Source organism: Dipodomys merriami, unplaced genomic scaffold, assembly GCF_024711535.1.
Source record: "Dipodomys merriami isolate MVZ:Mamm:240054 unplaced genomic scaffold, mDipMer1.0.p SCAF_312, whole genome shotgun sequence".
NCBI classification, from domain to species: Eukaryota; Metazoa; Chordata; class Mammalia; order Rodentia; family Heteromyidae; genus Dipodomys; species Dipodomys merriami.
The window spans coordinates 773,189-845,277 of NW_027204627.1; the positions used below are offsets into that span (position 1 = coordinate 773,189).

At 40.1% G+C, this 72,089-nt stretch overlaps 1 pseudogene; it reads right to left on the reverse strand.

Annotated features, from left to right (window-relative positions):
- Positions 1 to 42,561: 42,561 nt before the first annotated feature.
- On the reverse strand, positions 42,562 to 43,322 carry LOC138841289 (insulin-like growth factor-binding protein 3 pseudogene; annotated as a pseudogene).
- Between the last annotated feature and the right edge of the window lie 28,767 nt (positions 43,323 to 72,089).

The following is a 72,089-nucleotide window of genomic DNA, read 5'->3' on the forward strand; positions in this document are numbered from 1 at the left end:
GCCTGCTAGGCTTTGAGTTCAATTTCCTGCACTACCAAAAGATTCATTCTCATGTGAGAAGCCTATGGTGGCACATGTTTTCCTGTACTGTGAATGTCCTGGGTCTCATTGAGGATGGAGAATGCTATATAGGCAACTCTTAGCCATGGAAATAGGTTGTCATCCTTGTGAGCACAGTTATATTTGTCACCTCATACACAATAAAATACACAATACATCCATGAATAAGACAAAGACAGAACGAATTACTACACTGAATGCAAGATGCATACCACACCTGTAGGTGAAGAGAAATCCTATGTTTTAAAAAGGTGGGCTTGTTATTTTGTCCAATGCTGAGGCTTCAAATCAGGCCCTGCACCAGGCCTGACATTCTAGTCTTCAAAGATGGTGAGCTTCCCCTTCCCCCACAGTGCAACAAAATTACCCAAACCTGAGCTCAAATCCCAGCACTGACAAAAATTCATCCTGATGTCAGGAGCCAATCGTTGTGCCTTTTATCATCTCCTGTGAAAGACCAGGGTCTCAAATATGATGGAGAATGCATAGACAACCCTGTAACCATGGGAACAGGTTGTTATCCATGTCAGCACAGTTATACCTCTCACAATATTTATTAAAATACAAAATACCTCCATGAATTAGAGACAAAATAATGAGAGTAATTGCACTGAACAAAAGATGCTGTCCAAACATGTATGTCAATATAGACCCTATGTTTAAATTATGAATTTATGACTATAGTGGACCACCCTGGGCATAAATGTCAGATTCTGGGAATGGCCACACTCCTTTGTTGCTCACAGGTTCATATGATCACCTTGACTAATTGGCCAATTGGTTTTGCTCTGCCCTGAGTTCAGATCCCAGCACTACCATCAAGTGGATCATGGAGTAAGAAGGAGAGTGTGAAATGTTTTTTTCTTTTTCTCTGAGAATCCTGGGGGTCAGGCATGATGAAGAACATTTCTACAAATCTAGCTGTTCTGTGACAGGTTGTCATAAATGTAATAAACAGAATGGGTTTCATCATAGTAAAATCAATGGTAAATAAATGAATAAAACAAAAGATTCAAGGAACAACCACAACGAACATGTATGGACTGAACATCTATAGTTAAGTATAAATCCTATCTTTACAATATATATAAATAGTATGTTTTCCAGGGCTGGGTCTTGAATTCAGGGCTAGTGAACAGGTCTGATTTTTTATCTTCATATAAGGTGATCTTCCCCTTTATCCACATTGCTGCAGGTTTACCCAGATCCTGAGTTCAAATCCAAAGCCTGTAACAATAAACTGTGTGAATTGCAAGCCAGGAAGCTAATGTTTTTTCTCAACATGGGGCTTGAACTCAGGTCTTGACAAGTCTGCCTCAGCTTCGATCACCCTAGGATGGGGTGAAGCCACTGGACACACAGGTGCTTCTGTGATCCTAGACACCCAGGTGTTGCAGGGAAAAAAATGCACAGAGAAAATGTGGTCTTTTATGTTTTCTTCCTTTGCACAGTGACCCTTCTGGGTCTGAATGACACTGTTGCAAAGGGTAATTCATCTTGTATTGCTCAAGGCTGGCAGACTATCAGGGAAGCCATAGGCCTACGTTGCAACATAGGCCCTCATTTCGAATCCCCGTCCTGACACCAACCAATGGCAAGAGATATTAAGAAACTGATTCCCATCCAAAGGAATAACACTGGAATTTAGTCAATGTCACAGTTGAATGAGATGTTCGTGAATGATGATCCTATAAAATTAAACAGCAACATTTCAGAAGGCTGGTTGATTTTATTTAATATTTATGAAGCATTAAAAGAATATTATTACTTACAGGAACACACTAATTTCAGGACACTGAGTGCTTTCATTAATATTTTAAGGATGAAAACAATAAAATTAATTACCTGGATAAATAATAAATACCCAGGAATTGGTAGTAATATAGTCTATATAACTGAATAATGTATAGACATCTCTAGCACTTTATAAAGATATATATTTATTAGCATACTGTCTTCTGCATGTCAATCTGTTCTTATTTGGTTCACCCCTTGGGCTCGTTCTCAGGTCCTGGGAACAACCTGTCAGCTCAATTTGCCCCAGGATGGCGTGTTTACACTCACCCATTCATGAATTTGGCCTTGTAGACCATGAGTTCAGATGCCAGCACTCCCAAACAATGAACTGTGGAGTAAGAAGCTGATGGTGACACATGTTTTCCTTTACTGTTTATCTTCTGGCTGTCAGTTATGATGTAGAATACATATGTAGACCTATAGCCTATGTAGTTAATGTTCTATTTACTATAATTGTCAATAAAATAAATGGTCAGTACATGAATAAAACAAAAAATGAAATAACTACACTGAACACAATATGGAGTCAACATATGTATATAAATATAAAACATGTATGTAAATTGTACATGAATAGGGTGTTTTCTAGTCCTGGGGTTCGATTTCAGGCCTAAGGAAGAGACATGAATTTCTTGACTTCAAGGAGGCAAGCTTCCCCTTCCCACACAGTGCAACAGAGTTACCCAGACTATTAGTTCCATTCCTAGTCCTGGTAGAAAAAATGTCATCTTTATAGTATGTGAGGTCCAATTCTTAGGTATTTCATTATGCCTCCATTTAATGAATGTGATTGTTTAAATGCTTAATAAAATATTAACTGAAATTGATCAGTGTCGTGTAACATAATTGTGTATAATGTTATCCTAGAATCTTTCAATAACTGTTCATTCAATCATGACTTACGTCACATTCCATTGGTAATCATATAGACAGGAACAAGTTTCTTAGGATCTCCTACCATTTGGAGGTAGCAGGACCAGAATTTGAATTGTGGGCTCCAGCTCCCACCACTTCAACCCGAGTATAGAGTTCTCACAAGCTGTCCAAGAACATCAACAAGACCAGTGATTAGGCAGGCACCCGTGGTTCTCAGCAGTCCTCCTTGATACTTAAAAGGCTGTGATAGGAGGATCATGTTCAAAGTCACCCTAAGCAGGAAAACCCTTGAGACCCCTGTTTATCTTCAGTACCAACAAAGCCAGAAGCCCTGTGGGTCTAGTGTAGAGGACCAACCTTGAACAAAAGCAGCTCGTGGATTTTGCCCACATCCTGAGAAATTTGGGAGTGGAGTCTATGGGATTCTTTAAATACAAGATCATGTCATCTGCAAAGAGGGAGAGTTTTATTTCTTCTTTCCCTATTTGGATCCCCTTTATGTCTGCATCTTGTCTTATTGCTATAGCTAGGCATTCTAATACTAGATTGAAGAAAAGTGGAGAGAGTGGGCATCCTTGTCTTGTTCCTGAGTTAAGAGGAAATGGCTTTAGTTTTTCACCATTGAGTATAATGCTGGCTGTAGGTTTGTCATATACAGCCTTTATTGTATTGAGGAATGTTCCATGGATTCCTAATTTTTCCAGAACCTTCATCAAAAAGGGGTGTTGGATCTTGTCAAATGCTTTTTCTGCATCTATTGAGATAACCATGTGGTTCTTATTCTTGCTCCTGTTGATGTGATGAATAATATTAATTGATTTGCGTATATTGAAACAGCTTTGTATTCCTGAAATGAATCCTGTTTGATCATGGTGTATGATTTTTTGGATGAATTGTTGAAGTCGATTGGCCAAAATTTTGTTGAGAAGTTTTGCATCAATGTTCATCAAAGAAATGGGTCTGTAGTTCTCTTTCTTTGATGAGTCCCTGCCTGGTTTTGGGATGAGGGTTATGATGGATTCATAGAATGTGTTCGGTAGTGAGCTTTCTCTTTCAATTTCATTGAAGAGTTGGAGGAGTATTGGTGTGAGCTCTGCTTTGAAGGCCTTGTAAAATTCCGCTGTAAAACCATCTGGTCCTGGACTTTTCTTAGCTGGGAGGTCTCTCATTGCTGTTTCTATTTCAATGCTTGATATGGGCCTGTTAAGCTGGTTTAACTCATCTTGGTTTAGTTTTGGCATGTCAATATTTGCTAGGAAAAGGTCCATTTCTGTCAAGTTCTCAAACTTATTAGCATAAAGTTTTGAGAAGTATTACCTTATAATGTTCTGAATCTTGGTTGTTTCCGTGGTGATGTTTCCATTCTCATCTCTGAGTTTATTAATTTGGTGTGTTCTCTCCTTTTTCTGATAAGGTTTGCTAAGGGTCTGTCAATTTTGTTAAGTTTTTCAAAGAACCAACTCGTTGTTTTGTTGATTCCTTCTATAGATTTTTTGGATTCTAATGCATTTAATTCTGATTTAATTTTGATTATTTCTTTCCGTCTACTGGATTGGGGTTTATTTTGCTGCTCTTTTTCAAGGAGGTATAGATGTGTCATTAAATTGTTAGTTTCCGATCTCTCCAATTTGTTGATGTAGGAGCTCAGAGCTATAAACTTGCCTCTGAGTACTGCCTTTGCTGTGTCCCAGAGGAGCTGGTAATTTGTGTGTTCATTTTTGTTGAATAGCATGAACATTTGAATTTCCTTTCTAATCTCTTCCATGACCCACTCATGATTCAGCAGTGTGTTGTTCAGCCTCCATTTGATACCGGACTTTCTTTGGTGGCTTTTGGTGTTGAGTTCTAATTTTATTCCCTTGTGGTCAGAGAGAATGCCAGGTATAACTTCAATGTTTCTGAATTTAGACAAGTTTGCTTTGTGGCCTAAAATGTGGTCTATTTTAGAAAACGTTCCATGTGCTGCTGAGAAGAAAGTGTATTCTGATGCTGCTGGGTGAAATGCTCGGTAAATGTCTGTTAAGTCTAGTTGATCTATGCAGCTGTTTAGATCTGCGGTTTCTCTGTTGAGTTTTTGCCGAGTTGATCTATCTAGTGGGGAGAGTGGTGTGTTAAAATCCCCAACGATTAATGTCTTTGGATCTATCTGGGATTTGAGGGAAAGTAGTGTTTCTTTGATAAATTTGGGTGCTCCATTGTTTTGCGAATAGATATTTAGAATTGTAATATCCTCCTGAAGGAGAGATCCTTTAATTAGTATGTAGCGACCTTCTTTATCTCTTCTCACGAATTTTAATTTGAAGTCTATTTTATCTGATATTAGGATTGCAACTCCCGCCTGTTTATGAGGGCCGTTTGCTTGGTAGATTTTGTTCCAGCCTTTAACCTTGAAAATGTGTTTGTTTTTACGGGCAAGATGTGACTCCTGCAGGCAGCAGATAGAAGGGTCTTGTTTTTTAATACAACTAGACAGTCTATGTCGCTTAATTGGAGAGTTCAGTCCATTAATGTTAAGACATAGGACTGAGAGGTATTTGGGAGTTCCTGCCATGTTATCCACCTTCTTGGGGGCTGTGAAAACTGGGTTCTTCCTAAGGTTCTTGGATTCTCAGTTTGAGTGCAGTTTCTTGGCGTTTGTTGCGTTCTTGTTGGTTTTCTATGTGTAGGACATCTTTAAGAATCTTTTGCAGGGCTGGTTTGGTGGAGATGTATTGTTTCAATTTTTCTTTGCTATGGAAGGTTTTTATTTGGCCTTCAGTTATGAAGGAGAGTTTAGCTGTGTACAGTATTCTTTTTTGATAGTTGTTTGTTTTTAGGGCATGGCATATGTCATTCCAGGCTCTTCTTGCTTTGATTGTCTCTGCTGAGAAATCTGAGGTGATTCTAATTGGTTTCCCTTTATAGGTGATTAACCTTTTCTCCTTGACAGCTTTAAGGATCTTTTCCTTGGTCTGGGTTGATCCTGTGTGGATTATAATGTGACGGTGGGATGTCCTATTCTGGTCTGGTCTATTTGGGGTTCTAAAAGCTTCTTGTATCTGAATAGGCCTATCTTTTTGTATGTTTGGGAAGTTCTCTGCTAGGATCCTGTTAAACAAATTTCCTAGACCATTAACTTCTGTTTCTAGGTACTCCTCTACACCCATTATCCTTAGATTGGGCCTTCTGATGGTGTCTTCCAGGTGTTGGATAGACCTATCATATTTCTTGGACTTCTCTTGGATGGTTGTATGTTCTTTCTCTATAATATCTAGGCTGTCTTCAATCCCTGAGATTCGATCTTCTGCATGGTCTAACCTGCTGTCAAGACTCTCTACTTTGTTTTTTATCTCTTTTCCTTCTAATTGGTCAGCTTTGATGGCTTCAAGTTCTTTGTTGAAGCTCTGTTTTAGGTCTTGTATGAATTTCTTTGCTTCCTTAATTTGGTGTTCAGTGTTTTTTCTCAAATCACTTAGTTGATTGGTTATGGTTTCTTTGGACTCCCATTCCTTCTGTTGGGTTCCATTCAGCATTCCCTTTGTGGTCTCCCTGACTTCCTTCAGCTCTTTGTTAATGGATTCCATGAATGCCTTTAGTGATCTCTGTGTATTCTCTACCTGGTCTCTCAATTCCTGAATTACTCTTTGATTAGCTTCCTCCTGTCTGTGGGATTTCTGCAGTTCTCTTTCTTCCCGTTCGTGGGATTCCTGCAGTTCTCTTTGAGTGTTCTCTGCCTGCTCACGCCATTCCTCCCTTTCTCTTTGAGTATTCTCAAGTTGTTCACGCAAATCCTGTATCAGTTTTTGAGTAGCTTCCTCACGCTTATGATATTCCTGTATAAACTTCTGGGATGCCTCCTCTCTCTCCCTATCACGCTCATACAGAGTCCTATGTACATTGTCAAACTTCTCATTTATCATGTTTGCTATTAGTGTTTGTAGAGATATTTGGGAACTCTCCTCTGGATTATTCTTTATCTGTTCTAATCCCTGATTATCAAGGTTGGGAATTGAGATACCCGAATTTGCAATTTTTCTTGTGTTTTTCCGGCTTACTCGGCCCATTTGAGATGAAGATTGCACCAGTTTTGTGCTAGAACACTATCTTAAGGCAACCATCAACCAATGTTTGCATTTGTACATTCAATAGTCTACAGATACAATCTAGTTCAACAGATACATCTATTCAACATCAAACAACTATATGTTAAAGGACTTTGAACCGCAGAAAAGAATTTGGAAAACCAGAAATTATTAGGATTAGGGAGAGATGTGGGTAAAAAATAGGAATAGATTGGTGTGAGGAGGCACAGGGAGAGTTAACTATGTACTAATCACAATGCAGGAAATGGGTTGGGTAAGATGCAAGTAGAGAGAGAGAGAAAAAGAAGAGATGGAAAGGGGAATAAAGAGAGACCAGAAAAAAAATAGAAACGTAAAAATTAATGTTATTATAGAGGTTAAAAGACCGTCTATTTAGAGAGGAATGTGAATATGTTCAGAGAAGGGGAGGGACATAGAGGAGATGTGAAAAACTTTAAGGATGGGAAAGGGAGAAGAAAAGATCAGAAGTTCAGTAGAGCTAGATAAAAAACAAAAAGATAATTAAGAAAGAAAGAAAAAGAGAAAGAAGACAAGAAAAGAAAGGAAAACTCTCATTCACGTATTCCTAAAATAAAAATTATAAGATGAGAAAAAAAAAGTTACTGGAAAACAATTATTTTTTCAGAAGAGGCAAAAATTAAAGATTAATAAAAGTTTTAGAAGGGAAAAAAATTTATATATATATGGTAACAAAAAACAAAAAACAAGCAAAAAAAAGAAAAGAAGAAGAAGAAAAAAAAAGAAAAATAAAAAAAGAAAAAAAAGTCTTTTGATTTTTTTTGGGGGGGGGAGGAGTGGGAAGAATTCTGTATCTCCCTTTTGTCTGTAACCAGTCTCTTGTTGGAGTCTTTGGTCAGCTTGAGGTCCTGTGGCTTGATTGGTTTCTTAAGTCGGTTGGTTGGAAGAGGCAGAAAAATGCTCTGCTTTACCCAAGATTTTGAGATCCCCCTCCCAGGTTAGTTTTCTGGGAGGGTGGTCTGCTTTGAGAATCACAAAAGAGGGGGATGTGGTGATGAGGCTAGGTTCTGGGCAGAGTTGAGGCCTTTCAACAAACAGTAGCTTTTCCCCGGGGCTATTTTGTGATAAAGCTCACAGCGCCCAGCCTGGAGCCATTCTCAGGGTTTCTGTTTTTCAATTGATTGTGGTGGCTGCTAGAGGGAGGGGCAGCATCTGGCTCTGGTTACCCAGTGAGGCAAGGCACTCAAATGGCTGGCGACTGACCTGAGTGACTTTTCCCTGGATGGAGCTGAGTCTGGCAGGTCACTTCGCCGTTAAGTTCTTGTGACCTGCTAAATGACTCATTTTATTCCAAGGCCTGAGCTGGAGCTAGCAGCTCCTCCGAGCTTTGTCAGTATCCAAGATGGAGATCACCGGTGCTGGGGGGGAGGGTTGGCCTTCCCTCCTCTGCTCCCTGAGGAGTGAGGACTTCGGGCTTCTACTCACCCCGAGTCTTGGATCATGGATCGTCTCTGGTCTGCAAACAGCAGGATGAAGATGTCTGATCCTTCTCGGTTCTTGTTGGTGTTGATTAGAATCCGCTCATCCGCTCTGTCTGGCTCCTTCGTCCTGGACTCTCTGTGTCTCAGGTATGACCCCGCGGCGGTGGTCGCCGCCGCGACGCTGCCGCCACAGCGGCAGCTGATGCGTATCCTTGGCTTCCCCTCTCTTGTCTAACTCTCTGTCCTGTGATGGCACACTTGGTGTGATTCTCTGGCTTAGGACTGTTCACTGGAACTCTAAAACTGCTTTCTAGGCGAGAGCTTGTTCAGATTCCAGCTTCTCCTCCGCCATCTTCTTATAGAAAATTTTATATGAGTAAAGAACTAACTCGAAAAAGCAAGGGACTGAGATTACTTCAAGTCTTGGGATACTTTTCTTGTACAGTAAAAAGGAAAGCACAAGGTAACTTCAACTTTGTTTTTCCTCTATGTTCCAGTCCTCTCCTGGGGTCAGTTTCCACATCCTGTAACAGTTACTTCCAGTAACAATCAGTGGTGCTGCTTGAGGTATAATGAATGTTTTCTGGCTTTACTGAAATAACACTAGAACACCTATGGACCTGAGGTTACACGTGTTTCAGAGACAACAGTAAAGAGAAAATATGAAATTTATATGGCTTATAAATACATTATACATGAGACCATTGAGTTCAAACTTTGTAAATTCTCTGTAAATTAAGGTGAATTTTGAATGGGAAGAAGGTTTTCAGAACATTCTTTTTGTGAGTGTACGTGCTGTTCATTATTTCCCAAGTGTACATGAGCTAACAGTTAGGGAAACAATAGCAATAATAGGAGAAAGAGAATTTCTGTGTTTAATTATAAACGTTCAATACAATATACAAGACTACAAATAAGGCAAAATTGAAGCAATAAAGCTAGTTCCAGTATGTAGATTTATGGGAGTGATATACAGAAAGCAAGGCTCCTACATGGAACATGAAGTATGAGGCCACTCCCATTCTAAAACATGCTGGCTAATCATGCAACTTTGTACAAAGTAGAATGGAAGAATAATTCTGTTTCCAATGCAAGTCAGATATAAGAGCATGGATTTAACTGGAAAAAATTTCCATCTTGTGAAAGCAGCGATTATGCTAGCAATGAACTGGTGACTAAGATCACATTTCTTTTTTCACACACACACACACACACACACACACACACACACACACACAAATATTTGTTGGCTCAGTATATGCAATATGTGTGTTCATCTATCTTTATAAGAATTCTTGAGTTAGGGGCTGGGAAAGTGGCTCAGTGGTAGAGCGCTTGCCTCGCATGCATGAGGCCCTGGGTTCAATTCCTCAACACCACTTAAGCAAAAAACAAAAAGCCGAAATTGGTGCTGTGATTCAAGTGGTAAAGTGCTAGCCTTGAGCTGAAGATCTGAGGGACAGAGCCTAGGCCCAGAGTTCAGGCACCATGACAGGACACCCAACCAAAACAACAACAAAAAAGTATTCTTGAGTTAAAAATCTGGGCCACAGCTTAGACATTACCCTCACAAAAATGTTTGTCGTTTAAAAGTTCATATTCCTGGAGAAATAAAACCTAAGAATGTAAAGGAGTCTGGGAAGTTGAGTTTTCATCCAGCCTGTGCAGAACACACTTTGCAACAGTATATAAAATTAAGCAGTCAAAACTGGATTGGAAGAATGGCTAAGGTGATGGAATACCAGTCATGAGCAAGATTACTGAATAAGAGATTGAGTCTGTTGCAAACATAGAAACATACACATACACACAGAGGCACTTATATGTGCACACACAAATACACAAATGAAACAACTCTCAGAATGTGTAATATGTCCTGAATAAGACTAGAATCAAGTGATAAATTTTAATATTAGAAAGTCTGCAAATGAACTTCCTTCAAATAGGTTTGAGAATATTACATTGGTAGGGATTAGAGATAATAAGAGAGTCAATAATCATTATTAAAGGGATCGCATCCATGGAGGAATGAATCAGAGATCCGGCAGATGCATCTGAAATGTTCATATCCTGTGTCAAATGTTAGAACATCTTTGAAAATAGTAGATAAACAGTCTAAGCAGTCACTCTGGTGTATACTATCACTGGAGAATTTCAGAATTGGTAATCTATATCTAGATTAAATAAACCAAGAAACTGGCAGGGCAACGTGATACAAGCCTAGAATTCTAGCACTGAGATTAAGACAGGAGATTAGAGAGTGGAATTACATAGTGATACCTTCCCTGGACCAGGTATTATAATTTTGCCTTGGTAAAACAAAACAAACAAGAAAGAAATACATAGTTGAAAGTTTGGGCTAATTTTGTCCTTATGGTTTGAGAAGTCAAATTTCCTGTTGAAATGAAACTCATACTTAATCCTCACTTGTGTTTTAAATTCTCTCTTCATGACAGAACATTCTTAGATGCAAAATCACTCATGATTTCCATCCCAAATTTCAAAAAGTAAGTTATCATCATTCTATTGTATCCCAAAGATATGATGAAGGATTACAAAAGCGCTTAAGCCTGCAAAAATTGCAAAGTTTGTCCAATGTAGGATTTTGGGGGGGGGAAGTGCGGTCGTGGAGCCTGAACTCTGGGCCTGGTCGCTGTCCCTCAGCTCTTCTGCTCAAGCGTAGCACTCTACCACTTGAGCCACAGCATCACTTCCGGCTTTTTTCTTTTTGCTTATGTGGTGCTGGAGAATTGAACCCAGGGCCTCAGGCATGCAAGGCAAGGGTTCTACCACTGGGACACCATCCCAGCCCTAATGTACGATTTTGAAAATCTTGCTAAATTAGAATTTAGATTTAAAATAAATATTTTGGTTTTGTTTGTAATTTTATATTCTATAGGATTCTACAAAATTCTTTTTAAGTAGAGGGTTTAATTGACAAATTCACAAATGATTTTGCATTCTATTTGCCTAGAATATTCTTTCAAGAGACATATAATTAGAACTTAATTAGTAGATAATTCCAACAGTACATGTATAAAATGATAATGTGAATGTTGTAGACAGAGTTGCCAACAAATTGATGATATTAATTTATAAATTTAGAATAAGAGCAATTTTTGGATTCTTTAGTATAAGATGGCACGAAGAGATTAATCGTGTGACATCTTCTTTCTTCTACCTTTATGTAACACAAGAAGCAATTTCCTTAATTATTTGCTACTGTATACACTGAGAAATATGTTAGGTTTGGGGTTTGCTTTTATTTTTGTTTTTGTTTTATTGGTTTGTCCTAGGGCTTGAACTCTGGGCCTGGACACTATCTCTGAGCGTGTTTTGCTTAAGGCTCGTGCCCTACCACTTCAACCTCAGTGCCACTTGCATCTGGCTTTTGCTGAGAAGTTTATTGGAGATAAGAATCTAGAGAATCTTTCTGCCTGGGTGGGCTTTGAACTGTAATCTTCCGATCTTAGCATCCAGAATATATATGATAGTTTAAAAGGTATAAATATAAATAATATTTGCAAGTGTTCTGATCCCAAGAATACCAGGAGGGAGAAAATGATGCAACCCAGTTTATTGTGGTGTTCTTTCCAGAACATGTATGGCATCCCATTAGCAGAGTTGTATTTTTTCACAATAGAGATAAGCTATTCATGATGTGAATTAAGGGAAGCTTGAGGTGCACCATAAAAGTTGGAAACTGTTGGGCTAGGACGACTCTATATCATAAATATTGGTATTGATTGTCCTAAAAATAATAGCTTAATGTGATAAACAATTGCTTACTCTTGAAGATTTAATTATTACCGATGTTAATTAGTTTTATCCTCTACCAGAATGTGGTTATTTTTCTGTTGACTCTCAATCTGTAACACCCCATTGGAAAATACATCTATTGCAGAATTACATAACATGCAAGCTGGTACTGTTTTGAAACTCTCAGGTATGGAATTTTTAGAATTTGAAAATGAGTAGTTACTAGTCATTGGAATGTTGAAGAACACATATATTGTCTTCTTAACAACTTATTTACTTTTAAAAGTTATAGGTTTCCATAGAATTAAACTGTTTTCGCTTTTAATATGAGAAAATACTATATTTACTCTTTTTTTCAAAATATTGGTAAGTATATTGTGAAAATATTGTCTATTAGGATAGCGTTATGTTGATAGTCCTCTGATTAAAAAGAGGTAATTAATTCAAATTAGACGCCAAAGAGTATTGATTTTTAAAATGTTACTACATAAAGAATAATATTTACTATACCAATACAGTGAAATTTTACTTCATGCAGCTTATTTTTTAAATTTAATTTTATTGTCAAAGTGATATAACGTGGGGTTACAGTAATTTTAAGGTAGTGAATACATAACATTTCAAACTTGTTACCCCTCCCTCATTTTCTTCACAGTTTTCCTTTACCCCAATACCCCTCACAAGTTGTAATGTACATTTCCAACATACTGTCTTGTGAGTATTGATATTGCATTGGTTTGCCTTTGTCCTTTGTCTCACCATTTTGTTGTTCCTCTTCCCTTCCTTAATTAAGGTAAATATATACACAATACACAGGCTACCAAAATCAAATACAGCAGGGAATAAAGCATCAGGGAAAAACCCAAAAGATAATAGAAATCAAATAGTACATTAAAAACAACAACTGCAAATAATACACACTGTTTCCATATCTTGGAGTTCATTTTGCTCAGAATTAGGTTATAAGGTTATATATATACATAACAAAGCCACTTGAAAATAATAGTTTCATGGACACTATATCATAAAAGCAACATGTTAATTGTTTTTTATGGTAAATGTGGATTTAGAATTGTTGAATTGGCAGTTCTAATAAAGGAATTTCAAAAGAGTTTTAAAATTATGACAGGTAAATTTTAATTTGTTCAAACTTTTTTACAACTTAGCCTATTATGAAAATTTAAAATTGCCTGGGAAAATAGGCTTTCCTGCAAAGAAATGCATGGAGACTTAGCTGAGAGGGAGCAATGTGGGTGAAGATGGCTCATTTTCACACTAAACGAACAAACCTCAGAAACCTTGCTATAAATCATGTAGGTTCCCTTGAGAATTGTCCTTAGCCAGGAAATCTACCCTTACTGTGTGAGACAAGGTTGTAATGGAATTTAAATTCAAAGTTCTTTAAAAAAAAAAGACATCAAAATTTGTGAATTGACTTTAATTACCAAACAGTAATTCTCTGAAAAAGATAATTTGGGTCCAAATATATAGGGAGAAAGTGCCCTCTACAATGAAAGAATGTATTGGGTTTACACTTTTCTGTTTGTAATACTTTCTACAATGTCTTTGCACGTGAAGCACTGAACCACAGAAAAAATCTGATTGGATACTTGAAACAGATGATTTCACATTTCTTAGTAGCTCACAAACTATAATATCCTTATTAACATGAGATAGTGAACACTTCTCTTATTACATAAGCCTAAAAGTTTTGGGATCAGGAAAGAATTGACCAAATTGAAAAGGCAACAAAACGGGTTATTAAATGTCCTAGCTAAGGATATTGGCTTCAACAGTGGAAGGAGGCCAAACTTTTTGATATAGATTGTCGTAATATTTTTGCTACCTAAAATGATTTTACAGAGCCTATTTAGCTCACTACAGTTTAGAACGGATTGAATGAAGACATGAAAATAAATTCCACATCCAAATTAAAGAGTTTTAAAAGAGAAACCTTGAAGATGTAGCAGTGGGGAAGGCCTTATAGTCCTTCACCTCCACTAGCCTTGAAGCCAAGAATCTGTGATTATTTGGAAATCAGGCAAGAGCTCAGAGGAGGACAGAGAAATAGGACATAGGAGCATTGTCCTTTTGTAACAGACACTGTCATCCAAGGTATGGATGATTTACTCTATTCTTTTCCATACATCCTGCTGAGTAAATGCAAGACCAAGAGAAAGATAATCTATTGAAATAATTTTGGAAACAATAACTTCACTGATTCTGATATGGTATGTAAGGAGAGTCTTAAGAGAGAAGATAAAAGTCGAGTATTCTTCGGTTTCCTCTAAGCATCTTGTTAGCAAAATATATCTTTGAGATTATAAGTGATTGAACCAAAAAGTGGGGCACTTTAGACACAAGAAGACTTTCAAGGTAAAAGAAAAAAGGGAAAAAAATTATAGCTAAATATTTGTGATCACGGCTTCTTGGACTGGTATTTTGGAGACAAAGTTTTACATTAGAGATTGTCCTCATTAACATTGATGCTGGGTTTTCGTGGCAACCAAATGAAAGGGTGAAGTTTAGTGGACTCACTTGGACAAGTAAACAGCATGATAAAAAAATGACAAATAATATTTAGTAAATTACTTTGAACAATTACTTTGCCAGAACAAAAAAGGAAAAATATAATTCAAAATCACTTGATTTAAACTTAGGAATAAAAGTAGTCAATAGAAATGAGAGAAAACATAGAGGACTATTTTCTGTCCAGTGGAGTAATGGGTTCTTGATCTTGTTCTTCCATTCTATCTTCACAAGCTATCAAGTGTGGCTCATGACTGGAGTATCCAGTTCAGACAAGAGAATTCGCAGAAGAAAATATTTGCCGCATTTGTAGGTGATTTATAACCTAAGACAATCTATTTAAATCTGTTAAAATTTTTCCTCAATCCCAAACAGCCCACTTTAAAGAGCTTTGTATGCTTTTTCCAAGATCGTCCCTCATTAACTCTTTATAATTTTGAGCGGTCATAATCATACTCTATGGAGATGGCTGTTTGGTTTTGCTTTTTGTGTGTTTTGTTTTTTTTTTGCTTTGTTTTTTTCACTGAATTGCAAAAGGTTGCTCAAGTGTGTTACAATTAAATATGTCCATCTAATTGTCCAATGTTCCGGGATCAGAGTCACTCCTTCTATCATTCTCAACCAACCCTTTCTCCAAGATTAATTTCTGATTTACCACTTCCTTTCTCACATGTGTGCTTTGAGTATTCTAGCTGTACTTGCTCCTTGTTCCATTTCCATTCATTCTATGTCTTTACTGTTATTCCTCTCTGGTTTCAACTTCCTGATAGTCATTCTGCTAAACTGTCTGCTAGTACTTTGAAAGGTTTATATACATTCCATGGAGTTTAATTTCTGCATATACTTGAACTGATGTCAGCTTATATTTCCATAATTCATTCATTTGAAGTAACAATTTGCATGACTGGAGACATGGAGCACCTAGACATAATTTTATTCCCCTCCATTTGGTAGATTAATCTGTAGTCAAGAAGAAAGTTTAAAAATGGCTTAGAATATATTCCTAACTACCAGTTTAATAAATGGCTTTGTACAGTGGTTTGTGATTATTTTATTTTACTTGGGATAATATTTTTTATTACTTAGAAATTTTGGAAAAGAAGGAAATTAAAATTTACTACTGTAAAAGAATATGATAGAAATAGAAGACAGATTTTATGTTTGTCAAATCTCTGATGAGTACCATATTCAAGTCTCAAAGTCATACTTTTTACTATGTTAGACAGATAGGGAAAACATAAAACAGCTTATGATAATGCACCTATTCATGACTTTTTAAAATGTACTTATATGATGAAATTTACTTAATTAGCTAATGTTTTAGTTTGAAATATGGGAGGCTGATCTATTTAACAAATTTTCGAAGTCGCCTACTGAAAAACTCAAATGGTGTGGGGTACTCTTTCTACACTTTAATGAATGGTTGAACCTGTTTGGCATTAGTGCTGGGTAAATAAATCAACTCTATTGTAACTTGCTCCTACACTTGAAAAATTTTAACGTCACTAAATGTTATCTCCTTGCAAAGTGTTATTTTGGCAAATGTGATTTTAAAAAGTTTATTTGAAAAGGAATATACTTTCAGGAGATTAAATGTAGGTTATCATTGTTTTGAGAATGACAACATTTTATAATACAAAACCATGTTTTACTGAAGTACCAGTGTTTTGAAGCACTAAGGATTTTCTCAATTAATGTTTTTCTGAATTATATTTGACCTCTATGTCAAGTTTCCCTAGCCTTGGTAGAAAAATTATGGATGTATCATTCCAGGAACTATTTTTTGGCCTGATGATGCTGGATATAAATCATTCATTAATCATTAGGTGAGGGGTGTTACTAATTATCTTGTGCCATTTTGGTCTGGTTCACTCATATGGGATGGTCATCTGAAAATTGAAAGTTTGAATTATTGTACTTTAACATTGTGTGATCTCATCCTGCATTTTAAGTTGCCTGGCATTTCATAATTGCTTACTGCTAATTCCTGCATTTCAAGGAATTGGGGCACTGAAATATAGGAAATGAGAAATTGAGATGGGTCTTCAATTACTTTCTGTTGGCATGTTACATGGGCCTAGGTGAGATCTCTTGCACTAGTTATCTGATGATGCAGATAACTGGGAGCTGGGAAGAAACTGCATTTGATATTCCCAAAAGGATAAGTATGTATCACAACCTCTTTGAAGTTGTAGAAAGCTGTACAAATTGTTCTCCTAAGTCCTAATTGTTCGGTTAATTTTCTTAAATTTCAAAATTGCCAGTCCATCCCATGTGTCCATACAAGATATTTTCACAATACAAAGGAACAGCAATATCTTACTTTAAAAATTCATGTATTCCATGGTATTCTTCCAAGTGAATTGCCTGACTTTGATGTCAAAATATATTCGAGTTGTTTGTATACATCTATAATGATTTCTGCAGAGTTTGTGATTTTTTAATAAAAAATAATTTTAACTTATCTGTTGAAATGAGTAGTACAGGAACGAAAGATGTTTCTGGTGCTTGTCTGAAAAAAAAGTATATTTTAAAATACTTAGTATTCTGTTTGTATAACATCCATAATCTATTTCATTCTCTCCTAGATATAATACTTTGAATTCAACATTGTTTTTAGAATATATAAGTTCATTAATAAATGTGTGTTTTCAGATTGCATTACATATAGAAACGATTTAAGATTCCTTTAATACCTAGGTTCTTGTAGAATTTTATTTCTTTGGGATAAAATGACAATGTTATCTTATTTCAAAAGTCATACGGGAGCTCAAGCTGATTCAAAATTTTGGCAAAGTAGCGGAAATAAAATTAACCAACCCCCCAAAGCAATGGCTTTTCTGTATGCCAACAATGAGAAATGTGTGGTTAAAATTAGGAAAGCAACTCTATTTGTAATGGCCCCACAAAAAATGAAACACCTAGGAATTAACTTAACCAAAGAACTGAAGGACCTCTATGATGAAAACTTTAAAATCTTGAAAAAGGAAATCAAAACAGAACTTAGAAAATGGCAAAACCTCCTACGCTCCTGGATTGGAAAGAATAACATCCTGATAATGGCAATATTTCCCAAGGCTATCTACAAATTCAACGCAATACCTATCAAAATTCCAACCTCATTCTTCAAGGAAATAGAAGAGGCAATACAAAAATTCATATGGAACAATGAAAGACCCCGAACAGCAAAAACGCTCCTTCACGGAAAGAACACTGCTGGAGGAATTTCAATAACACATTTCAAACTCTACTAGAAAGCCATAGTAATCAAAACATCTTGGTCTTGGCATAAGAACAGACCTCAAGACCAAGGAATAGAATTGAAAACTCAGAAATGAACCTACAGACCTATAGCCATCTAATCTTCGATAAGGAAGCTAAAACAATAGAATGGAAGAAAGCCTCTTCAGTAAATGGTGCTGGCAAAATTGGTGAACTATATGTAGAAAACTAAATCTAGATCCTTATATATCACCCTGCACCAGAATCAACTAAAAATGGAACAAAGACCTAGGAGTCAAAGCAGACATTCTGAAAACATTAGAGGATGGAATAGTAGAAACCCTAAGTCTCCTTGGCACAGGCAGAAATTTTCTTAATAGAGACCAGGAAACACAACAAATCAAAGAAAGGTTGGACAAATGGGATTGCATGAAGTTGCAGAGCTTCTGCACGGCAAAGGACATAGCTAGCAAGAGCAAAAAAATCCCACGGATTGGGAGAAGATATTCACTAGCCATACAACAGACAAGGGTCTCTTATCTAAAATATACTTGGAACTCAAAAAATTAAATCCCCCAAGAACAAATCCTCAAAGAAACAACTGCCCAATATATAAGTGGGCGAAAGACTTAAAGAGAAATTTCTCTGAAGAAGAAAGAAGGATGGCCAATAGACACATGAAGAAATGCTCAACCTCCCTAGCCATAAAAGAAATGCAAATCTAAACAATATTGAGATACCACCTCATTACAGTTAGAATGGCAAAAATCAAGAACTCTAACAACAACAGATGCTGGAGGGGATGTGGACAGAAGGGAACCTTACTTGATTGTTGGTGGGAGTGTAAACTTGTTCAACCACTTTGGAAAGCAGTATGGAGGTTTGATATAATGGTTCAACAGAAGGAGATCCAGTGTATCTTTGCTATATCTATTCCCTGCAGCAAGGTACAAGGGGGTCAAGAGGCCTTTAGTTTGGCCATTGGTGTCTGCATCATGATGAAATAAAGAAGCCATTCTGGTATTACTCCATGTATAAGTACAGTGCAGGGGTGTCCAGCCATTCACAGTTATTACATGAATATCTGCTTTGAGCCACCAACTCATGGACAATGTGTAAGTGTCCACTTTAGGCTTCTCGAGGAAGAAGGGTATACTCATCGTTATCCCTAGTATTCACATGAGTGGCCTTTTTGGAAAGTAGTCTCTGCACTGTACTAAAGCGATTAATTTCGGCAGACCAAAAAGAAATTTGCTTGAATCCTTCTCCATTTTTCTCTTGCAATTGATACCATTTCTCACTTTTTCATCTTGTTCCTCATCTTCATCAGAATTGCCTATCCAGGGACTTGAGTGCCAGTGAGAATGAAGTGTCCATATATTTCCCCAATAGTTCACATTGGATGAACTGGTCAGAAAAATCCGGTGAATTTTCTGCATCTGTTTTTTCACTATTATTTATTTTCTCTTTGTTCATTTTTAATATTCTAAATTATTCTAACTGGGGAGTAGGGAATTGGTAGAGAGCAGAGGAAAGATTTTCCTCTGTATTCAAAGGTACAGACTGAAAATGAGGACCAGTGGTGTCTTCATGTGCAGCTTATTCTAGGAATAAGAAAATAGAAAATAATGCCTTCTATGTAAATTAGTTGGGAAATGGCAGAGTAGAAAGTGAAATGATGCAACAAAAAATTAAAGCAAATAAATTAGGATACTTATGGAGCAATCATATTGCCTATGAGAAACATGAAAAGGAGAGAGGAAGCGAGAGACAAATGTGCAATGATCTAGCTATCCACAAAATCCATCCCTCTGATCAATTTATGGAGCAAACAATTTTATTTTTGAAAAGAGGTGGAAATAGAATTTAAGATCAGATGTCTCCATTGTTTTTAATTATATTTTTATTATCCTAAATACTTGGACAATGGAATTTCCATTCAACAAATCAGTTTTTTTATTATAATGGATCTTTATATAACTTTTCCACACCCTTCCAAACCTCACCCCACTTTAATTTTTTCTAGTTTCATACTATCTGCATTCAATATTATACTTTCACTCTCTTCCTCCATAACTTCCTTTATTCCTTCCTTTTGACTTCAGCTCACATCTTCCAAGTGATAGTTTCCTGATACATATTTTGTTGGATTAAAAGTTCTTTTATAAGTAATTACACCTTTGAAGTACTCCTCTGCAAATAGCATGCTTTGGTTAATATTTTTTGTGTAAACCTGTATAAATTTCTAGCTTCCAAATATGAGACAGAACATGTGTCCTTTGTGTGTGTGGCTCTGACCTCTTCACGTAATATATTTTTAGATCTATCCACACACACACTTACCTAGGCCAACTCTGACTAGCATTTTCCAAAGCTAATTTATCTTCATGAGTTAACTGACCTAGGAGAGGAACTTGATCCCCTATAAATGAATATTTTAACTAGGTCTTGCTAGTTGACACGAGATAAAGAGAAGCCCAATGGAAATGTTCTGGAGCCTGTCTGACTCAAGCTCACACTTGACATCCTGGCTCCTCGATAGGCAGAGATCTCAGGATCAAAGTTCGAAGCCAGCCATAAGCTGGAAAGCCGATAAGATTCTTCTCTGCATGGAACCACCAAAAATCCAGACGTGGAGCTGTGGCTCAAGTGGTAGAGTAGCAGCCTTGAGCATGAAAACTCAGAGAGACAGCTCCCAGATCCTCTGTTCAAACCCACACAAGAAATGGCCCCATTTGTTGCCCTCAGACTGCCTGGGCCTCAAGTGCCCTGTCACAGAGTGTGATACTGCACTGGTCCCTGGGTAGTGTATCAGAGCCTTCAGAAATAGGGTGGTGAAAGCCAGGCCTTCGCCTTTGTGCGCTCTCAACCACACAAGCTGGAGGCAGAGCATGACAAGGCCAGCAGCTTGAAAAGTGGAGAAGATCCCCCTCTGCCAGGGTGATTAGAGTGGGCTTCTTAGAGGCAGCACTTAAAAGGGGGTCTTGCTTAAGAAGGAGGATGTGACAGGAAGCACAGATAGATAAGATGCCATAGATAAAGGACAATATAGCAGAGCATGTTCTTTTCCAGCCAAGGCTGCTGGTTAGATACTCGGTAAATATGTGCAAGACAGTCCCGAGACAGGCCCAATGGGTCACAGAAGAACCGCTATCCAATGTTGGGATTGTGTCTTAGCAGTAGTGGGCTCACCTAGCACACAGGATATCGTGGGTTCGATTCCTATGTCCCACATACACATAAAAAGCCAGAAGTGGTACCGTGGCTCAGGTGGAAGAGTGCTCATATCAAGCAAAAGAAGGTCAGGGACAGCGGCTGAACCCTGAGTTCAAGCCCCAGCACTGTCAAGGTAAAACTTCACTCCAATGGACCTGGGTGAGAGGTGGATGGTGTGCCCTGTAGCACTTAGTAGGTCCATCCATGCTTTGTGTCTCCTTTTTGACAGAGGGGATCTGGACACTCTTTCTGCCCTGGGCACCCCTGGACCCAGTTATCAGCAACCCTCCCAACGTCTTCCACTGGGACATGAGAAATTCTCAGGTACCGGTTGGGTGTGGCGGGGGGATACAGGGCAAGCCTAAGAAGTTCAAATGTGTCTGATATGCCACAGACAACCAGGCCATCCAGAGGAAGCAGATGGTAGCTTAGAAAGGTGTTGTGATGTGAAGGGGGCACTTTAATGCCCATGGCCCTCCCCAGATTCTGAGCCTCCCTTTGCTGTCCCTGAGTAAGGTAGAGGAGGGTCTAGGTGGTAGTGTCTAGAGGAAGACTCATTGGAAATTGAAAAGAATAAGACACGTTAGGCCATGCACTGATGGCTCATGCCTGTCATTCTGGCTACTCGGGAGTCTGAGATTGAGAGGGCCTTGTTTCCCAGCACAAGGTGGTTAGTCCAATGAGAGTCTCATCTCCAATCTCCATCTGGAAGTGGTGCCATGGCTCAATTGGTAGAGCCATGGCCTTGAGCAAAATTCATCATCAGGGACAGTACCCAAGCCCTGAGTTCAAGCCCCTCATCCAAAAAAACAAGAATGAAAGACACCCCTTGCTTGCCAGAGATGGTGAAGGAGTGGGGTTGCTCTGGTTGGGACACCAGGTTCTGGCCTCATTGTACAGCCATTTCTAAGAACTCCCCAAGATTGGCCGAGTGTGAATTTACAGCAAGCTTGGCGTTGTCTTACCAAGAATTCCAGAGGTTGTGGCCTATCGTAGGCAGGGAGTGAGCAAATGGGAGCAGGGTTGGAGGGTAGTGTTGATTGTATTCTCTCCAACCAAGGAGGAATGGCTTTGGATACTGGTGTCAAAGTCTGAAAGTGAAGGGTTGCATGTGCTTTATGGCCTGACAAGTTGGGTTTCCCCTGGTTGTAAGAAGGTGGCTGAAACCAGGCACTGGCAGGGTCTCACAACTCTCATCCTAGCTACTCATGAGGCTGAGATCTTAGGATCACGGTTCAAAGCCAGCTTGGGTAGGGAAATCTGGGAGACTTTAACTCAAGGGAAGCACCAGAAAACTGGAGGTGGTGCTGTGGCTCCAGTGGTAGAGCGCACACCTTCAGCTGAAGAGCTGAGGGATAGCACGCAGGACCAAAGTTCAAACCCCATGAACAACAACCAAAATAATGTGGCTGAGTTATCTTCATAGTGGTATGTACAATAGGAAATGCCATGCCTTTTTATGAGCCATTCCAGATGTGTGAGAGGCTCTGAGTTTTGTCAACATTTGGTCTGAGGAACGTAGTACCATCTTCTTGGAATTCAGTTGCTCAGGGACTGCTGAGGCATTGGGCTAACCGTGTGTGTGTGTGTGTGTGTGTGTGTGTGTGTGTGTGTGTGTGTGTGTGTGTGTGTGTGTGTGTGTGTGTACATTTTTCCGTCATCATTCTCTGCCCACTTCCTGGGTGCTTGTCTGCCTCTTCCTGACCTTGGATGGTGGCCTTCAACAATAGCATCCTTGTCTTTAGTTGTCTATCATGGTCTACAATGAGTCCTAAGTTGCCAGAGACCTGCATATTCCAGATTTTCCTTGGGAACCAAGTCTGGCTGTCCATATATTTGTTCTCATCCAGGAGATTCTGGTTCCTCAGGGCCGGCTGGCATATGTTCTTTCCTGCCTCTGGGGGATCAGCTTCAGTCATACTGTGTCCTGTCCTTTTCTCATCTGGGCCCCTGGCTGCATGTCCCACTCCCAGCAGGCTGGTAGTGGTGTTGGGGAAGGGTAGTTGCCAGTGGCTCTGGCAAACTAGACCTTGATAGCTGATTGAAGGCTCCCCAAACAAGGATAATCTTTGGCTACATGAGAAGTGAGGCCAAGGTGGCTTGGATGTATTGTTCGATGTCTAGGAAATGTCAACATTCCTTATCATAGGCAAATCTATCTTCTGGCCACAGCTGGGCCTCTCAGGTCCTTCTAGACAATTCTGGATTCCCAGAATACAGAGACATATACTTTAGATTCCAGGGCCAGGTTACTGGGGATGAGAGATTGATATGGCCAGTACATCAAGGTTTGGGGGCATTAGTTTTGACCTGGATGAGCTGAGCTAAAACTGGGGGGCAGTCCTGAGTCATAGTCACAGTAAACTCTCAAGCCAGATCAAGTGGTTTCTCCGTAAGTCCTTCTTGAGCTGAGGGGCATCAGCCATGGCAGTAAGTTCTATGGAACCTGCCCACCGATCTCAATTTGGGGCTGCAGGATCAAGGGTTTCTCCTTGGTAGTTGGCCCATGATTGCAGAACTTCATCTGCACCCCTTCCCCAAGCACTGATGAGAAAAGCAGGGCAGCCAGCCCTCAGACTCCTGGGATAGTGACTGCTACAAGCAGCAGCCAGTTGGCTGTGGATTCCTGAGCCTACAATACTTTTATGAGCCCAACTCAACACCTGCCCAAGGTCTGACTGACAAATTTGCACTCTTGTGATACATGTGTGACTGGGCATTATCTGGTGTGACATCTTGTAGCTCCTGCCCCTCTTGGCTCAGAACCGTCCTCTGAGACAGTGATTTACTGCTCTGATCCTCATTGCACCCATGACAGATGCCATTCTGATGATCTTCATGCCTCAAGGCTAGATACTTTTCTGGTACTGTGGCCTGCTCTGTAGGCAATGACCTAGAAACAGTTTGCTACCAAGACTTGTAGGACACCTAGACATTAGGGGACCCTCAGGTGCTCACTGGAAAGAACTCTGCCTAGAGTTACAGAGTAAGGTCTAAACAGACCAGGTGTTGGTCATGTGGCTCGAACTCTGGGCCTGGCTGCTGTCCCTGCGCTCTTCACCTTAGCACTTGTGCCACAGAGCAACTCCGATTTTCTGTAGGTTCCTTGGAGATCAAAGTCTCCCAGACTTTTCTGTCTGGGCTGGCTTTGAAATGTGATCCTCACATCTCATCCTAGTGAGGATCTAGGATGACAGGCATGAGCCACCTGTGCCTGGATGATCTGGCCTTACCCCACTGTGGAATAGAAGCTCCTAAAATCTTTTCTTTAATTTTCCTGTACTAGTATTGGGGCTTGAACTCTGGGCTCTGGTCTCTAAACTTTTTCCTTTAAGGTAACCACTTTACCACTTGAGCCACAGTTCCTTTTCTGGATTTTGGTAGTTAATTGGCACGAAGAGTCTCATTAACTTTCCTCTCCTGAGCTGGTTTGACCCTCGATCTCTATCTTAGTCTCCTGACTAGCTATGATTTATAGGGGTTGAGCCACTGGTGGTATTGGGATAGAAGCTTTTCTAAAGCAAGAGTTCTTCCCTGTGTTTGCCCTGACTCCTCCATGCAAAGGAGGCCTGTGGGTCAGAAGCTCTGAAAACAGGTTTCCAACCACAGGAAATGGCTTTGGGTCCCTGGCGAAAAGCCAAGCTAATCTTCCCCTGGGCGCCATTCTTGGACCCCTCCCTCTGCCCTGGGATTCAAGTCAACATTGACCCAGCCTTGAATTTCCTGTCATACATTTCTGAAGCCATATAACCTTCATACCACTCACACCACCTGATCTACAGTACATCTCAGGTCCTTTGCCCATGCTATTCCTTCTGCCTGAGGCTCTTTGTCTTGTACCCACATATTAGAACTACTGTGGAATTTTGGCACTGGCTATATCACTTCCTGGAGCAAATCTTTCCTTCTCTTCTCCATCTTTATTTTTTTTAATATTGAGTTGCTAGAGATGGAACTTGTGCAAGCTGACTGGCAAATGCTCTATATTGGGGTGTGTGTGTGTGTGTGTGTGTGTGTGTGTGTGTGTGTGTGTGTGTGTGTGTGTGTGTGTGTGTGTGTGTGTGTGTGTGTGTGCCAGTCCTCAGGTTTGAATTCAGGGCCTGGATTCTATCCTATCCCTGAGGTTTTATGCTCCAGGCTAGCACTGTACTACTTGAACCACAGCTCTACTTCTGGCTTTTGGAGTGTTTAATTGTTGAAAAGTATCTCATATTGACTTTCCTGCTTGCAATTGGGATCTTCAGATCTCTTACTCCTGAGTAGCTTACAGGGGTGAGCCACCAGCACCTGCCCTCTACCCTACCTCTTACCTATAACCTCGGCCCTACTCTGAGTTCCAGAATAATATGTCTCACCAGGCTCAATTGTTTTTGCGAGTCTTTGGTTGAACTCTAAGCTCATACTTAGGAGAGACTCTAAACATGTGATGACTGGGACAAATGCTTCTATTTAATTATGTATCATATTTCAACACTTAATAAAATGTTAATTAAAATGAGTCAATGCTCTAAATTGTTGTGTATAATTTTATAATAGATGTGTAAAATATAATATTACGTGTATAATAATACTAAATACAATAATCAAATGAATCAAAGAAAAATAAAATGCAAAATTAACAAAAAAATTCATAATATGAAATTAACATACATATATAAGTATATATCATGTATTACACATGCATAAAAATATTTTTCCCTTTGCAGGGCCGACATTCAGGCTCTGGGAACTGTATCCTGATTTTCTTTTCCTCAAGGACAATGAGCTTAGCCTTCACCCATGGTGCAAAAGAGTTACCTGGATGGTGAGCTCGAAAACTAGCAATGGCAGAAATACTGGCCTTAGTTCCAAGACAGTGATTTAATTTTTTTGATGGAAGCAGTTATATTTATTCAGTTCCATACTTAACATTGAAAAAGCAGTGTTGAATTTTGTACAGCTATGCAAACAAACTTCCCTTACCTGCAAAGGTCTTCTCTGAAAACTGCTATGTTTCTTTTTTATTGTATGTTATTTATTGTAAAAATGTTATACAGGGGGGTTACATTTCCAGGAGCAAGGTAATGAGTACATTTCCTATTGAGCATTGTTTACCCCTCCTGTGTTTTTCCCCTAACATCCCTTCCCTCCCATCTCCACAACTACCTCCCCTTGCCGAGGTCAGTGACTTAGTTTTTCATTTTTGGTTGGCACGGGGTTTGAACTCAAATAATGGCAACTCTTCGTTCACATTGCTACAGATTTACCAAGACCCTGAGTTCAAATCCCAGGCTAGAAAAGAAAACTGGCAGAAATTCCAAACCAGGGAGCTTTATTTTTTTAATTTAGTTAAATAATTTATATATATATATATATACATATATATATATGTATGTATATATATATATATATATATATATATATATATGTATTATTTTTGGCCAAGCATGGGGTTTGAACACAGGTCGTGGAAATTCTCCTTCAGCTTGGATCTCCCTTGTCTGGGGTGCAGTCTCTAGACCCATAGCCGATCCAGGGATCCTGGCCCCATAGGGCTTTCAGGAAGAAAAACAATTTGGAAAGCACAAAAAGGGGTGAGCTGCAGAGAGCTGGGGTTTTACGATTTTTTCCTTTGGACAGTGACCATCCTGGGTCTGAAAGATAAAGCTGCAATGTGGACCTGACCTGCCATTGCTGGTGGCTGGTGAGGTATCAGTGAAGCCATAGTCCTACCTGTCAACATAGGCCCTGGGTTCATATCGCAGTCCTGACATCAATTGCCAGAGATCACAAGAGCTTCATTCCTATGCATAGGAATACTGATTGAAATAGTAGTTTAAACATTGGTATACAAAAAATTGGATGCAATAATCCTGGAATGCTGATTGAGCTTAATTAATAGTTTTTAAGCATGAAAAGAATAATATTCCTTCAAAGGTGGTATAATAAATACCTAAGAGTTGGTAGGAACATAGTAGGTCTCATTTTATCATAGATAGATGGCTGTGGAACTCTTTACCAATATATATATTTATTTGTATACCTCCATCTGCCTATCCATGTATCGTTGTTTTGGACAAACCTGAGGGTCGATCTCAGAGCCTGGGAACCACCTGACATCTTCATTGGCTAGAGGCTGCCATGCTCAAACTCACCCAATCATGAATTGTGCCTGCTAGGCACAAAGTTCAGATCCTGGCACGGCCAGGCATGATGGAGAACGTATCTCACATATAGATGCTGTGTGATAGGATGTAAACAATATAATAAATGGTATAGGTTTCATCAGAGTCAATAAAATAAATTCTAAATAAATGAATGACACAAGAAATAAAATAAATAACCATACCAAAACAATATTGCCTGAACATCTGTATGGAAGAATAAATCCTATTTTTAAAGTATATATAAGGATGGCTGGGAAGGTGGCTCAGGGGTAGAGCTCTTGCCTTGCCTGCATGAGGCCGTGGGCTGGATTCCTCAGCAGCACATAAGCAGAAAAAAAGCTGACAGTGGCGCTGTGGCTCAAGAGGTAGAGCACTAGTCTTGAGGTGAAGAGCTGAGGGACAGCCCCCAGGCCCAGTGTTCAGGCATATGAGTGGACCAAAAAAAAAAGTATATAAGGAATACCTTTTCCAGGCCTGAGGCATGAATTCAGCCCCCCTATGCTGATGGAATGGTGGTAGAGCCTGAGATACTCGTTTCTGGACATGGTATCAGTCATAAAATGTGAACGATCTCATCCTTGAATGAGTAGTTCATGCATGATGCAAGTAGGAAATGATAGGCAAGACTCATGGGGTATCGATTATTTGTAAAGAAGTTGATGAAGCATGACAATAATCATCACAGTCATGAAATGGAGGCATCAGGAAAGATCCACGAATCGGTAGTCACACAGATTAGATTCTACCACAGGTTACCACCTCTTCTATTCTATGCAAATGTGTACTTATTTGCATACAACCTTCAGCTTATGAATGGATGACTCTTGTGCTCCCAGCTGTCCCCTCGGTGGAGAGGGCTCAATCGCAGGTCCCAAAGGCTGGGGTGCTCATGTGGACCCATTTGCCACTTTGTCCTGCTAGGTCCCGAGTTCAGATTCCACGTCCTGCCAAAAGATTCATCGTGATGTCAGAAGTCAATCTTTGCACCTGTTTTCTTTCCTGTGCAAGTCCTGGATCTCAGCTGGGATGGAGAATGCATGGGCCACCCTGTGGCCATGGGAATAAGCACAGTTAAACCTGTCACCATATACTCAAGAAAATATACAATACACCCACGAATAGCATACAAAATAAAGAGAATAACTACACTCAATGTACGATGCAGTCCACACAGGGAGGTGCATATATATTCCAGGTTTCAATGATCATTGAGGACAATTTTGGTCTCCCTGGGGTTCCATCTCAGTTCCTGGTAATGGCCCAGCTCCTTAGTGGCTCACAGTCTGGTGTGATCAGGTGGACCCATTGGGCGGTTGGGCCTCCTAGGCTCAAAGTTCGAATCTCAGCACTGCCCAAAATTCACTCTGATGTGAGAAGCCAGTCGTTGCACCTGTTTTCCTGTATTGTGCAACATCTGGGTCTTAGCTAGGAAGGAGAATGTATACGCGACTCTATACTGATGGGAGTAGGTTGTCATCCAATTCACCACAGTAATATCTGTTATCCTATACTCAAGGAAACACACAATGCATCAATGAATAAGACACAAAACAAAGAGAATGACTACATCAAACCCAAGATGCCGCCCACCCATGTTTGGAAATATATATCCACTGTTTAATTATGAATTTATGACTATATTGGCTCCCACCAAGGCTCCATCTCAGTTCCCAGGAATGGCCTAGTTCCTTAGTGGCTCTCAGCCTGTTGTGCTCACCATGACCCATTCACCAATTGGACCTGTTAGTCTTTGAGTTGAAATTCCAGCACTACCAAATGATTCATTCTGATGTGAGAAGCCTATAGTGGCACATGTTTTCCTGTCCTGTGATTGTCCTGTGTTTCACTGGGGATGGAGAATCCTATATTGGCAACTCTTAACCATGGGAATAGGTTGTCATCCATGTCACCAAAGTTATATCTGTAATCATATGCAATAAAATACACAATACCTCCATGAATAAGACAGAAAATAGAATGAATAACTACACTGAATGCAAGATGCAAACCAAAACTGTAGGTAAAGAGAAATCCTATGTTAAAAAGGTGGGCTTGCTATTTTGTCCAGTGCTGGGCCTTCAAATCAGGCCCTGCACCAGGCCTGACATTCTAGTCTTCAAAGATGGTGAGCTTCCCCTTCCCCCACAGTGCAACAGAGTTACCCAGATCTGAGCTCAAATCCCAGCACTGACAAAAGATTCATTCTGATATCAGAAACCAGTCGTATCTTTTATCCTATCCTGTGAAAGTCCTGGGTCTCAAATACTAGGGAGAATGCATAGACAACCCTGCAACCATGGGAACAGGTTGGCATCCATGTCAAAACAGTTATACCTGTCACCATTCTTATTAAAATACACAATACCTCCATGAATTAAAGACAAAATAAGGAGAATAATTGCATTTAACACAAGATGCTGTCCACACATGTATGTCAATATAGATCCTATGTTTAAATTATGAATTTCTGACTATAGCGGACCACCCTGGGGATCAATGTCAGATTCTGGGATTGGCCACACTCCTTAGTTGCTCACAGGTTCAAAGAACACCATGACTGATTGGCCAATTGGTTTTGCTCTCCCCCCAGTTCAGATCGCAGCACTACCAACAAGTGGATCATGGAGTAAGAAAGAGAGTGTGAAAATTTTTTTCCTTTTCTCTGAGAATCCTGGGGGTCAGGCATGATGGAGAACATTTCTACAAATCTAGATGTTCTGTGATAGGTTGTCATCAATGTAATAAACAGAATGGTAAATAAATGAATAAAACAAAAGATACAAGGAACACACCAAACATGTATGGACTGAACATCAATGAGTAAGTATAAATCTTATCTTTTATATATATATATATATATATATATATATATATATATATATATATATATATATATATATATATATATATATATATATATATATATATATAGTATGATTTCCAGGGCTGGGTCTTGAATTCAGGACTAGTGAACAGGCCTGAATTTTTATCTTCATGTAAGGTGACCTTCCCCTTTAACCACATAGCTGCAGATTTACCCAGATCCTGAGTTCAAATCCAAAGCCTGTGAGAAAAAACTGTGTGAATTGCAAGCCAGGGAGCTGTATTTTTCTCAGCATGAGGCTTGAACTCAGGTCGTGGCAAGTCTGCCTCATATTTAATCACCCTAAGATGGGGTGAAGCCACTGGACACACAGGTGCTCCTGTGAGCCTAGAACCCCAGGTCTTGCAAGGAAAACAATGCACAGAAAAAATATGGCCTTTTATGTTTTCTTCCTTTGCAGTGACACTTCTGGGTCTGAATGACACTGTTGCAAAGGGTACTTCACCTTGCATGGCTGAAGGCTGACAGACTGTCAGGGAACCTTTGCCCATGTGGCAACATAGGCCCTCATTTCGAATCCCCGTCCTGACACCAACCAATGGCAAGAGATACTAAGAAACTGGCTCCCATCCAAAGGAACACCTTTGGAATTTTGTCAATGTCACAGTTGAATGAGTTCATCGTGCATGATTATCCTTCGAAATTAAACGGCATCATTTCAGAAGGCTGGTTGATTGTATTTAATATTTATGAAGCATTAAAAGAATATTATTACTTACAGGAACACAATAATTTTAGAACACTGAGTACTTTCATTAATAATTTAAGGATTTAAACAATAACATTAATTAAATGGATGCATAATGAATACTCAGGAATTCGTAGGAATATAGTCTATATGACTGAATAATGTGTAGACATCTCTGGTGCTCTATAAAGATATATATTTATTAGCATACTGCCATCTGCATGTCATTCTGTTTTTATTTTGTTAACCCCTGGGGCTCCTTGTCAAGTCCTGGGAACATCCTGTCACCTCAATTTGCCCCAGCATGGCCTGTTGACACTCACCCATTCTGCTTGCTTTACAGGATTCTTGCCACACCCCCATTCTTTCTTGTTTCTTTCTGACCAATGGGATACAATGCTGGCCACGCCCACATTCCATGCTGCCAGGTAGCACTGGGATTCCCTCTGTTAGTTTACACCACTACCAGTAGTTGAAGAAGGTAGAGGTGGCTGAGTGTTGAGGAAGAGACTCGAGGTGACTAGAGTATAGTAGGAAATTGATGTTCCCACCGCCATCCGGCCCCTTCCCTCCTTTCATGTGGTGCCAGGTTTCAAACCTCAGGCAATGGCGTGCTCCCAGCAGGCCTAAATCCCCAACCTGCTCCCTGCACCTAGTGATCTGCTCTGGGCCCATGTGTCCGCAATGATGCTGCCATCGCTGCTGCCCCACTTGGAGCAGCTGCCAACAGTTTCTCTCAGCAACACAGGTGAGTGGCTGCCCCAACACCAACTCAACTCGGGTCAAACACCCCTCTGCGGGCACCATGACCCCCCTGCTTGTTTCCTCTTCTGGCTCTGATGAGCGAACTTTCTGCCTTGAGCATTTCTGAGATAGAAAATATATGCTCAGGCTGAGTTGGAATGCGGTCCTCCTGTGAAAGATATGCTCCAGCAGGCCTGGTCCTCTCTAGTTGGGATGGTAGACCTGTGGCACCTTGCTCAGTCATTGATTTAGATGCATTATCCCAAACTCAGTCCACAGCAGCCGATTCTTGACCACACATGAAGCTCTTGGTAGGGCCTCAACCAATGGACCTCATTCTCCTCACAGGACAGTTGTGAGGAAACAAGGGATTTATACAGAGAGATCTCTGGAAAACATCTAGGCAGAGAGGGAGAGGCCTTCAGATAAGGTTTTGGCAATTTTGTGAGCATATGACAGGAAGATACCATAAAGGGCTCAGGTGGGACCTGCTATTAATCGTACATCAGGTGTGGGATTATGAACCGAAACATGGCTATCTTTCATTATTAACCTATCCCCATGAGGAAGGGGATCCTTCACTTTGTTAAGTTTTGCAGCTAGGGAAACAGGCACAGAGAAGCCAGGTGACCTACTTATGACCTCAAGTTTACAGGAAGCTCGGCCTGACTTCTCTACCATGATCCCTAAGACAATGGGTGCTATTCAGTCCACTTCTTGTGGTGGGAAGTCCACTTCTTTTCAGTCGTGGGTCTTGAACTCTAGGATTGGGCACTGTTCCTGTGCTCTTCAGCTCAAGGCTAGCACTCTATCACTTGAGCCCACAGTGCCCCTTCCACTTTTCTGGTGGTTCATTGGAGATAAGATTCTCACAGATGTTCCTGCCTGGGTTGTCTATGAACCCTGATCCTCATATCTCAGCCTTCTGTTTAGTTAGGATTAGAGTTCTAAGCCAGTAGCACTGGATTTTACTGTAATTCTGGTTCTCTCTCTCTCACACTTTCTCTGTCTTTCTGTCTCTCTGTCTCTCTCTCTCTCACTCTCACTCTCTCTCTCAGAAACTGGCTGAATGGGTGCTATAGGAGGTGGCCCAACATCCCCATGTGGCTGGAACCTAAGATGGCCTACTCATTCTGGTTCTGGAGGTGGGTGGTGGGTCAGGAGCAGTCTCACTCAGCGTGTTGATATATCTCCATGAGATAAGCCCTGTGAGGGTTATATATTGACAATCTAGCCTTACTGGATTTATTTTATTGTATTTTTTCTGCATAATTTTCTACCACATGGCCAATATTATGCCAGGTGTATGTACCAAATATGTACCAATATCATGGTACATAGTTATAGAATGAAAATATAATGTCAACTTAAGAAAGTCATTTAGGGCTCTGGGAATGTGGCTTCATGATACGGTGATTCCCTAGCATGCATGAAACCCTGAGTTCAATTCCTCAGTACCACATAAACAGAAAAACACTGGAGGTGGTGATGTGCCTCAAGTGGTAGAGTGATAGACTTGAGCAAAAAAATTTCAGGAATTATTCCCTAGCCTTTAGTTTAAGTCCCTTGACTAACAAAAACAAAATACAAAAAACAAAAACAAAACAAACAAAAAAACATTTAGTTAATAAATACAAAATAAAGAAACCATACTTGGAATATATATTGCTTCTGCCATACTGACACCTGACAATAGTCCCTAATTCATGTACTTCACTTATATTAGGATATTGTTTTGAAGAAAGAGTTTTGTTCATTAGGTCACAGCAATTAATGGCTTGAATGTGCTTAGATGTCAGGTGAAGATTAATTCTGGAAATTCAAAGATTACAGGTTTTTGAATGGTCACTGCTAATCACAATGAGAAGGGTACTCTAAGTGAGATTTGGAAATATTTTTGGTCATTTATGGCACCAAAACGGCAGAGGCAAAGTAACGGTTGTGACAGAAAAGAAGGAATAATTCCAGAGATAATGAATAAATGATAGTAACTAAGGTATATCAGAATTTTTTTTAGAGAACCATTTTTGGTTTTTGAATAAATAGTTATCAACTAGTCTTATTCCTCGGTGTGTTTAGCATTCTAAATCTCTTAGACAACTTCTTAATTTCTGTGCAATAACTGTATCTCCTGTGCTGTTCTTTCATACCTTATCTTCTTTGCTTTCTAAAAATCTGAATCTTTCTATATTTCTCTATGAACATTTCCTGATACTAAGTACACCTAAAAAGATGGCAGAAGATGTTAATGTAAGGATGCCATAGCTTATGAGTCATTAATGAAACAACATGGAAAGGAGGTCATATTTATTGCTACCTCAAATTTTCTGAAACGCTGCAATGCCATCATTTCATTCAAATTTCCATTATTTGTCTGCATAGTGTCATTCAGTGCACATAAGCGCAAATATGAGCTAGGTGCTGGTGGTTCACGCCTGTAATCCTAGCTAATCAGGAGGTTGAGACCAGAGGATTGTGGTTCAAAGCCAGCCTGGTCAGGAATGTTCATGAGACCCTTATCTTCAATTAACCACCTGAAACCCAGAAGTGGTGGTGTAGCTTAAGCAGTAGAGCACTCAACTTGAGCTGAAGTCCTTAGGGAGTTTGCCCAGGTTCTGAGTTTAAGCCCCACAACCAACAAAAAGTCCAAATATTACCTTAAGTTTCCCCAAAAGGAAGGACAATATCAATAATCTTCCCAAGCAGAAAAAATAATTTCAAAATGATTCAATGCACCTACTTTTGCTGAGTTATTTAAGTTATGGCTTCTTTGCTAGACATATTCTCTTCCTTTAAACATTGTCAAATATTAGCTTTATAATGAACTTCATCTAATATTTTTGTTCCAAAGAGAAGACTATACAATTGATGTCACTTAGATTTCTTACTATTTTAAGTCAAAGCCAAACCAGGCAGGAGAGTCTGTCAAACTCTTATCGCAAATTGAACACCATAAAACCAGAAGTGGAGTTTTGGCTCAAGCAGTAGAGTAACAGCTTTGGAGGCAGGTGGGCAGGAAAGACAACTGTTCAGGGACAGGATCCAGCCTCTAGGTTCAAGCCCCAGAACCAGCAGAAACTAAACAAACAAGCAAACAAAAATCCCAGATATTTCTTTGGGACCCTCTTTAAAGGAGTACTGGTCAGAGAAGAGTCTCCTTTGCCGATCATACTCACTGGATCCTGCTTTTTTGGAATCCTTATATTCTGGAGATCTCAGGGCCAGAACAAAGGAATTGATAACTTTCTCCTACATCAAGAGAATCATCTCAGGAGAGAAATATCCTTCCATAAGACATTTTAAACCTCCATGTCTTTGTTCCTTTGCAGAACACATTTTTTTATATTTTATTTTATTTTATTTGAGAACATACAGTACAGAGGGGTTACAATTACATGGGGAGGATAATGAATACATTTCTTACCAAGCATTGCAGCCTCCTCCTTTGTTTACCCTTCACCTCCCTTCCCAGCCTCCTCCCTCCCCCCACCCAATCATACCCCCCTCCCCCCCCACCGACATTGTAAAGCTGGTTTTGACATGACATTTTGTACTTCTCATTGTTGCAACAGGTCCACCTGTACCCTTAAACGACTTGTTTGTCGCCATCTCCTCCACATGTTATACTGACATCAAAAATAGTGAAAGCAGGGGTTACACTGTGGGGGAGGGACATACTTGGTACTCAAAAAATTAAACCACCCAACAACAAATCCTCAATAAATAAGTGGGCAAAAGACTTAAAGAGAAGTTTCTCTGAAGAAGAAAGAAGGATGGCCAATAGACACATGAAGAAGTGTTCAACATCCCTAGCCATAAGAGAAATGCAAATCAAAACAACATTGAGATATCACCTCACACCAGTTAGAACAGCAAAAATCAAGAACTCTAACAACTACAGATGCTGGAGGGGATGTGGACAGAAAGGATCCTTACTTCATTGTTGGTGGGAATGTAAACTTGTTCAACCACTTTGGAAAGCAGTATGGAGGTTCCTCAAAAGAGTTCACATAGAGCTCCCCTATGACCCAGCAATCCCACTTTTGGGCATTTACCCAAATGTTTACAAACAAGACCACACTAAAGCTACCAGCACAACTATGTTTATTGCAGCATTATTTACCAAAGCTAAGATATGGAACCAACCCAGATGCCCCTCAGTAGATGAATGGATCAAGAAAATGTGGTATATATACACAATGGAATTCTATGCCTCCATCAGAAAAAATGACATTTCCCCATTTGTTAGGAAATGGAAAGGCTTGGAAAAAATTATATTAAGTGAAGTAAGCCAGGCCCAAAGAAACATAGGTCCCATGGTTTCCCTTATTTGCAATATCTATTATAGGTATGAGTCAAGCGGAAAAGGTCAGATAATGTGATGTTAAGAAAACGAACCCTTAAATATGTATTTAAATGTTTTCGTTTCTTTCATGCTTGTGTTTCTAACGCATTTTTAAGATTATTTCTTTGTTGCTTTGCAGGAGAACACTTTTAAAACAACGTTATTTCCTTTTGTTTTATGCTGGCCTTCAAATGATACATTATTTCCTTTTGTAATACTCTCAACTAGAAGTTTACAGAAAAATTTTATATGAGTAATGAGCACACTCAGAAAAGCCAGGGACATTTTCCTTCAAGCCTTGCGATACTTTTCTTGTACAGTAAAAGGAAAGCACAAGTTAAGTTGAACTTTGTTATTCCTCTATGTTCCATTCTACTCCTGGGTTCAGTTTCCACATCCTGTAACGGTTACTTTCAGTAACAATCAATGGTGCTGCTTGAGGTATAATGAATGTTTTCTGGCTTCACTGAAATAACACTAGGGCACCTTTGGACCTGAGGTTACACGTGTTTCAGAGACAACTTAGTAAAGAGAAAATATGAAATTTATATTGCTTACAAATACATTATACATGAGTACATTGTGTTCAAACTTTGTAAGTTCTCTGTAAATTAAGGCGAATTTTTAAATTGGAAGAAGGTTCTTAAAACATTCTTTTTGTGAGTGTACATGCTGTTCATTATTTCCCAAATGTACATGAGCTATGAGTAAAGGAAACAATAGTAATAATAGGAGAAAGAGAAGCTCTGTGTTTACGTATAAAGGTTCAATACAATATAGAAGATTACAAATAAGACAACATTGAAACAATAAATCCAAGTCGAGTATGTAGATTTATGGGAGTGATATACAGAAACCAAGACTCCTACTTGGAACATGAAGTATGATGCCACTCTCATTCTAAATCATGCTTGCTAATCATGCAATTTTGTAGAAAGAATGGAAGAATAATCCTGTTTCCAAAGCAAATCAGATATAAGAGCATGGATGGTGTGATGGCCTACAGCCTGGCTTTCAGTCCTGTGCATATAGGCTGTTTTGCCATCGATATTGGGGGTGGCATGATCCGTTTATGGAATATACTGCCAATAAAAACCAACTATGATGTAAACAATGTTTGACAAGTTGTTAAGTCCAAAGTTACAGTGGTAAGAATGATTACTGTTTAGCTTTTTTTTTTGGGGGGGGGAGTACAGTCGTGGGGCCTGAACTCTGGGCCTAGGTGCTGTCCCTCAGCTCTTCAGCTCAAAGCTAGCACTCTAACACTTGAGCCACAGCGCCACTTCTGGCTTTTTTCTTTTTGCTTATGTGGTGCTGAGGAATCGAACCCAGGGCCTCAGGGATGCAAGGCATGCGCTCTACCACTGAGCCACCTTTTCAGCCCTAGCTTTTTTTCTTTAAATAGCTAATTGCTTTTTAAAGTTTATCTGCTTATTTAATCTAGGAAATCAAAAGTTAATATTTGTTTTTTTTGGTGAAATTTGAAATTAGACAATTAAAAGCACTCATTGTCCTCAAATTAAACATTTAAAATTATTAAAACTTTGTTCATATGTTTTAGTTGTCAGAAATTTGAGCCATGCATGGGAGCTCATACATGTAATGCTAGCTGCTGGGTCTTGACTGATACAGAGAGGATTATGATTTGAGGCTAGCCCAGGGAAACATTCACAATATTGGATCTCAATCAATATCTGAACCAAATGCTTTGTGCTTCATATTTCATCTACTCAGAAAAGATAAAAAAGAAGGATTGTGGACCATGTTGGCCTGGTCATAAACAGAAAACCCTGCCATAAGAATGGATAAAGCAGGGCTGGGAAGGTGGCTCAGTGATAGAGTGCTTGCCTTGCATGCATGAGGCCCTGTGTTCCATTCCTCAGTACCACATAAGCAGAATAAAAAAAAAGCCAGAAGTGGAACTGTGGCTCAAGTGGTAGAGTGCTATCCTTGAGCCTTGAGCTGAGGGACAGTGGCCAGGCCCAGAATTCACCCCCCCACACACAAAAAAATAAGGCTAAAGCAGAGCTGTGTGCAGGTGCCTCATGCCTTGAATATTAGCTACTCAGGAGGCTGAGATCTGAAGATCACATTTCGAAAGCAGTCTAGGCAGGAAAGTCTGTGAGACTCTTATTTCCATTAAACCACAAGAAAATCAGAAGTGACACTGTGGCTCAAACAGTAGAGCACTTGCCTTGATCTGAAGAGTGCAAGGACAGTCTCCAGGCCCAGAGTTCAAGCCACATGACCAACAAAAACAAACGTGACTAAAGCAAAAAGAGCAGGCGTGTAGCTCACCTTTTAGAGGACCTACCTTAAGTGCAGAAGCCCTTAATTTAACTTCTAGTATAGAAATGAGGAAAAGATATGAAAAAAAGTAAGGGAGGAATTATGATATAATCAAATACTGGAATGATAAGTACTAAATAAAAGGATTACAGGTATTTTATATGAAAATATACTGATGGTTTACTAAAAAAATTATAAAATGTGAAATTCAGGCTGAAATACATGTACAACTTTTGTTTTTCTGTAAAATGATACTTATGTGCCCCTTTAGTTTAAAAGTAGTAAATGAGTTTAAAACAATATGAGTGGTTAGAAATGAATCATTATTTCTTATCACTTTGTCTGCTATAGTCACCACTTACAAAATCGAAACAATGTTGTTCATTTTAATTATTAATTCATTAATTTAATCTTTCATCTTTAGTGTATAGTCTATTGTGCACATCATTTAAATGTTTGAACTATCTTTGATTGTTTGTTTTTTATCCACCATGGATCTTGAACTCTGGCCTGGGAACTGTCCCTTAGCTCTTCACCTCAAGGCTACCACTCTACCACTTGAGCAACAGTGCCACTTCTGGCTTTTTCTGCTTATGTGGTACTGAGGAATTGATCCCAAAGTTTCAACATGCAAGGCAAGCACTCTAGCACTGAGCCAACTTCCCATCCCTGATTTCAATTTTTCCTTCAGACATGGGACTTGAGCACAGGGCATGGGTATTGTCCCAGAACTCTTTTGCCCATACCAGTTTAAACCACAGTGCCATTTCTTGTTTTTTTTAGTGGTTAATTGGAAATAGCAGTCTCATGGAAACTTTTCTGCCCAAGTTGTCTTTAAACCACCATATTCATTTCTCAGCCTCCTGAAAAGGTAGGATTACAGGCATGAGACACTTGAACCCAGCTGCTCATTTTTTTAAATGTTTAGTTCCCCTCAAATACGTACAAAGTGAGATGCAAATTAACTTTAAATGAACCACTAATTGAGGATGTTGAGATTACAAGTGTTTGCAATTTTTTTTACATTTTCTTTAAGATGTGGGGCTTGAACTCAGAGCCTGGGGACAGTCCCTGTTCTTTTGTGCTCAAGGCTATCACTCTACCAGTTTGAGCCAGTGCCCCGTCTGGTTTCTTGCTAACCAGTTTATGAGATAATAGTCTCACAGACTTTCTTACCTAGGTTTTCTTTAACCTCAATTATCAGATCTCAGCCTCCTGTGGTGCTACGATTACAGGCATGAGCCACTGGCACCAGCTTTTTAAAAAAGGGACAACAATTCATGAGCCATAAGCCTTGACTCATGCCTGTAATACTACCTACTCCAGAGGCTAAGATCTGAAGATGATGATTTGCATCTAGAGGTGCAAAAACGTCTCTGTGAATCTGTTATCTCCCATAAACTGTTCAAGAAAAACAGAAGTGAAGCTTTGGCTCAAGTGGTATAGTGTACTCTTGAGTAAAAACACCTAGATCCTGCGATCAAACTCCAATTCTTACATGCACACACACATACACACACACACACACACACACACACACACACACACACACAAACGACAAAGTAAATAGAAAATATGAATAAATCAATGAAAAATTTGAATATTGTAAGGACTTTTGGGTTTAGAGGTATGACTCAGTTGGTAGGACATTAGCTATTGATTGAATCTATCAGGTACCAAGGACATAAAAAAAGAATTATCTGCTCTGTATTTTTCTATTCTCCTACGTTGTCATTTGGGAAGTCTCTTCTTTTGAAAACAAATGTTTTAGCGGTGATACAGTGCAGCGTTACCTTTCTGTATGTCAGGTAACTAGTACATTTACTTCCTTTTACATAATCTTATCTGTTCCCCGATTCTCTTCCATACCCTCCCTCCCATCTTGAACCTCGACTTGCATGGTTCACTTTCATCAATGTCCAGTACAGCCAGAGGGCTCTGCTGCTGCAATTTTTCACCAGTTCCCACTAATTCTGTGCCCTTCCCCCATCTTCCCTGTATATTAGGTGAAGAATACAGACTAATCAGAAAATTAAAAGACAGATTAAGAAAAGTTCCTTTGTTTCCTTATCATTGCAATTCAATTCAATTCAATTCTATATATATATAGAGAGAGAGAGAGAGAGAGAGAGAGAATTGAATATATATATATATATATATATATATATATATATATATATAGTATTATATAGAAAAGGTGCTTGGGTATTACAACTTAGTGATTTTCGCCAAAGGCTTCCTCTTCTGTTCTTACGGTATATGATGCCTAGAGTCCTGCACAGTATGTCATATTCCATTGTGTTTTAAACCTTTCTTCCACATATCAGGGAGACATTTACCATTTGTCAATTTTATGTTGGCTTAACTTTCTTAACATGATTTATTCTAGTGTCATCCATTTCCCTGCAAATGACATTATTTTATCCTTTCTAATGGCTCTTTAAAACTTCATTGTATATAGATAGCATAACTATTGGTTCCATTCATTTATTGTGGGGCATCTGGGTTGTGTACATTTCTTGTCACTGTGAATTGAGCAGCAAGGAACATGGTTGTACAAAAGTCCTTGTCATTTTCTAGTATCTCCACTTCCCCACCAACATTTGTTGTCTGAATTCAATATATTTGGATAAGATGGTATCTCAGGATTACTTTGATATATACTTTCTTTATGGCCAGGGATGATGAACCTTTCCTGATATGTTTCTTTGCCGTTCTTCCTTCTTCTTCTGAGAAGTCTCTCCTTAGCTCCTCTGCCCATTTGGTGATTGGTTTATTAGATTTGGGAGGGGTAGTTTTCTGAGATCCATGTATACATTGCAAATTAGCCCTTTGTCTGATGTATTGCAGGTAAATATCTTTTCCCAATTTGTTCCCTGTCTTTTTAGTTTAGTGGCTATATACCTAGCCTGTGTAAGGTTTTTCCTTTGATGGAGGCCCATTTGTTGTGTCTCTCTCCTATCTGTTGTGCCCCTGGGATTCTATTCAGGAAGTTCCTGCCAGTACCTATAAGTTCTTTTTTTTAATTATTATTTTAATGGTAAAATCTTTATTTACTTTTATAAATACATCGCAAGACAAAACTTTTCAAAAATACTTTCCCCCCCAAAAAATTTAAAAAATAAAGGAAAGCTTGTAAGAGGTAGGCAGACTGTCTTGAGACCTCTTTTTGTTCTTAAGGAGAGCAGTGTAGGGCACGACAATTGCCCCACACCAAATACTGCCATGGGTTTGGCCTTGAGGAGAGAAAATCCCCAACTGGACTGAGTGTCCTCTGCTGGTCACAGCCATAGTTACACCTTCTAGTATCTATAACACTATCTAGGATTATCTAGTATGGATCCTATTATAGTTGGGCTATGCTGTATATAATGTTAAGCATTGAGAACATCTCTCTCTCTCTCTGCATATATGTGTGAATTATAAATTATAAGTTGGACTCCAAGTTCAACAAACACAAGTTATTCTCTATGTGTTCCCAGTGTCCCTATGAGGCTCTATCAACAAGCTGTTCATCTTTCCTGTTTAGATAACATTAAACACCATTGTTTTGTTAGGTCAAGAATGAAGATGAGGGGTGAAAATAAACTTTTGCCTTTGAATAGCTTATTATCCTCAACCCCAAACTAGAAGTTAAATTAGAAAATATTCTGTTTTTGTTGCCTCCAAAGCAATTACTCCATTATTGGTGAGGCCTGTGTGGTGTGGGGTACACTCCCAGCCTCCCCCATGCCCTGCTGGACCACAGCCAAGGCAACCCTGGGCCTTCCACTGGGCTCCATCCTTGAAAAGCTGCCTGATGGAGGGAGGTCAGAAAAATTTGCATTTACAAGTTTCCCAGAATGTGCTAGAACTTTTTTGGTCAGTTTTATAGAACTTTCTTGGTCAGTTAAGATTCCACCTCAATCTCTCCAGTATTTTCCAAGCAGATCAAGTCATTTGCAGATAATGAAGAAACTTTGTGGCCCAGGGGTCCAGGTCTTGGAATCAAAGATAGGACCAGGATGGCCAGGGGTCTCGTGTATGGTAGAGATGGCCAGGTGACTGGAGTTTCTGACTTTCCTGTTCTCCATGAGGCCTGAGCAGGGTGAAGGGCAAAGAGGAGATGTCTTCTACAATAGCCACTGAAGTGAGGGAGGTGGAAGGTTAGCTGTTCCAGTGGGCAGATATGGAGAGGATTCTAGAAGGGGATCAAGTCCGCTGCTTTCGGCAGGAGTATGTTATTTTACAGAAAGCAACAGAGAAATATTTTCTTTTCTGACTACTGAAAAGTGCAAATATGCTCAAGTTTACCATTTAAAGGAACAATAGACATTTCAAAAATCTCTGTCTAACCTTGGATTTTCTTTTTAAAAAAACACAAAAAACAGTTCCTCACAAAAAGAAATATAAGTTGAGGCTCTAGCCAGGTGTTTTTCTGTCCATGGCAGTCTTTTGTGCAAAGTAAAGTGTATTGGAGCTCCAATTAAACTGATGCAGTGAGGTTTACTGCCTCTGCATGCCGAGGCAGTACACGTCATGCGTGCCCTTGCTGTTGAAGCCTGGGAGGGGCTGACCATACTTCTCCACGCACCAGCTTTCTGCCTTTGGAGGGGCGACACTGCTTCTTCTTATAAAGTCCTTTCTTGTCTCAGTTGGGGATGTGCACACCCCTGGGACTCAGCACATTGAAGAACTTCAGGTGATTCAGAATATCTTCCATGTCTCTAAGGCAGGGACCATATTCTGTCTCCCGTTTGGACTCTGGGGAGAAGTTCTGGGTGTCCGTGCTCTGGGACTCATAGTCGACTTTGTAGCGCTGGTAGTTCTTCACGGGAACTTTCTTGATGATATCCAGCTTTGAGTGAATGGAATGGAACTTGGAATCAGGCACCCTAGTGTGCTGGGCGGGGCAGGCTACCCTTGCCTTGGTCCTCCTCCGACTCACTAGCATTTCCTGAGGCAGAGGGCACAGGCAGCAGGTAGGCGTTCAGGTGGCCAGGAACGCTGGAGTTGGCGCAGAACCCGCGGCCATACAGCAGTGCCTGAAGCAGGCGTGGCTCAGCCATTGGCAGCTGGCAGCTGTGCCCCTAGTTGCAGGGTTTGGTGTAGACACGGCATGGCTGGCCCTCGCGCAGTGTGCATGTCAGGAAGCAGCCACAGCTTGGCTCGCACACCAGCTCAGCACACGCGGGCGCGGCAGGCGGAGGTGTGCACTGGGCCAGCGAGTTCGTATTGCAGGACTCTCAGCACACGACGGGGCCACATCACCAGCGGCCCAAGGAACAGGGCCAGGACAGTGAGCAGAGCTACCCAGAGGGTGGGGCGTGCCAGATGGATGGTGCCCATCGCAGTGGCCAACTGGAGTAAGTGGTTATGGGGAGGAGGCACGCGGTGCGAGATTGCGGGATCTGGAGCGCAACTACCGGTGCTGGGCCGTGCAGCTGCCCATATCGCACCTCAGTACCTATAAGTTCTAATGTCACCCTTATTCTGTCTTATAGTAGTTTGACTGATTTTAATGTACTTAATCCATTTTGAATTGATGTTAGTGCAAGCAGAGATCCACTTCTAGTTTTCTGTCTATGGATATCCAGTTTTCCCAACACCAATAGTTGAAGAGGCTATGATGTATGTGTATGTGTGTGTGGTGGTGGTGGTGGTGTGTGTGTGTGTGTGTGTGTGTGTGTGTGTGTGTGTGTGTGTGTGTGTGTGTGTGTGTGTGTGTTTGTCGGTCGTGGGGCTTGAACTCTGGGCCTTGGAGCTACCCCTCAGCATTTCATCTCCAGGCTAGTACTTGAACCACAGTTCCTCTTCCCATTTTCTTGTGGTTTATTGGAGCTAAGAGTCTCATGGACTTCCCTGTCCCTGCTGGCTTTCAACAACCATCCTCAGATCTCAGCCTCTGAGTAGCTAGTATTAAAGGCATGAGCCACAGGCACCCAGCAAGGCTATGTTTTTTCACATTACATCTTTCGCTCTTTTGCCGAATATCAGATGATTGTAAGTATGTAAATTTATTTCTGGGTCTTTTCATCTTTTTTAATATGTTTTCATTGTAAAAATAATGCACAAAGGGGTTACAGTTACATAAGGTAGGTAATGAGTTCATTTCCTCTCAAGCATTGTTACCTCCTCCTTTGTTTTTCCCCTACCATCCCTACCCTTCCACCTCCACAACTATTCCTTTCCATCCCCCTCCCCACTCCCTGCCTAAATTGTAAAGTTCGTTTTTGAACATAGTGTCTTGATCTCATTGTTAAAATGGGTCAAACTGTATCCCTAGTTAAGCATTTGGTTTTTTTCCCTTCACCTCCCAAAGCTAGAGAAATGTATATACAAGATACAGGGCACCAACATCAAAGAAACCAAAAAACCCACAAAACTTAGGTTACAAGATTGGGTGGAAGAATGATGACTGTTGATTTAATTTGATAAGTATTCTATAGTTTTAATGGTAAGGCTTATTAACTCAAAGGGGGAGCAAAAACATTCAGAATAATGGACTGTGGCTACTACTCATTTGATGTGTGTGTATAGATTATGATTAATAAAAATATATCTATTAATTCCCAGTGGTAGACTGCTATGCTAACTGGGAGGAGACTTTGGTAATGCCAGGGCTTTGAATACTGGTAATGATGCAGAATATGAGGGGAGAGCATTTGCTAAGGATGTAACTTCCTAGGCTCATACCAAATACATTGAAGTAGAATGTTAAGTGATGATCGACTGAGCACGAAATTTTATTTGTTGACATTTTTGTTTTGTGAAGTCCAGGGATTTGAACCTAAACCCTGGGTGTTGTCCCTTAATTTTTTCTCAAGGCTAGTGCTCTACCAGTTGAACCACAGCTTCATGTCCATATTTTTTTGGTGGTTAATTGGAGATCAGTCTTTCCAAATTTCCTCTTTGGCTTGCTTCAAACCTGGTCCTCAGGTATCAGCCTCCCGAGTAGCTAGCATTCCAGTTGTGAGCCACCAGAGCCTGGCTAGAATCACATTTTAAAAGTATTCTGTAGGTGAATCAGATGTGTCTAGCTACTATTTGAGCACTTTGGTTCCAGTGGGTAATGTCAGATTTAGAATAACAGAATTTTTCTTCTTGTAACCCGGAGCATCCAATATCTATATAATTTATTCCGATCTTCATGTCTGATCTTTTTTTCTTTGTTGTACCTTCTTTTCTTACTTCACAAGCAAACACGTCAGTGATGTTTTCCTTTTCTGAAGCAAGTTACGTCCTTTCCCATCACTGAGGGATGTACTTGTTGTTCCTACTGCCTGGAGTATCTGCTTCTAGTTAATTGCATGGATGATGGCTCTCAGATTAACTATCTCCTCCTCAGGGATATGTCCTCACATACCCACTGTGAAGTTGTTGCCATGAAATTATCAATGTCATGTTTCTGATTTATAGAAATTATCATTATGATTTCTGGTTTTCTTTTCAGCATGAAATTGATGAGGAGAGAGCCACATTCACTTGTTTCTCCAACACCTATAATAGTGCCTGGTCCTTAGTGCTCAGAAGCCTTGCATGGGGATTAGCCTTCTCCAGCTCAATTTATCCTAGCTTCTGGTCAGGACAGCTCTTGAAGCTGATGTCTGGTTGCTAGCAATCATTCCCTCTCGTTCTTTGTGCCTTTCTGTGTTGCTTAATCAACCTTAGAGCAATATCAGTGCCTGACATCTATTTGCTGCTATGGAAAGATGGCTATGACATCATACAAGTTATGGGCATTGTTTTGTGAAGCTGTGTGAGGAGACGCAACCCCACACAAGTTCTCCAAGGCAAGTGTCTCCCATGCCCCGAAGTACATTCCACAACTCAGCATCCAAACTATCACCTACTCCCTGATGCATTCAGTGTATATTCCCATTTCCATTAAAAATAGAAAAATTCAAGATATGCCTTTGATGATTTGTCATTGAATGACTGAAACAAAGTATATAATTTGGGGGCTGGGAAGGTGGCTCAGTGGTAGAGTGCTTGCCTTGCATGCTTGAGGCCCTGGGTTCAATTCCTCAGCACCATATAAGCAAAAAGAAAATAAGCCAGAAGTGGCGCTGTGGCTCAAGTGGTAGAGCGCTAGCCTTGAGCTGAAGAGCTGAGGGATAGCGCCCAGGCCCAGAATTCAAGCTGACAACCAGACTCCCCCCAAAAAAAGTGTATAATTTTATGTATTTGTAAGTCTTTTTCCATCTCTCTTGAGCCCTTGGCATATTTCTATGTGTTTGTAGCTTGGGAAGAGAAATAAGGTTTAATTCAGGATAGTCAAAAACATTTTGGGAGGGAATGCCAACTTTCCATCTGATGTTCTACAGATGGCCATCTTGGCACAGGAACTTAGTAGACTGTCATAGCATAAAATGTTTGTCCTGATTTCTACTTACTTTCCTCTGGGGTCACAGAGTGTGATATTCCTGCATACGTGTTTCTTGGCTACACTCGAGGGACCAGGTCTCCTCTGAAAATCTAATTACATAGGGGTAAGAGAAACTAAAACTCAGAACCCAGCTTCTCACATCACTAGGATTACAGGCCTGAGTCTCATATACTAACTCATAACTGCCTTTTTATATATCGTGTAGCCTGTTTCATTATATTCACCTCATAGACAGATATACAAATATATGTTTATATTTATTCATCTATTTATAATCAATGTTATATCTAGAAACACAAAAATATATATTCATATAATTATAATCAAAGCTATATTACCACTTTCCCCAATAATGTTTTACACTAATATTATGTGAAAAAGAATACTTAAGATTGAAAAGGTTAAAAGCCCTTGTAGTATGAAAAATTGTATTTGATCTTATATATCATATAATATACTATATAAAATGTAATGAATATAACATGTATTTCCATATAACTGATTTAATTGCTTCCTGATTTTGTGTTTGTCCATCTATATAAGCCTTCTTTCTTCTATTGATAATGGCTTATACTTTCCAGTGTTGATATTTCCTATGTATTTTGTCAAATAAATTCAGACCTAAGTAAAATTTTTATGTCACTGGAGCCAAATTTTTCTTCAATATTTCCCAAAGCACAATGAATCTACACACAGGTTTGAACTCACTGTAGGAAGAAAGTCCCACATACCACTATAAGTATTGTAGCATTTGTCCCAATTGACAGACCAGCTTTCTAGGTCATCTGATCTGGTATGTCCTAGAGCTTTTGTAGCCACCTTATCACCCCATGCAGGCATGGCCTGGCTTCCTTGCAACTCTCTGTGCATTTAACTGTTCCCTTTATATCCAGTAGGGTCTCTTGTTCAGCCCCCTGTCACTCTGTGTTTTCCCACACACAGAACACATGTGCATGGTGCTTTACATTGTAGGTTGAAGAAAACCACATTTAAGACTCATGAATTGTATTACATAACATAAACATTGACATTTTAATAACGTTAGAAAAATAACTAGAATGATCATTTTACAACAATCAGGACCAAAAATAAATATAAAGATTTTCTAAAGAAATGTGGAAGCAATCTCTAAATCTGGATTGTCTTTTTTTTTTTTTAATTGTATTTTATTTTATTTGAGAACATACTGTACAGGGGGGCTACAATTACATGGGCAGGATAATGCATACATTTCTTACCAAGCATTGCAGCCTCCTCCTTTGTTTACCCTTCACTTCCCTTCCCCGCCTCCCCCCTCCCCCCACCCAATTTTACCCCCCTCCCCCCACCCTATTATACCCCCCTCCCCCCCCACACCGACATTGTAAAGCTGGTTTTGACAAGTTGCCTTCAGACACAAATTCTGCCTCAGCGTCCTCAAAAGGATCTACTTCCTTATTAAAGGCAGCATTTTCTTCCTGAGTCTAGGGAGCGACCGATCTTATTTCTCAATTGGAAATTGGATCCCCAGCAGCAGGACAGATTGGTCTGGATATTCTGTGAGGACAGATTCCCTTTCCTCAACTGAATCTAGACTTTGGACCTAACTTATTGGTTTTCCTGAACATAGACTGGGGTCATTTTCCATTTGCACACATTTACCCTGCACTCCAAGACCAATACTTTTTTACTGGTTTGGATGGGATCTAGGTGAATTGTGAATATGAATGGAAGACATTCTGGATCATCTTCTTCCTTGGTGGTATGTGCAGGTAAACCTACATCACATGTGGAGGTAAGAACCAGTGGAATGTCCACAGGACTCAAAACCTACTTGGGCCTTTCTACACATTGAAAAAAGCCTCTATGTTCACATGCTTTCTGGAGTCCAGTGTTGGTTTCCAATCTCCATCAGTCACCACAGGAGACATCAATGATGGGTTCTTTATCTGGAGTTCAGCAGGAAGTTCTCTACAGTGACACAAATATAAGAATGGAAATAGGTACAAGAGTCTTAGAGAGTAGACTCTAGAAGTTAAAGTGTGACTAAACTTTGATAGGATTTAATAAGAGAAGCTGTAGAACTTGAGTTTGGACTGAACACTGATGAGAAGGTAGGGTGTTTCTAATGAGTGGTTATGTCCAAGTTCTTTTAAAATGGGAACAGACATTACCAGGCATAGAACATCCATAAAAGGACATTTTGTCAAGCTGGGTATTACAAAGGGCTCTTGGCCAAGCAGGCCCATCCCTTGAGACCTAGGTTCCATCCCTACTCACAAGCTCTAAGGCATCTAAACAAGGACTACTTACTCTTTTTCTTGGTCTCACGGGTCATTCGTTGCTTCAGCTGATCCAGAAGAATATGTAAGCAGAACAGCAAGTCTGAAGAGGCAGTGTTGAACTTGTCATACTGTGTAAGTTTTATCAGGATGTCAAGTTTCTTGTGCTTATAAAAATCATCAGGGCAGAAGTCCATCCAAATAGTTAAGATGCAACAATCGATGCTGTGGGCAGATTGGTGACAAGGAAAATGAGAGTCTGCCCTCTCCATCCTGAGCCTTCTACCATAGAACCTTTCTGGCAGGACTAGAATGTTGGGAAGTGGGAAGAGTATCCTGGAAGCAGAATGCTCCTCACAACCCACTTCTAGACATTTCTAATACAGTCCTCCAAAATTCTCCCTGTGATGGGCAGAGAATGTTGTTTTCCCACTGTATCTGACTTGCTACACACAACCCTCCCTGTCATCGAGGGATTGTGATTCAGGTTGGCCTCGTCATAAACAGAAAACCCTGTCATAAAAATGGCTAAAACAGCGCTGAGCGCAGGTGGCTCATGCCTGTAATCTTAGCTACTCAGGAGGCTGACATCTGAAGATCCCAGTTCAAAGAAAATCTAGGCAGGAAAGTGTGTGAGATTCCTATCTCAATAAACCACTAGAAAACCAGAAGTGGCACTGTGGCTCAAACAGTAGAGCACTCGCCTTGAGCTGAATAGTGCAGGGACAGTGTCAAGGTGCAGAGTTCAAGCCACATGACCAACAAAAACCAAACTGACTAAAGCAAAAAGAGCAGGTGTATGGCTCACTTTGTAGAGCAACTACCTAAAATGCATGAAGCCCTGAGTTTAATTGCTAGGATTGAAAGGAGGGAAGGATATGAAGGAATGGAAGGAGGAAAAGAAGGAAGAGATGGGTTTTGATATAACCAAATAATGGAAAGCTTTGAAGTATTAAATAAAGGTATCACAAGTATTTTATATGAAAAGATACTGATTGTTTACTAAAAGGCAAATTATAAAATGTGGTATTCAGGATAAAATACATGTTCAATTTTGTTTTTCTCTAAAGTGATATGTGCCTCTTTAGTTTAAAGTAGTAAATGAGTTAAAAAATGGAAGAGTTGTTAGAAATGAATCATTATTTCTTATCACTTTTTCTGCTACATTCACCACCTACAAAATTGAAACAATGTTGATCATTTTAATTATTAATTTATTAATTTAAGCTTTCATCTTTAGTGTATAGTCTATTGTGCACATCATTTAAATGTTTGAACTCTTTTTTTGTTTGTTTTTTGTCCATCATGGGTCCTGCACTCTGGGCTTGGGCACTGTCCCTTAGCTCTTCACCTCAAGGATATCACTCTACCACTTGAGCCACAGTGCCACTTCTGGCTTTTCTGCTTATGTGGTACTGAGAAATCGAACCCAAAGTCTCATACATGCAAGGCAAGCACTCTACCACTTAGCCACCTTCCCAGCCCTGAACTCTTTATTTTTTCCTTCAGACATGGGGCTTGAATACAAGGCATGGGTGTTGTCCCAGAGCTTCTTTGCTCAAGGTTAGCACTCTACCATACAAGTTTAAACCATCGTGCCATTTCTCTTTTTTTAGTGGTTAATTGGAAATAGCAGTCTCATGGGAACTTTTCTGCCTAGGGCTGGCTTTGAACCACCATCCTCATTTCTCAGCCTCCTGAGAAGGTAGGATTACATGTGTGAGCAACCTGTACCCTTGTGCTCATTTTTTAAACTGTTATATAAGTTTAGTTCCCCCACCCAAATACGTACAAACTGAGATGCAAATTGGCTATAAATAAACCACTAGTTGAGGATGCTGAGATTACAAATGATCGCAAATTGTTTTTAAATTTGTTTAATATGTGAATCTTGAACTGAGGGCCTGGTTGAAATCCCTGTTCTCTTGTGCTCAAGGCTATCACTCTACTAGTTTTTCCCACAGTGCCCCTTTTAGTTTCTTGGTTACCAGTTAATGAGATAATAGTCTCACAGATCTTCTTACCAAGGCTGTTATTAAACCTCAATTATGAGATCTCAGCCACCTGAGTTGTTATGATTACAGGCATGAGCCACTGGCACCAGTTTTTTAAAAAGCAACAACAAATTAGGGGAGGATGGAGGAGGAGAAACTAGAGGCTAAACAAGCTCTCACATAGAAAATACTTGTAGTGTACCAGTGAAGAGTCCTATGCCAGAGAATTACCAAGTGTGCCATCACAGTACAGAGAGTTTGGCTAGAAAGGGAAAATCCAGGCAAGGAGACAAATCTGAGCACTTGCCATTAGCTGCAGCTGTGGTGGCATCACCAACGGCAGCAGCCTAGCCGCCAAAGGAACAACACAGAGTCTGTGACAATGGTGCCAGACACAGCAGGTGACCGGATTCTATTTAAAACCAGAAAGAACTGAGAAGTAGCCCATATGTTCATCCTGCAGATGACAGACCAGAGACAACTGAGGAACCAAGACTCCAGTGTGAGTAGAATACTGACATACTCACTCCTTCTCAGGGAGCAGAGGAGGGAAGGCCACCCCTCCCGCCCTCACCCCCGTAGATCTCTATAATTGATATTGAAAAGGCCCAGCTGAGCAGCTAGCACTATCTCAGGCCTTGGAAAAAAAAACAAAAGTCATTTAGGAGGTGACAGGCACCTGACCTGACCTGCCAGGCTAAGCTCATCCCTGGGAAAAGTCACCCAGCCCAGGCAGACAAAGCTCTGCCCCGAGGGGAGTGACTTTCTTCACTGGGTAAACAGTGCCAGAGGCTGCCCCTCTCTACACCAGCCTAGGCAATCAAGTGAAATTCAGTAACATAAACCCTGAGAATGGCTCCAGGCTGGGCTCTGTGAGTGTCTCAGAGCTACCCCTCAGGGAAAAGCTAAAATTTGTTGAAAGGCCTCAACTCTACCCAGAACCTAGCCTCATCACAGCATCTTCAAATTAGAGGAAACAGCCATCTCCCTCTTTTGTGAAACTCAAAGCAGATCTCCCTCATATTGAACTATCCTGGGAGGAGGATAGTGTAAAGCAGAGCATTTTTCTGCCTGTTCAAACAAATTGACTTAAGAAACCAATCAAGCCACACGCAAACCAAACACCACAAGCAGACTAGAGACTCCACCAAGAGACTGGTTACAGACACAGAGAGATACAGGATCTTCCCATCTACTTACCCCCCCCCCAAAAAAAAAAGAACACTTTTTTGTACCTTTTTAAATTTTTAGTTTTTTTTTTTAATATTTTCTATTCATCTTTTTTTCCTCCCCTCCTAATTTTTATTTTAGGGGTGTGTGTGTGTGTGTGTGTGTGTGTGTGTGTGTGTGTGTGTGTGTGTGTGTGTGTGTGTGTGTGTGTGTGTGTGTGTGTGCTTTGTTTAAATCTCTACTGACCTTTTGGTCCTTTTTTTCTATTTTTTTTCTTTTTCATTCTTTTCATTTTTTCTTCTGTTTCCTTCTTTTTGTGTGACTTATTTGCTGTTCTGCTCATCCTCAGATATATGCCCGTCATCAAATATTAGACCTTACCCCCATTGTATACACATTTAAGAATTTTATTACTCAATTCAAAACTTCTTAGTCTTAAATTCTGTAATAGCAGTATTATCTCTTTATACCTATATAATTTTTGAGAATTCATATCTCCTTTCTATCCCTCCCCGCATCTCATTGTATCCTTTTCTTCTCTCAATATCACCTTAAACTTAGATAATTTTTAAGATTCATTTTTTAAACTTAAATATTTGTTTTTCCCATTTTTTTCCTGTCTGTTTTTTCTCTCTCCTACAACATTGTCCAATCCATTTCGCTCTTTGAGATTAGAACTTGGTTAAATTCACTCTCCTTTTACCTCTCCACATTCTTCTAATCTTATTTTTCCTCACATTTGTCCCTAAATATAATAATTTCTGGTTTGCCAAATTCATCCTTGCTGTTGTTAGCCCATTAATCCATAGTTGTTTGATGTTGAATAGATTGTATCTGTTGAACTAGATTATATCTGGTTCTTTTTGCCTGTGCAACTACAGGACTTTGGTTGATGCATGCCTTGAAAAATTATCCTAGCAGAAAATTGGTGTTACTTTCATATCACATGGGCAGAACAAGCAAGAAAAATGCACGTCCTGGTATCTCAACTCCCACTCATGATAACCAGGTGACAAAACAGATAATGTGTATTTCAGAGGAGAGTTCCCCCACAAGTTCTATAAATATTACTGGGAAACATGGTGAATGAACAGATAGAAAACCTGCAAGGACTCAGTGTGAACATGGTAGGGAGAGAGAGGAGGCAAACCAAAGATCAATACAGTAATTTCATGAGCATGAGGAAGCTACTCAAAGATTGATACAGAATTGCATGAACAGGTTGAGAACACTCAAAGAGAAATAAAGAAATTGTGTGAGCAGCCTGAGACCCATCAGAGAAATACAGGAATTGCATGAGCAGGCTGAAAACAGACAAAGAGAATATCAGGAATTGAGTGAGCAGGCTGAGAATAGTCAAAGAGATCTACAGGAACTGCATGAACATGAGGAAGCTAATCAAAGAGTCATACGGGAATTGCAAGGGAGGGACGAGAATAAACAAATATCAATAGAGGTATTCATGGAATCCATAAACAGACAACTTGAAGAATTCAGGGAGACCACAAAGGAATGCTGAATCTAACCCGACAGTAGGAATGGGAGTATAAAGAAAGCATAACCAAACATCTAAGTGATTTGAGAATAAGCACTGAACACCAAATTAAGGAAGTAAAGAAGTTCATACAAGATCTAAAACAAAGCTCCAACAAAGAATACGAAGTCATCAAAGCCAAACAATCAGAAGGAAAATGAATAAAAAACAAAGAAGAAAGTCTTTACAGTAGGTTAGACCATGCAGAAGATCAAATCTCGGTGAATGAAGACAGCCTAGATATTATAAAGAAAGAATGTACAATTATCCAAGACAAATCCAGAAATATGATAGATATATTCAGCAATTGGAAGACACCAACCGAAGGCTTAATCTGAGAATGGGTGTAGAGCAGCACCTAGAGTCAGAAGATAATGGTCTAGGAAATTTTTTTAACAGGATCCTAGCAGAGAAATTCCCAAACATGCAAAAGGATAGGCCTATTCAGATACAAGAAACTTTTAGAACCCCAAATAGACCAGATGAGAGCAGGACATCCCACTGTCACTTTATAATATGCACAAGATCAATTCAGACCAAGGAAAAGATCCTTAAAGCTGTCAAAGAGAAAAGATCAATCATCTATGACAGGAAACAAATTAGAATAACTTCATTTTTTCAGCAGAGAAAATTAAAGCAAGAAGAGCCTGGAATGATGCATGCTATGACCTAAAGACAAATTATGAACCAAGAATACTGTGAACAGCTAAATTCTCCTTCATAACCAAATGTGAAATAAAAACCTTCCATAGCAAAGAAAAACTGAAAAAAAAATATATCTCCACCAAACCGGTCCTACAAAAGATACTTAAAGATGTCCTACACAGACAGAACCGACAAAACCACAATAAAGGCAAAGAAACTGCACCCAAACTGAGAATCCAAAAACCATTGGAAGAACCAAGTTGCCACAGCACCCAAGAAGGTGGATAAAATGGCAGAAACTACCAAACACTTCTCAGTTCTTTCAACATGAAAAGACTTAACTCTCCAATTAAGCGACATAGACTGTCTAGTTGGATTAAAAAGCAACATCCTTCTATCTGCTGCCTTCAGGAATCACACCTTGCCCATAAAAACAAACACACTTTGAAAGAGAAAGTCTGGAACAAAATCTACCAAGCAAATGGCCCCCATAAACAGACGGGAGTTGCAATCCTAATATCAGATAAAATAAAATTAAAATAAGTGAGAAGAGATTAAAAAAAGGTCACTACATACGAATTGAGGGATCTTTCTTTCAGGAGGTGTGATTCTCTGGCTTAGGACTCTTCATTGGAACACTAAAATTGCTTTCTATGCGAGAGCTTGTTTAGCCTACAGCTTCTCCTCCACCATTTTCCCAGAACTCATCAGAAAATAACATTTAAAGGCAAGCCCATGTAGGAAAGTACATGGGACATTTTTTCTGTGTGTGCCAGTCATAGGTGTTGAATTCGTTCTACTTTACTCAAGGCTGGTGTTCTATTAATCTCAGCTAATTGGTGGGATCACTACCAGCTAACTGGAGGTGAAGAGTCTCATGGAATTTTCTGTGCAGGCTGACTTCAAACTGATAATCAGATTTCAGCTTCCTGAGACATTCTGTGCTTTGCATGAGACACTTATCTCCAATGAACCACCAAAAAGAAGGAAAAACACCTGGGTTTGAACTGTGGCTCCAATGGCTAACTCCAATGTGTCTCCAATGAGACAATGATTTCTGGGACAGCACCCACACATTGAGATCAAGCTCCAGGACCAGCACACACAAGAATAAAATAAATAAATGAAAAGAAAGATGGAAGAAGAAAAGGGAGAGCCGATTTCAGAGGTTAAAATGAGCAAAATTGATTTAGCTTACACTTGTTACTTTACTTACTCAAGGGTCTCACATCTGAGGATCAGTGTTCAAGGCCAGCCAAGGCAGGGGAGTCCATGAACTCTACTCTAATTAGCCCACTACAGTTTTTTTTTAAAGCTCCAAATTGTGCTGTGGCTCACATATTAGAGGGCTAGTATTAAAATTGTACTGGGGCAGGGCTGGGAAGGTGACTCAGTGGGAGAGTGCTTGCCTTGCATGCATGAAGCCCTGGGTTTAATTCCTCACCAATACATGAGCAGGAAAAGCCAGAAGTGGCGAAGTAGCACAAGTGGTACGGCTCTAGCCTCAAGGTGAAGAGCTGAGGGACAGTGCCCAGGCCCAGAGTTCAGGCTCCATGACAGGCAAAAAAAAAAAAAAAAAAGGGGAACTGGGACAATACATAGGCTCTGATTTATAACTCCAAGCCCAGCATACATATGGAAAGAAAAAGTAGAAATTAAAAAATGTATAAGAAAAATCCAATTAAATTTTCAAAATGAGTCATGAGTTTTTGGTTTTTGTGTGTAATACTCTTTTTTTGGTTGTAGGGCTTGAACTCTGGGTCTGAGTGCTGTCCCTCAGCTCTTCAGTTCAAGGCTAGTGCTCTACCAGTTGAGCTACAGTGCCACTTCCTTTTGTGTGTAATCCTAAATACTAAGATAGATTAAATCTGAGGGCTATGGTCTCTTATCTTCAAATCACCAGCAAAAGAAGTAAACAAAAAAACAGTAGTGAATCTGTGATGGAGTTGAAAGCACCAGGCTGAGTGAGAAAACTATGAAACAGTGCCCTGGTTCAGAGATCCAGCCTCAGGATCACAAAAATGTAAATAAGAAGAGAACCTGGGGCTGGTGATTCATGCCTGTAATTCTCCAGGAGGCAGAAATATTGGTATCCAGTGTAAAGGCCAATTCTAGCAGGAAAGTCCAGAAGACAGTTGCTTATGGGACATCCTGGGGCTAGAATTGTAGTACTCCCAGATTTTTGGCAGTAAATTGGAGGTAAGGATCTTAGACTTACCTGCTCAGCCTGGCTTTGAACCATTATGGTCATATTTCAGCCTCCTGAAACAGGCCAGGCCTTGCATGAGTTCTGGCTCCAGCACTAGCACACTCACAAAAAATGAAATGAATAGATGCAAAGAAGACTAGATGAGAAAGAAGAACCAATAACTGAGGCTGCAATGAGCCAATCAGCCCATCACTGGTGGCTCATATCTGTAATTCCGTTTAGTCAAGAGGCTAAAATGTGTGGATAATTTTTAAACCCCAGACCGAGTAGGAAAGTCCATAAGACTTGTGTGTGTGTAAGTATGTCTGTGTGTGAGTCCTGTTGCTTGAACTTCTACTGTTTTGCACAAAGCTCTACCAATCTCAGCTTTTTAGTGGTTATAATTGGAGATATCATGTACTTTCCTGCCCAGGCTGGCACCAACTTTGATTCTCAGATTTCAGCCTCATAAATTTGGTCTAGATCTACATTATATTCGTTTCTAATTAAACACCAAAACAGAAAGAAAATCCTGGAGTGTAGCTGTGGTTCAACTGGCAGAACTGGGAAAATTTCTGGGACAGCACCCAGACACTGAGTTCAAGCTGGAGGACAAACACAGAAGAAATAAAAAGAGGATAGAAGTACAAAAGGAAGAGTCAGTGACAGAGGTTTAAATGAATCAAACATTGGTTTCTCACACATGTTGTACAAGGTACTCAGGAGAATTAAATCTAAGATTCATGATTTGTGGTCAGCCCAGGTAGGAGGGTCCATGAGACTCATATATCTAATTTGCCACCAAAAATAAGCTACAATTTGTACTTTGGCTCATTTGGTTGAGAGTTTGTCTCAAATTTAAACTTTGGGACAAAACCTAGGCCCTGAGTTGAAGTACTAAACATACATTTCAAAACAAACAAACAAACAAAAATACCCCCACGACTTAAAAAATGATGGGAAAAAGAAAACTAAGGTTTAAAAATGAGGCATGGTTTTTGGTTCATGTGTGTATTCCTATCCATTCTAGGTTCAAAGCTAGACTGGGCAGGAAAGTACATGAAACTGTTAACCCCAACTACCTAGACAAAAGCTGGAAGTGCAGATATGACTGTAGATCTAAAGCACTGTATTTGGTGCAAAAGCTAATTTAAAAAACTGCTGACCCAGAGTTCAATTCTTAGTGCTAAAAAATTGTAGGAGAAGTGAAGAAAGGCCAATTGTAAATTTAAATATTAGCCTGGGGTTTGTTGATCATGGCTGTAGTTGATACCTGGCTACAACAATCTTGGGATCAAGTTTCAAGGCCAACCCAAAAAGCAAAGTCCAGAAGACTGTGTGCGTGTATGTGTGTGTATGTGTGAATGTGTGTGTGTGTGTGTGTGTGTGTGTGTGTGTGTGTGTTTCTATGTGTGATGTGTGTGTTTCTGTAGTATCCTTTGCCTAGTGCCCTAGCATTCCCAGGTTTTGGGTGGTGAATTGGAGATAAGAGGGTGATGGATTTTCCTGCCCAGGCTGGCTTTGAAACATGGTCCTCAGATTTCAGCTACCTTATTTAGCTGGAAGTTGAGCTGTGGCTTTAGTGGCAAACTGGGCAAATATTTTCTGGAACTGCACGCAGACCCTGAGTTCAAGCCCCAGGACATGCAAAGAAGAAATAAAGAAGAGTAGAAGTAACCAAGGAAGAGCGAGTGACAAAGGCTTAAATCAATTAAGCATCAGTGGCTAATAAATGTTTTACTAGCTATTCAAGAGCCTGAAATCTGAGGATGATGGTTCATGGCCAGCCTAGGCAGGAGAGTCCATGACTCTTGTCTCTAATTAATCAACCCCCCAAAAAGGTGCCAAAAAGTTATGATGTTTCTCATGTAATAGAGGATATCCTTGAATAAAAACTTCTAGGACAGAATATGAGCCCCAATTTGTAGACCCAGGAACAGCACACACATGCAAAAAATACAAAGTAAACAAAAGAAGGAAGTGGCAAGCATATATTAAAGTTTTAAAATGACACAAGGGTTGTTGGTCCTGTGTATAATCCTAACTACACAAGAGCCTGACATCTGAGGATTGTGGTATCAAGTCAGCCTGGGTAAGAACGTGGTTGAGATGCATATCCCAGCTACCTAGCACAAAGCCCTGAGCTGGAGCTGAGGTGGTAAAGCATCAGCCTTCAGTTAAAAAGCTAAGAAACAGTCCTAAGAGCCAGAGGTAAAGCTGGAGGGCCACTAAAAAATTACAAATAGCAATCAATACAAAGGAGAGCAGAAGAAGAGAGACTGAAATCTGAGGATCCACAATTCAAAGTTAATGCATGCAAGAAAATCCATGAGACATCCTATGTATGTGTGCATCTGTGTGCCATCTTACAGCTTGTGTGTGCCTTCTTGAACGTGTGCTGGTTTGTTCAAGGACAGAGCTCTACCACTCCAAGATTTTCAGTGGTTAATTGGAGGTCATGGTCTCATGGACTTTCCTTCTCATCCTGGCTTGATTCATGGTAGACTTTCCTCAGACTCTTATCTCCAATTGTCAAAAATAAAAAAAACAACAAAAAGCCAGGGAATTGAGTTATGGCTCAAGTGGCAAAATTGGGCAATCCGTTTCTGGGACAGCAACCAGGCCCTGAGTTCAAGCCCCAGGACAATCACAGAAGGATTAAAGAAAGAGAGGCTAGAAGTGCAGACGGAAGATCCAATGACAGAGGTTTAAATAAATCAAGCATTGGTAGCTCACCGATGTTCTATCAGCTACTCAGGAGGATGAAATCTGAGTATCACCATTTTTTGAAGGCCAGCCCAGGTAGGAGAATCCATGAGACCCTTATGTCTCATTTGTCACCGAAAATATGACATTAGCTGTGCTCTGGTTCAGGTGGTATATTCCTAGTCTTAAACAGAAAGCTGTGGTACAGCACACAGGCCCTGGTGCTGAGGTCCCAGCACAAAAATATACGAAAACAAAGAAAAAAGAGCACAAATTATTAAAGAGAGAAAGAGAAAATTATCATTTCAAAATGAGCCATGGGTTGTTAGATTATTTGTGTATTCCTAGCTACTGAGGAAGTTGAAATATGAGGATCACAACTCAAAGCCAGCCTGGGTAGGAAAGTGATTGAAATTCTAATCTTCAACTACCCAGAAAAAGCTAGAAATGAAGTTTTGATAGTAATTGTAAAGTACTGAAATTTGGCGAAAACCTGGGGAAAAGATTCCTGGTCCATAATTCAGCTCAAAGTAGACTAAAAACAAAACTGAAAGAAGAGAAGAAATGACCATTTGAGATTTAAAAATAAGCCTGGTGCTGGTGGTTCATGCTTATAATTTTAGCTTTCAGGAAGCTGAAGTTTGAAGATAGTATTTAAAGGCCAGTCCAAACAGGGAAGGACATGGGGCTTTTTTTCTGTGTGTGCCAACCTAGGGCTTGAATGTGTGTAGGAGCTCTACCACTCCCAGCATCTTGGTAGTTGATGAAAAGAATCTCATGAACTTTCCTACTCAGGCTGGCTTCAAACTATGATACTCAGATTTCAGCCTCCTGAATCTTGCTGGGCTTTACATGAGACTCTTATCTCCAAAAGGAAGAAAAATAAAACCTGGCGATTGAGCTGTGGGTCCAATGGCAGAAATGAGAAAATAATTTCTGAAACAGCACCCAGACCTTGATATTAACTTCAGGGCCAACACACATACAAAGAATGAAATAAATGTGGAAGAGGGCGGGAGAAGAAAGAGCCAATTTCAGAGTTTAAAATGAGCCAAGCATTGGTGGCACACACCTGTAATGGTAGCTACTCAGGAGGCTCAAATCTGAGGCTCACAGTTGAAAGCCAGCCCAGATAGGAGAATTCATATACTCAACCCTAAATAGCTACTTAAAATCAAACAACATCAAAAAATAGCCACAAGTTGTGCGGTGTCTTAATTTGCTAGTCTTGAGTAAACCCCTCGGGGATAGCACCTGGGCTGATTTGTAGACCCAGGACCAGCATACAAAAGGAAATAAAAATACAAATAAAACGGTGTAAGAATGGCAGGAAATATGGCTTAGAGGTAGAGTGATTGCCTAGCATGTTTGAATTCCTGGGTCTGTTTCCTCAATACCTCATAAATCGAAAAGGCTGGAAGTTGCACTGTGCCTCAAGTAATAGCCCAAGCCCTGATTTCAATCCTCAAGGCTAGGGGAAAAAAAGATGTGAGAAAATCCAATTAAAGTTTCAAAATTATCCTTGAATTTTTGGTTGATCTATTTAATCCTAGTGATTCAGAAGGCTGAAATCTAAAGTTTGTTGTTCGTAGCCAACTTGGGCAGGGAATTGCCTAAGTCTCCAACTAATCAGCAAAAAAGCCAGAAATGAGGATGTGTTTGTAGTTGGAAAGCACCAGCCCTGAGGAAAAACCTATGACACAGTGCCCTGGCTCAGAGATCCAGCCTCAGGATCACAGTAAGAGAATTAAATGATTGGAAGTAGAGAACCTTGGACTGTTGGATCATGTCTGTAATTCTAGAAAAGCAGAAGGCTGAAATATAAGATCCAGTGTAATGGCAAACCCAGTCAAGAAATTCCAGGAATCCATGGGACCTATGTTTTTTGGGCCTGGCTTACTTCACTGAATATAATTTTTTCCAAGTCTTTCCATTTCCTAACAAATGGGGTAATGTCATTCTTTCTCACGGAGGCATAGAATTCCATTGTGTCCTGAGTCAAGCAGAAAAGGTCAGATAAGGTGATGTTAGGGAAATGAACCCTAAGATATCTATTCAAATGTTTTTTTTTGAGTCGGGGGACAGTACTCAAGCCCCAAGCTCGAGACTCACAGTGGCAGAGTGCTAGCCCTGGACTGAAGAGTTAGGGGACAGTATTCAAGCCCCGAGTCTGGGACTCAAAGTGGCAGAGTGCTAGCCTTGAGCTGTAGAGCTGAGAGACAGTGCTCAGGCCCCGAGTTTGAGTCCAGCAACCAGCTAAAGGGAAATGCCAATGAGGCATTTATCCAGTGTAGAGAAGACACTCCTGGGACAAAAGCAATGGAGGAGCATCCAGAGGCAGTAAGCCACTGCTTGGATGGCAAAAATGTCAGATCCTAGAGTCATTTGTGCGTGGCCCTTCAAAACTGGTCAGAGCCGGGAGGTCATAGGAAGATAGTTTGGAAGCATGACTACCTTGTAAGGGACAGGAACTTGCTAATAATGTGATAGTAAAAAGCTAATGTTATAAAATGTGGGGGATAGTTTAAATCTCAACCCCTTTATGTGCCAAAAAGCTCTAATTGGCAGCTCTAATTGAGCTGACACTAGTTACATGAAGTTCATCTGCTCAGGAAAAAATTTGTAAACCTGAGAGAGTGTTTCTACTGATATCTGTCTAAAGGCCTGCAAAGGTAACTTAGGCATTATTTGGGATCATTAGAGATCACATCCCTAAGCCATCTAGGAAGATGCTTTTGCAAACCAGAGTGCTAAACAAGCTACACTGCTGTAGCCGGAGAAAAGGTCTGTGCAGTTGTCAAAAGATAAATATTGTTCTTAGTGACATCTAACCCTGATGGCCTCTTTGTATAATAGGCTAAGGTTATAGGTTCCTGGCTAGGTAAGATCAACGCCCCTAAAGTCAGCTTGAAGAAGTTACAGAAGATTGACCTTCGCCCTTCTACCCCCATTTTAAGATCAAGGGTCCAGAGTCAGTTTTGGAAAAATGAGGCAAAAAAGAAAAAAAAAAGGCAAAAAAAAATAGTGTTAACAGTTCTCGGTGTACAGGTGTAAAAACTGCATCTGTCAGAGATGGTTACAAGACTAAGACTTCTGAGCCTTCTGTGTCTATTTACAAAAATATCTGGTTAGTAAAAAAAGTTGTGGTTTTAGTAAATTGTCCTGAGCTATTGTTTAAAGATCTTAAAAACCAGCAGGATTAAAGCCTGCCAAGCCTATACAATGTATCTTTAACCAGTCTGTGTAGGAATTTACAGCCCAGCATGAGGTGTGACAGTCCCTTGGAGCCACTGAGAGACCTGGCTGTTGCGGTTGCTGCTGCTGCTGCTGTTGCTGCATACCCTAATGGGTAAAGTTCAACGATGGCCTGACAGCCACCTGGAAAAACTCCTGCCTGATTCCATCACCTGAGTCGGCTTCCTGGCTGACTGCTGCTAAATCTAAAATCTTGTGGGACATTCTTTTGGAAGATATCCAGAAATCCTCTCTATTCCCACAGTGGATATTGGGGACATGGATATCACTGGCTTGCTTGTCTTAGGCACTTCAGTGCATAGTGACTGAAAATCCACTCTAGGGTCACAGCCTAGTTTGGCTCTGGTATGGTAATAACCTGAGTGTGTTATCAATGGAGGTAATACTCTTAGCCTTAAAATCTAGCAAGCTTCTGCATCACAGTGGTGCCTTAGAGCTGTTCTAAGATAAAGGTTCCACAAGCCAAAGGAAAATTGGGCAGTTTTAAACTCCAGCCACAAAGGAATTGTAAAGAAAGAGGGTGGTAAAGAAAGCCTTGGGAAAGGAATTGTAAAGAAAGAAGGAAGTAAAGAAAGCCTTGGAAAGAGAATTGGGGAAATTTGAAAAGTAAGGATTGTCTTTAATACAAACCTCAGAAAGTTTAAGTATGTCGCAAATGGTATGAGTATGTCTTAAAATTGGAGCTTACAAGTACAGCTGGTATAAAATTGAGTTAACTGATACACGGAGTCAGGACTGGTAAAAAAAAAAAAAAAAGGGGGCAAATGCCACGCCGACTCCAGTGCAGTCTGCTTAGCATGGGAAACCATCTATCAGACCATGATAGGGGCTTCAGAGACCTATTTCTGAGTTTTGGGACTTCACCGAAGTCTACCTCAGAGAATGGGGCTTTACAGAAACCAGTCTCCAAGTTTTGGGACTTCACCAAAATCTACCTCGGAGAATAGGGCGTCTAAGAGGCCTACTCCTGGAAAAAGGCTGGCAAACCCCTGGGAAAAGATGTGTTTCTGTCTTTCTTCCCTCATAAGAGTGCCTGTTAATCTTTTACTGCTTCTACTGCTTTTTGTACTTGCTCATTGTCAACGTTCCCTTATTCAAAGCTCTTTCTTAAGAGTGTTGAAGACTCCAATATCTGATGAGTGTCTTAAAAAATATGACTAACTCACCAGAGTTAAGTGCTACCCTGAAACCCCTCTTATGAAGGCTAGTAGACAAGTTATAAGTAAATATAAAAGTATTGGGGGTTTCACAAAGTCACTTCAGCAGAAGGAATTATTTGTAAGGGATTTACAAGAAGCTATAGGCTCAGCTAAAACAGAAAGAATGTATGGCAATTGCTGAGATAATTATTTAGGAGAGAGAATTTCCTGCTATTTACTAAGAGAATTGCTAGGTCTCCTTAAAGTTTACTATTAAAGAAGAGACAGGAAAGATCTTATGGGAAAGTTAAGGCCTCTATAAAAATAGGTAATGGTTAATTGGTGACAAACATCGAAACCCAAACCCATCGTATTCCTTAGAGATAAGCCGGAGACAAATGCCTATCAGGTGCCCAGCTGGTGACCACCCAAGAAAGAAGCCATGCAGCAAGATTGTGTAACCTTTTGCCCTTTCTCATGGAGACTTCTGTTATAAAAGTTTGCTATCCTCTGCATTAAATCGCACTCAGCATTCACTCCTCTTGTGTGTGAGTTGTCTGTTTGTCATATCCCCACCTATTCCAGGTTCCTCCCTTAGGTGTCCTCCGTCGTCCCGACAGAACCCGGTCCGCGGCATCTAACAAATTTATAAGATTATTTCTTTGTTGCTTTATATGTCCCTCCCCCACAGTATAACCCCTGCTTTCACTGTATTTGATGTTGGTATAATTTGTGGAGGGGAAGGGGAAAAACAAATCTTTTAAACAGGGATACAGGTGGACCCATTGCAACCATGAGATGTACAAGTCGTTATGTCGAAAATGAACTTTACAACTTTGGTGTGTGGGGGGGGGAGTATGGGGGTGTGGGAGGAGGATGGGAAGGGATGGGAAGGGGAAAAAAAGGAGGAGGCTACAATTCTTGATAAGAAATATACTCATTATCTCTTGCCCATGTAATTGTAACCCCTCTGTATAGTATTTTCACAATTAAAAAAAAAGGAAAAAAAAAAATTCCAGGAGATTGTTTTGTGTGTGGTAGCCACACTGGAGATAGGATTTTGATGATTGAATGGAAATAAGTGTTTCATGGACTATCTTGCTCAGGCTTCTTTCAAATTATGATGGGCAGATTTCAGCCTCGTTTATCAGGCCAGGCCTTGCATGAGTTCAAGCTCCAGGACCAACAAACACAAAAATAATGAAACAAATGAAAAGAAGGGTAGAAGAAGAGAAGAAAGAGGCAATAGGAGAGTTTTCAATGAACCAATCATTGGTGGCTCATATCTGTGATTCTAGCTAAACAGGCTGAAATTTGAGGATAATGTTTAAAGTTGAACTCAATTATATGAGTTCATTTGATCTCTCTCTCTCTGTGTATCTCTCTCTTTGTCTCTCTCTCTCTCTATCATTCTCTGTCTCTCTCTCCCTCTGTGCCAATACTGGTGTTAGAACTTGCACTCTTCAGTGACCTACTTACTTTCAGATTTTTAGTGGTTAATTGGAGAAAAGAGTGTTAAGGACTTTCCTCAATTTTCAGCTTCCCGAATCTGGCCTACCTCTACATGAGTCTCTTGTCTCCAATTAACTTCCCCCAAAAGCCAAATGTTATGGTTAGTCCCATATATGCACTGTGACAGCATCTGAGTTTCAATTTCTACTCCTAGGACAAGCAAAAATGAAGAAAATAAGAAAAGAAGGTGGAAGCAAGCACATATTAAAGTTTTAAAATGACCCAAATGTTGCTGGTCATGTGTGTAATCCTTAGTATAGAAGAGGCTGACGTCTGAGGATTGCAGTGTCAAATCAGCGTGGGCAGGAATGTACTTGAGACTCATCTTCAGCTACACAGCACAAAACCTTGAGCTGTGGCTGAGGTTGTAAAAGCATAAGCCTTGAGTGTAAAAGCATAAGCATAGGCCCCAGAGTTAGAGGTCAAGGCACAGGACCAATAGAATTTTCAAAGAGAAGATGAAGACAGGCTGAAATCTGAGGTTCATGGTTCAAAGCTAGCCCATGCAAGAAAGTCCATGAGGCTTTCTCTGTGTGTGCATAAGTGTGCTGTCCTATGGCTTGAACTTGTGCTGTTTTGTTCAAGGATAGAGCTCCACCACTCCCAGCTTTTCATTGATTAATGGGAGCTAAGACTCTCATGGACTTTCCTGCCTTGGTTGGCTTCGAACCATGATCCTCAGATTTCTGAAAACTGATTCATGCTGGGCTTTGCATAAGACTCGTATCTCCTATTAGCTACCAAGAATTAAAAATAAAAATTAAACTGGAGTTGAGCTGTGAGTCAAGTGGCAAACTGGTCAATCACTTTTTCTTTTGGGGGGGGGGGAGGGGTCCGGTTATAGGGCCTGAACTCTGGGCCTGGGCACTATCCCTCAGCTCTTCAGCTTAAGGCTAGTGCTCTACCACTTGAGCCACAGCGCCCCTTCCGGCTTTTCTCTTTTTGCTTATGTGGTGCTGAGGAATGGAACCCAGGGCCTCATGCATGCAAGGCAAGCGCTCTACCACTAAGCCACCTTCCTAGCCCCTGGGCAATCACTTTCTAGGACAGCACTCAGGGCCTTATTTCAAGCACCAAGACAAAACAATTATAGCCACAAGTTATATTTTGGCTCATGTGATAAGCCACTAGTCTTGACGAAAAATCTCTGGTATTGTATCCAGGCCCTGTTTTGTAGGCCCAGGACTAGCACATAAACAAAAATAACAAACAAGGAAAATTTTAAAAAGAAAAATTGGAAAAAATAACATATTCATGTTTTTAAATGAACAATCGGTTTGTGGTTCATGTGTATAATTGGAGTACTTCAGGAAGCTGAAATCTGAGGATCATGGTTTGAAGCCAGACTACCCAGAAAAGTACATTAAAATCTTATGTTCAATAAGCCAGCAAAAAGCTAGGAGTAGAGCTATGGTTGTTGTAAAACATAATCCTTGACTCAAAAAACTAATAAACATAAGGGCGCTGAGAAAGTTGCCAGTCCCTAGATGGAGAAAAAAAACATAAAAAATTTCAAAAATAAATAATAAATTGTAATAGAAAAAAAATCATGTTTAATATGATACAAAGGAAAACAGTTATTTTTTAAGTGCAGCAAACAACATACTACAAAGTTTCAAAATGACATACTGAGAGTAAGGGGAAAAGGAAAAATTTTTAAACTCATGTAAATATTAAATCCAAACTGACATGACCAAAATCTAATATGATCAGAAACTGCTCAGAGTGTAGAGCCATACGGGCTGGCTTTGATCCATGGTCCTCAGATATCAGTCTCCTGAATAGCTAGGATTACAGGTGTGAGACACCTGCACCAGGCCATCATTTCTTCCAATAACATTTCAGGGGGATGGAATAGCACTGTACCACATACATTCATTAGCAACTGCTCTAGGGTGAGCCAGATGCTCAGACCAAATCCACTGACCTTGATAATCTTTGGTGTCCAAAAGGATATTGTTGGACTTAAGGTCTTCATGTATGATTTGATTTTGTTTGGTGTAAGTAGTGAACAGCACTTACAACATGTATGACAAGCCTCCTGGCTTCATTCTCGTATAGGCGGCAGAATTTTCAGATCCACCCCAGGAGGTATCCCCTAGTGGCCAGTTCCATGATGAGATACACATAGTCTTCCTTCTCCATTACCTGGTACAACCTGATGATGTGTTTGTGCCATACCTTCTTAAAAATGTTCACCTCACTCTTTATCCAATGATGATGACTCTCACTTCCAGAGTATTTTAAATGCCACGTCTTGTCTGTGAGGAAGGAATGGGCCAGCTTCACTTTTCCATAGGTACCTGTGTCGAAGAGCTCTTTCTTCTGGTATTGTTTGATCTCCTCCTTCAAGGAGCTTGAGATTGCTTCTTTCTGTACTTCCATCCTTCTGCTAAAATGGCAGGTAGCAAGTCTACCTAAATAAATTAAATAAAATTAAGGAAAAACCAAGAAAGAGCAAAAAGAAATACCAAAATCCAAATAACAGCCCATCCCCACTACCAAAAAAATCATTTAAGTTTGATTCAGTCCAGCGGGTCATCAAGCAAGATCTCCAAGCTCTGTTAACTGACATAGGTTGGAGCACAGTGGCTTTCTATATATCCTTCATGCCCTCACACAATGGAGCAATCACAACCAGGCATAGTGATATCATAGATGAAATGGACCAATCAGAGTCTGGTCCAGTGAGGTCAGAGAAATTGTGGACCAATCACAGCCTGCCAACATTGACACTGTAGCTCTTAGACCTCAAAGACTGTTGCTAAGGAATCCATGTGGCTTGAAATTCCTCTGGTCATTCTCGTGGCATTTCTGAAACCACTAGGACAGTGGTCAAAATCCTATGATTTTCTAGAGGAATACTGAATCTAATAAATTGCTTCTCTGGAGACACTAGCTAATAGCCTCCGTTATTGATGGCCACCTTATCCAATGTCTTTTTCCAGCAATAGCACTGCAAAAAGGCCTCCGACCTTCTCAAGGACAGCTGTGTCCTACAACTTCCTCCTGAGGGGACAAGTTCCAGGGTGGCTTTGAGCCACCACCCTCACAATTCACCTTCCTGAGTAGTTATGATTATAGGCCTGAGCCATTGGTGGGTACTTAGCTCATCTTTTACATTTGGAGGAAGTATATTTGCTAGAAAGTTGGGTTTTAGATATGTCCTTTTAACACTTTAAATTTGTAGCCCTTGCTGTCTAATAGTGAATCTAGTTTCTGATGAGATATTTGTCTTAACATCATTGAAGATTACTTGTGTGTGATGAGTTGTGTCTATGGGCTATGGGAAGTTTTCTGAATTTGTTTAATTAGAATGTCTTAATGTGGACCTGTGTAATTATGTTAATTGACTTTTTTGAGCTGATAGATTCCTGCATGGAAGGGTTCATGCTTTCAATCAAAATTGGGAAGTATTGGTTTTTATTCCTTCAAATACCATGTATTTTTATTTTTCCCTCTATACATATATATATATATATATATTATACATTATATATATACATTGTATATGTGAATATACATATATATGCCTACATGTTCATATTATATATGCATTTATATACATATATAGTTTCACATAGCTTCCACTTTTGTCATTGTTTATGTTAGGAAGTTTAGATTGATCCTAGCTACTCCATCAGAGTTAGAGTTTGATGTTTCCCTCTTTATTTCTTGATGAAAATTTGCATTACTCGATAAGGATATTGAAATAGGTATTAAGCACAGATAGCCTCTCTCTCTCTCTCTCTCTCTCTCTCCTCTCTCTCTCTCTCTCTCTCTCTCTCTCTCTCTCTCTCTCTCTCTCTCTCTCTCTCTCTCTCTCTCTCTCTCTCTCTCTCTCTCTCTCTCATTTCTTGCCGTGGTTAGGTCTCTGAGCACACGGCCATTGCTTCTCGGGTTCTTCTAGTGTGCTGTGAAATTTTACAGTGTCATATTCTGCTGCAAAAGCCACCAGGCAGACCTCCACTTGGAAGAGGAGCTTCTCAAAGGCAGTCTGCATGGGTGCACCTGCCTCCCTCTGTCTTGATGTCAGAGCCCCACAGCTACTTGGGGTGTCTTTAGCAGATGCCCTTTTGCCTGGACTGCTGACTGGTGACTGCTAGCCCAAGCACAGCCTTTAATTACTCATCAGATATCTGTGGTGGATCCTGGGGGTGTTCCCTTTTTGGTGGCTATGCTTGGAGCAAGGCAGGGGGAAGCAGAAGCCTCACTATGTTCTGACTTCTGGGGCACAACAAATGCCAAGCGTTTCTCTGAGCTCTTTACAGAATACATGGGCAGGTTCAGGAGCACAAGCTGAGCTCAAGGGTCCTGGCATCACAGATCTTTTTGACGGGCTGCGGGTACCATCTGGAAGCTGTTTGGACAATTAGGAGGTCTGAGTACATCATGAGATTAGATGTGGGACTCTGAGCTTCATCCATTGTTTGCAATAGGGCTGAGCCCTCCCTCCGGTATTGTCCTGGTGCTCTCAGAGTGTGTGCTGGTTTCTGGCAGTGAGAAAAGTTTAATGTGTGTTTTATTCCCTGAGTCTCACTAGGAAGTTCTATTGTTGGCAGGGATGATTCTGTCATTGGGAGGTCTGTGTGTTCTGTGTGTAAGGGAATCTACAGACTTCATAGCACATCTTGGCTTTCTGTCTGAATACTTAGTTTCTGTGAAAGACTGGTCTCGGAAAGGCCTAAGTGTTTAAGGCTTCAGATGCTTTATAGGTTTCCAGACATATCCAGGGCTTGTTCTTTTTGATCTTTCAATGACAGCTCTAATTTCCTCCCTTAGTCATAGTCTATTAACCCCTTTGACTCTGGCATAAATGAGGGTAACAGGCAGGACTGTTGTGTTGCTAAGTAAAGCAGACAGGGCTGCTTTGTTGCTGAGAAAAAGCAGGCAGGCCTGTCTTTTACATAGTTTCATTTTATTCCCCGAAGTTGGTAAATAAAGCCTCCAGATTGGCCTTCAGGAGCTGCTCATGATCATTGCTCCATTCCTTTTCCCTGCTCTTACCATACTGCCTTTCTATTTGAATTCATTTTTATTTTTAATTTTTGTCAGAAACAAAGAGGCAATTAAAAATCTACATGTAATGTTAATTTTTATTCCTGAATTACTAAAATACATGAAGAACATGTGAATTAAAGCAGCATAAAATGGCAGATGGCATGAGCTTGATCACTGTCCCTCTACTCTGTCTCTCTTGCTCTACCCTGGGGTGATCACTGCGAATTGTTAGTTATGTATCCCTTCATCTAAACCAAATTTGCACAAAGAACAGGCTATTTAAAAAGAGACTTGCCCACAGTTATCCAAGTGCCTCAAACTGCTATCTTAGTTGGAGGCCAATTTTCCATTCACACTATGGATTTTCAAACGTCTACACTCAGGTTCACAGACCTGAGCCAAGTCTGTGCTGGAACCAGAACCGGAGGTGGTAACTTATTGATCACTAAGGGAGAAGTCTGCAATAGCTAGAAATCTGCCCTTTGCCTTTCCCACTAAGTCACAGTATCAGGTATGAGGACCAAGGAGTTAGACAGGCCTTTTAAAAGTTACTAGATTTTGGGTTTTAACTTTTGTAATTCCAAGTTTCTTTTCAGATCAAATATTGGGCCTGTACAACAGTAGCCCATGAGGAAGTGATGTCCAGAACTTGTGCAAGTGTCTCAGATTATTTGAATTTGTTTTTACTGAATTTTTTTTCTACAATCCACACCTATGGCCAAATAGGGTGTAGAAAAACAAGGCCACTTCCACTAAACCAGATTGTTCATGTTCAAGACCTAACTTGAGTCCACTCCATTTGATGCAATACTTTTCAAAGGAACATTCATTCAGTGAGGAGTAAAACAGTGTATATCTGTCAGAGATAGATGTTAACCCTTGACTTTTAACGTTATAGGTGGTATTTGAGCCTGATGCTTGTGGCATATACCTGTAATGCTGGGTACTCAGCATTCTAATTTGAAGCCACCCAAGACCAGAATGTCTGTGAGACTTTTATCTCCAATTAACCACCAATAAGCCCGAAGTAGAGTTGTGGTTCAAGTGGTAGAGCATTAGTCTTGGACACAAAAGCTCAGGAACAGTACCCAGGCCCTCAGTTCAAGTGTCAGGGCTAGCAAACACATACCAAAAATGTGGTATTTGCAAGCAAAGAATAAATTTTAATTTGATCTCTTTTTAGCCAATTTAATGTCTGAGTTCTTGATCTGCAAGCCTCTTGGCCACTCTACTCCTGGAGAATAACAATTATTCAAGTGGAAAAGAAGTATCTAGAATGATTCTCCATTAGAGATGCTGATGTTTGAAAGACTGCGAAAAAAATACTTCAGTCTCTAAAAAAATATAACACTCACAGTGGAACCTCTGAATTTGTTCATTGATGGTCAGTATCTAGGCTTGAACTCAGAACCTGGGCTTTGTCCCTCAAGGCTAGCACTCTACCACTTGAGACACATCTCCACCTCTAGCCTCTTTGGCAGTCAATTGGAGTAAGGGTCCCATGGATTTTCCTATCTGAGCTGGATTCGAATAACGATCCTCAGATCTCAGCCTCCTGAGTAGCTAGGATTACAGGCTTGACCCTGTGATGGCTAATTGAAATTTAATGATACCTGCTACCAGAGATGGTAGTTAAGGCATTTACATCCACCACAAAAGTCCAAGTTAATTTCAGCTATGGTTTCTCCAACACACTTAAGAGAAAGATCAATAGAGATCTATCATTAAACCTTAATAGTAGAATTCAAATACTCTTGGCTTATATTATTTTTTTTACTTGTGAGAATACCACACAACGGAGTTACAATTACATGGGCAAGATCTTGGTTTATTTTGAGTCCTGCTAAATCCTAGATGTCCAGAGACAAATCCCAAAATACAAGTGTTAGGAGGTCAGAGACAGGAGAGTTCCCTGAAATTGCATTAAAATTAATATTAACAATAGTATCATTTGACTACCAATCTAACAAGTACACTTAATATAATTTTTTCCAAGCCTTACCATTTCCTAACAATTGGAGCAATGTCATTATTTCTCATGGAGGCATAGAATCCCATTGTGTATATATACCACATTTTCTTGATCCATTCATCTACTGAGAGGCATCTGGGTGGGTTCCATATCTTACTTATGGTAAATAATGCTGCAATAATAAACATAGTCATGCTGGTAGCTTTAGTGTGGTCTTGTTTGTGATCCTTTGGGTAAATGCCCAAAAGTGGGATTGCTGGCAAATAGG